Source organism: Symsagittifera roscoffensis, chromosome 6 (assembly GCF_963678635.1).
Source record: "Symsagittifera roscoffensis chromosome 6, txSymRosc1.1, whole genome shotgun sequence".
Taxonomy (NCBI): domain Eukaryota; kingdom Metazoa; phylum Xenacoelomorpha; order Acoela; family Convolutidae; genus Symsagittifera; species Symsagittifera roscoffensis.
The window spans coordinates 38,839,367-38,909,519 of record NC_087067.1 but is presented as its reverse complement, the minus strand read 5'-3'; the positions used below and the strand labels follow the sequence as shown (position 1 = coordinate 38,909,519).

The window sequence follows — 70,153 nt, the reverse complement described above, 5'->3', positions numbered from 1 at the left end:
ACGTTTCAAACAGAAGTTTGATGTGCGTCAGGATTCATTAAAAAATTTTAATGAATCATGATGATATGCTTGTAAGACAATTTGACTCGTCCACGAGAGGTCTTTTAAATTGCGGGTCCGGTTTAGCCAGGAATGTCATTCTGGGGTAGCGAGTCGGCTTTACTCGCAGCAAATGACCAAGGTACCTCCACTGCCTGCGACGGACTATATTGGAAAATGTTTTTCTGTTTTAACACACATTTTCATGACATTGTCGTTTCATGATAATCTCGGGAACTTCCTCGTGCGTTTTATGAAATGTGTAATTGGGCACAAGCAAAATACATTTCTCGAAATCTATGAAATGAATGTTTAAACAGAAGACGGATTAAACCAAGTTAACGACAAAGTACCACAAAGCTAATCAATGCTCTTGCGAAGCTGCCTGCAAATCAGGAACAAATTGCGAAGCAGCTCAACGAAATGCGATTATACATAGTTGATCAGACGAAATTTTTTCTGAATTTGCTTTTAAAATAACTTAGACTATACAAATAAAGTAATCTGGTAAGAAAATTTCGGAACAATAATTTTAAGTCAAAAAGACAATTTAGATAAGACTATCAATAAAAACCGATTCATTTGGCTCAGAAGACCACAATTTATCAGAGAATGACTACGTTAGAGAAACAGTCAGCTTCATTTTTCCAGTCCTTCAACCAAGCGAAGTTTCAAGTAATGAATCCAATTGCATATCAACAATATCCGCTAGGGTACCAAAACAAGCAGTACCCAGCCGTTTACCTTAGTCGAATATCTCAACCGATGAGGCACGATTGGTTGTGCCTCATCTGTTGAGATATTTGATTATCGTAAATGGCTGGGTACTGCTTGCTTTGGCTTCACCGCGGATGTTGTTGACATGCAATTTGCTTCATCGCCTCAGATGCAAACCTGCTAACTACATAGAACCTCAACAAATTTTTGCGATTCCGAAACAATTTGAAAACAAAGCTCTCAACGGATTTTTTTTGCCCTTGATTCAAGCATCAACCAACATCTAGCAAAATTCTATGAAAAAACTTTGGCGAAATTTTTTTTTTGGAGATCAGGACGTGTTTAGTGGAGATATTTTTGTTCTTGAAAGATGGATAACTCTTTTGTTTCCATGCGCTTTTTGACAACATGCATCAAGGATTTTACTAATTCTGATATAATTTTTTTGTTTTATGCGGGGTTTTGTTTACTTTATAAAAGGTTGAGACATTTTTATCGTTCATGATTCTTGTTTGGCTATGGTGGCCGGTTCTGTTCGAAATCGGGCCAATTTTTGCTCTTGAAAATAGAAATAACGGCTCAGAAGCTACGAGACAAACCGAAATTTCGAGTTCTTGTCCTGAATACTTTTTTACAAATATAAAAGAATTCACCTTTGAAGTAATTCTTGATCCAACAACTGATCTTTATCCTACTCTGTATTCCAAATTTAGCAGATGTAAGGGTGACTTACAGAATCATGACTTTTGTGCAACACATTGAAAAACGAAAAGGTTTCAGACAGAAGTTTGTAGCGCATCAGGATTCATTAAAATTTTTTAATGAATCATGATGATATGCTTGTAAGACAATTTGACTCGTCCACGAGAGGTCTTTTAAATTGCGGGTCCGGTTTAGCCAGGAATGTCATTCTGGGGTAGCGAGTCGGCTTTACTCGCAGCAAATGACCAAGGTACCTCCACTGCCTGCGACGGACTATATTGGAAAATGTTTTTCTGTTTTAACACACATTTTCATGACATTGTCGTTTCATGATAATCTCGGGAACTTCCTCGTGCGTTTTATGAAATGTGTAATTGGGCACAAGCAAAATACCTTTCTCGAAATCTATGAAATGAATGTTTAAACAGAAGACGGATTAAACCAAGTTAACGACAAAGTACCACAAAGCTAATCAATGCTCTTGCGAAGCTGCCTGCAAATCAGGAACAAATTGCGAAGCAGCTCAACGAAATGCGATTATACATAGTTGATCAGACGAAATTTTTTCTGAATTTGCTTTTAAAATAACTTAGACTATACAAATAAAGTAATCTGGTAAGAAAATTTCGGAACCCAATAATTTCAAGTCAAAAAGACAATTTAGATATGACTATCAATAAAAACCGAATCATTTGGCTCAGAAGACCACAATTTATCAGAGAATGACTACGTTAGAGAAACTGTCAGCTTCATTTTTCCAGTCCTTCAACCAAGCGAAGTTTCAAGTAATGAATCCAATTGCATATCAACAATATCCGCTAGGGTACCAAAACAAGCAGTACTCAGCCGTTTACCTTAGTCGAATATCTCAACCGATGTGGCACGATTGGTTGTGCCTCATCGGTTGAGATATTTGACTATCGTAAATGGCTGGGTACTGCTTGCTATGGCTTCACAGCGGATGTTGTTGCCATGCAATTGGCTCCATTGCCTCAGATGCAAACCTGCTAACTACATAGAACCTCAACAAAGTTTTGCGATTCCGAAACAATTTGAAAACAAGGCTCTCAATGGATTTTTTTGCCCTTGATTTAAGCATCAACCAACATCCAGCAAAATTCTGGAGTAACTTTTGCGAAAACTTTATTTTGGAGATCAGGACGTGTTTAGTGGAGATGTTTTTATTCTTAATAGATGGATAACTCTTTTGTTTCCATGCGCTTTTTGACAACATGCATCAAGGATTTAACTAATTCTGATATAATTTTTTTGTTCTATGCGGGGTTTTGTTTACTTTATAAAAGGTTGAGACATTTTTCTCGTTCATGATTCTTGTTTGGCTATGGTGGCCGGTTCTGTTCGAAATCGGGCCAATTTTTGCTCTTGAAAATAGAAATAACGGCTCAGAAGCTACGAGACAAACCGAAATTTCGAGTTCTTGTCCTGAATACTTTTTTACAAATATAAAAGAATTCACCTTTGAAGTAATTCTTGATCCAACAACTGATCTTTATCCTACTCTGTATTCCAAATTTAGCAGATGTAAGGGTGACTTACAGAATCATGACTTTTGTGCAACACATTGAAAAACGAAAAGGTTTCAGACAGAAGTTTGTAGCGCATCAGGATTCATTAAAATTTTTTAATGAATCATGATGATATGCTTGTAAGACAATTTGACTCGTCCACGAGAGGTCTTTTAAATTGCGGGTCCGGTTTAGCCAGGAATGTCATTCTGGGGTAGCGAGTCGGCTTTACTCGCAGCAAATGACCAAGGTACCTCCACTGCCTGCGACGGACTATATTGGAAAATGTTTTTCTGTTTTAACACACATTTTCATGACATTGTCGTTTCATGATAATCTCGGGAACTTCCTCTGCGTTTTATGAAATGTGTAATTGGGCACAAGCAAAATACCTTTCTCGAAATCTATGAAATGAATGTTTAAACAGAAGACGGATTAAACCAAGTTAACGACAAAGTACCACAAAGCTAATCAATGCTCTTGCGAAGCTGCCTGCAAATCAGGAACAAATTGCGAAGCAGCTCAACGAAATGCGATTATACATAGTTGATCAGACGAAATTTTTTCTGAATTTGCTTTTAAAATAACTTAGACTATACAAATAAAGTAATCTGGTAAGAAAATTTCGGAACCCAATAATTTCAAGTCAAAAAGACAATTTAGATATGACTATCAATAAAAACCGAATCATTTGGCTCAGAAGACCACAATTTATCAGAGAATGACTACGTTAGAGAAACTGTCAGCTTCATTTTTCCAGTCCTTCAACCAAGCGAAGTTTCAAGTAATGAATCCAATTGCATATCAACAATATCCGCTAGGGTACCAAAACAAGCAGTACTCAGCCGTTTACCTTAGTCGAATATCTCAACCGATGTGGCACGATTGGTTGTGCCTCATCGGTTGAGATATTTGACTATCGTAAATGGCTGGGTACTGCTTGCTATGGCTTCACAGCGGATGTTGTTGCCATGCAATTGGCTCCATTGCCTCAGATGCAAACCTGCTAACTACATAGAACCTCAACAAAGTTTTGCGATTCCGAAACAATTTGAAAACAAGGCTCTCAATGGATTTTTTTGCCCTTGATTTAAGCATCAACCAACATCCAGCAAAATTCTGGAGTAACTTTTGCGAAAACTTTATTTTGGAGATCAGGACGTGTTTAGTGGAGATGTTTTTATTCTTAATAGATGGATAACTCTTTTGTTTCCATGCGCTTTTTGACAACATGCATCAAGGATTTAACTAATTCTGATATAATTTTTTTGTTCTATGCGGGGTTTTGTTTACTTTATAAAAGGTTGAGACATTTTTCTCGTTCATGATTCTTGTTTGGCTATGGTGGCCGGTTCTGTTCGAAATCGGGCCAATTTTTGCTCTTGAAAATAGAAATAACGGCTCAGAAGCTACGAGACAAACCGAAATTTCGAGTTCTTGTCCTGAATACTTTTTTACAAATATAAAAGAATTCACCTTTGAAGTAATTCTTGATCCAACAACTGATCTTTATCCTACTCTGTATTCCAAATTTAGCAGATGTAAGGGTGACTTACAGAATCATGACTTTTGTGCAACACATTGAAAAACGAAAAGGTTTCAGACAGAAGTTTGTAGCGCATCAGGATTCATTAAAATTTTTTAATGAATCATGATGATATGCTTGTAAGACAATTTGACTCGTCCACGAGAGGTCTTTTAAATTGCGGGTCCGGTTTAGCCAGGAATGTCATTCTGGGGTAGCGAGTCGGCTTTACTCGCAGCAAATGACCAAGGTACCTCCACTGCCTGCGACGGACTATATTGGAAAATGTTTTTCTGTTTTAACACACATTTTCATGACATTGTCGTTTCATGATAATCTCGGGAACTTCCTCTGCGTTTTATGAAATGTGTAATTGGGCACAAGCAAAATACCTTTCTCGAAATCTATGAAATGAATGTTTAAACAGAAGACGGATTAAACCAAGTTAACGACAAAGTACCACAAAGCTAATCAATGCTCTTGCGAAGCTGCCTGCAAATCAGGAACAAATTGCGAAGCAGCTCAACGAAATGCGATTATACATAGTTGATCAGACGAAATTTTTTCTGAATTTGCTTTTAAAATAACTTAGACTATACAAATAAAGTAATCTGGTAAGAAAATTTCGGAACAATAATTTTAAGTCAAAAAGACAATTTAGATAAGACTATCAATAAAAACCGATTCATTTGGCTCAGAAGACCACAATTTATCAGAGAATGACTACGTTAGAGAAACAGTCAGCTTCATTTTTCCAGTCCTTCAACCAAGCGAAGTTTCAAGTAATGAATCCAATTGCATATCAACAATATCCGCTAGGGTACCAAAACAAGCAGTACCCAGCCGTTTACCTTAGTCGAATATCTCAACCGATGAGGCACGATTGGTTGTGCCTCATCTGTTGAGATATTTGACTATCGTAAATGGCTGGGTACTGCTTGCTTTGGCTTCACAGCGGATGTTGTTGACATGCAATTTGCTTCATCGCCTCAGATGCAAACCTGCTAACTACATAGAACCTCAACAAATTTTTGCGATTCCGAAACAATTTGAAAACAAAGCTCTCAACGGATTTTTTTTGCCCTTGATTCAAGCATCAACCAACATCTAGCAAAATTCTATGAAAAAACTTTGGCGAAAATTTTATTTTGGAGATCAGGACGTGTTTAGTGGAGATATTTTTGTTCTTGAAAGATGGATAACTTTTTTGTTTCCATGCGCTTTTTGACAACATGCATCAAGGATTTTACTAATTCTGATATAATTTTTTTGTTTTATGCGGGGTTTTGTTTACTTTATAAAAGGTTGAGACATTTTTATCGTTCATGATTCTTGTTTGGCTATGGTGGCCGGTTCTGTTCGAAATCGGGCCAATTTTTGCTCTTGAAAATAGAAATAACGGCTCAGAAGCTACGAGACAAACCGAAATTTCGAGTTCTTGTCCTGAATACTTTTTTACAAATATAAAAGAATTCACCTTTGAAGTAATTCTTGATCCAACAACTGATCTTTATCCTACTCTGTATTCCAAATTTAGCAGATGTAAGGGTGACTTACAGAATCATGACTTTTGTGCAACACATTGAAAAACGAAAAGGTTTCAGACAGAAGTTTGTAGCGCATCAGGATTCATTAAAATTTTTTAATGAATCATGATGATATGCTTGTAAGACAATTTGACTCGTCCACGAGAGGTCTTTTAAATTGCGGGTCCGGTTTAGCCAGGAATGTCATTCTGGGGTAGCGAGTCGGCTTTACTCGCAGCAAATGACCAAGGTACCTCCACTGCCTGCGACGGACTATATTGGAAAATGTTTTTCTGTTTTAACACACATTTTCATGACATTGTCGTTTCATGATAATCTCGGGAACTTCCTCGTGCGTTTTATGAAATGTGTAATTGGGCACAAGCAAAATACCTTTCTCGAAATCTATGAAATGAATGTTTAAACAGAAGACGGATTAAACCAAGTTAACGACAAAGTACCACAAAGCTAATCAATGCTCTTGCGAAGCTGCCTGCAAATCAGGAACAAATTGCGAAGCAGCTCAACGAAATGCGATTATACATAGTTGATCAGACGAAATTTTTTCTGAATTTGCTTTTAAAATAACTTAGACTATACAAATAAAGTAATCTGGTAAGAAAATTTCGGAACCCAATAATTTCAAGTCAAAAAGACAATTTAGATATGACTATCAATAAAAACCGAATCATTTGGCTCAGAAGACCACAATTTATCAGAGAATGACTACGTTAGAGAAACTGTCAGCTTCATTTTTCCAGTCCTTCAACCAAGCGAAGTTTCAAGTAATGAATCCAATTGCATATCAACAATATCCGCTAGGGTACCAAAACAAGCAGTACTCAGCCGTTTACCTTAGTCGAATATCTCAACCGATGTGGCACGATTGGTTGTGCCTCATCGGTTGAGATATTTGACTATCGTAAATGGCTGGGTACTGCTTGCTATGGCTTCACAGCGGATGTTGTTGCCATGCAATTGGCTCCATTGCCTCAGATGCAAACCTGCTAACTACATAGAACCTCAACAAAGTTTTGCGATTCCGAAACAATTTGAAAACAAGGCTCTCAATGGATTTTTTTGCCCTTGATTTAAGCATCAACCAACATCCAGCAAAATTCTGGAGTGACTTTGGCGAAAACTTTATTTTGGAGATCAGGACGTGTTTAGTGGAGATGTTTTTATTCTTAAAAGATGGATAACTCTTTTGTTTCCATGCGCTTTTTGACAACATGCATCAAGGATTTAACTAATTCTGATATAATTTTTTTTGTTCTATGCGGGGTTTTGTTTACTTTATAAAAGGTTGAGACATTTTTCTCGTTCATGATTCTTGTTTGGCTATGGTGGCCGGTTCTGTTCCAAATGGGGCCAATTTTTGCTCTTGAAAATAGAAATAACGGCTCGGAAGCTACGAGACAAACCGAAATTTCGAGTTCTTGTCCAGAATACTTTTTTTTTACAAATATAAAAGAATTCACCTTTGAAGTAATTCTTGATCCAACAACTGATCTTTATCCTACTCTGTATTCCAAATTTAGCAGATGTAAGGGTGACTTACAGAAACATAACTTTTCTGCAAAACATTGAAAAACGAGAATGTTTCAAACAGAAGTTTGTAGCGCATCAGGATTCATTAAAATTTTTTAATGAATCATGATGATATGCTTGTAAGACAATTTGACTCGTCCACGAGAGGTCTTTTAAATTGCGGGTCCGGTTTAGCCAGTAATGTCATTCTGGGGTAGCGAGTCGGCTTTACTGGCAGCAAATGACCAAGGTACCTCCACTGCCTGCGACGGACTATATTGGAAAATGTTTTTCTGTTTTAACACACATTTTCATGACATTGTCGTTTCATGATAATCTCGGGAACTTCCTCGTGCGTCTTATGAAATGTGTAATTGGGCACAAGCAAAATACATTTCTCGAAATCTATGAAATGAATGTTTAAACAGAAGACGGATTAAACCAAGTTAACGACAAAGTACCACAAAGCTAATCAATGCTCTTGCGAAGCTGCCTGCAAATCAGGAACAAATTGCGAAGCAGCTCAACGAAATGCGATTATACATAGTTGATCAGACGAAATTTTTTCTGAATTTGCTTTTAAAATAACTTAGACTATACAAATAAAGTAATCTGGTAAGAAAATTTCGGAACCCAATAATTTCAAGTCAAAAAGACAATTTAGATATGACTATCAATAAAAACCGAATCATTTGGCTCAGAAGACCACAATTTATTAGAGAATGACTACGTTAGAAAAACTGTCAGCTTCATTTTTCTAGTCCTTCAACCAAGCGAAGTTTCAAGTAATGAATCCAATTGCATATCAACAATATCCGCTAGGGTACCAAAACAAGCAGTACCCAGCCGTTTACCTGAGTCGAATATCTCAACCGATGTGGCACGATTGGTTGTGCCTCATCGGTTGAGATATTTGACTATCGTAAATGGCTGGGTACTGCTTGCTTTGGCTTCACAGCGGATGTTGTTGCCATGCAATTGGCTTCATTGCCTCAGATGCAAACCTGCTAACTACATAGAACCTCAACAAAGTTTTGCGATTCCGAAACAATTTGAAAACAAGGCTCTCAATGGATTTTTTTGCCCTTGATTTAAGCATCAACCAACATCCAGCAAAACTCTGGAGTAACTTTGGCGAAAACTTTATTTTGGAGATCAGGACGAGTTTAGTGGAGATGATTTTATTCTTAAAAGATGGATAACTCTTTTGTTTCCATGCGCTTTTTGACAACATGCATCAAGGATTTAACTAATTCTGATATAATTTTTTTGGTTTCATGCGGGGTTTTGTTTACTTTATAAAAGGTTGAGACAATTTTCTCGTTCATGATTCTTGTTTGGCTATGGTGGCCGGTTCTGTTCCAAATGGGGCCAATTTTTGCTCTTGAAAATAGAAATAACGGCTCGGAAGCTACGAGACAAACAGAAATTTCGAGTTCTTGTCCAGAATACTTTTTTTTTACAAATATAAAAGAATTCACCTTTGAAGTAATTCTTGATCCAACAACTGATCTTTATCCTACTCTGTATTCCAAATTTAGCAGATGTAAGGGTGACTTACAGAAACATAATTTTTCTGCAAAACATTGAAAAACGAGAATGTTTCAAACAGAAGTTTGGAGCGCATCAGGATTCATTAAAATTTTTTAATGAATCATGATGATATGCTTGTAAGACAATTTGACTCGTCCACGAGAGGTCTTTTAAATTGCGGTCCGGTTTAGCCAGTAATGTCATTCTGGGGTAGCGAGTCGGCTTTACTCGCAGCAAATAACCAAGGTACCTCCACTGCCTGCGACGGACTATATTGGAAAATGTTTTTCTGTTTTAACACACATTTTCATGACATTGTCGTTTCATGATAATCTCGGGAACTTCCTCGTGCGTTTTATGAAATGTGTAATTGGGCACAAGCAAAATACATTTCTCGAAATCTATGAAATGAATGTTTAAACAGAAGACGGATTAAACTAAGTTAACGACAAAGTACCACAAAGCTAATCAATGCTCTTGCGAAGCTGCCTGCAAATCAGGAACAAATTGCGAAGCAGCTCAACGAAATGCGATTATACATAGTTGATCAGACGAAATTTTTTCTGAATTTGCTTTTAAAATAACTTAGACTATACAAATAAAGTAATCTGGTAAGAAAATTTCGGAACCCAATAATCTCAGGTCAAAAAGACAATTTAGATATGACTATCAATAAAAACCGAATCATTTGGCTCAGAAGACCACAATTTATTAGAGAATGACTACGTTAGAAAAACTGTCAGCTTCATTTTTCTAGTCCTTCAACCAAGCGAAGTTTCAAGTAATGAATCCAATTGCATATCAACAATATCCGCTAGGGTACCAAAACAAGCAGTACCCAGCCGTTTACCTGAGTCGAATATCTCAACCGATGAGGCACGATTGGTTGTGCCTCATCGATTGAGATATTTGACTATCGTAAATGGCTGGGTACTGCTTGCTTTGGCTTCACAGCGGATGTTGTTGACATGCAATTGGCTTCATCACCTCAGATGCAAACCTGCTAACTACATGAAACCTCAACAAAGTTTTGCGATTCCGAAACAATTTAAAAACAAAGCTTTTTGCTTTTGATTCAAGCATCAACCAACATCCAGCAAAATTCTATGAAGTAACTTTGGCGAAAACTTTATTTTGGAGATCAGGACGTGTTTAGTGGAGATGTTTTTTTTTCTTGAAAGATGGATAACTCTTTTGTTTCCATGCGCTTTTTGACAACATGCATCAAGGATTTTACTAATTCTGATATAATTTTTTTTGTTCACTGCGGGGTTTTGTTTACTTTATAAAAGGTTGAGACATTTTTCTCGTTCATGATTCTTGTTTGGCTATGGTGGCCGGTTGTGTTCAAAATGGGGCCAATTTTTGCTCTTGAAAATAGAAATAACGGCTCAGAAGTTACGAGACAAACCGAAATTTCGAGTTCTTGTCCAGACTACTTTTTTACAAATATAAAAGAATTCACCTTTGAAGTAATTCTTGATCCAACAACTGATCTTTATCCTACTCTGTATTCCAAATTTAGCAGATGTAAGGGTGACTTACAGAAACATAACTTTTCTGCAAAACATTGAAAAACGAGAATGTTTCAAACAGAAGTTTGTAGCGCATCAGGATTCATTAAAATTTTTTAATGAATCATGATGATATGCTTGTAAGACAATTTGACTCGTCCACGAGAGGTCTTTTAAATTGCGGGTCCGGTTTAGCCAGTAATGTCATTCTGGGGTAGCGAGTCGGCTTTACTCGCAGCAAATAACCAAGGTACCTCCACTGCCTGCGACGGACTATATTGGAAAATGTTTTTCTGTTTTAACACACATTTTCATGACATTGTCGTTTCATGATAATCTCGGGAACTTCCTCGTGCGTTTTATGAAATGTGTAATTGGGCACAAGCAAAATACATTTCTCGAAATCTATGAAATGAATGTTTAAACAGAAGACGGATTAAACTAAGTTAACGACAAAGTACCACAAAGCTAATCAATGCTCTTGCGAAGCTGCCTGCAAATCAGGAACAAATTGCGAAGCAGCTCAACGAAATGCGATTATACATAGTTGATCAGACGAAATTTTTTCTGAATTTGCTTTTAAAATAACTTAGACTATACAAATAAAGTAATCTGGTAAGAAAATTTCGGAACCCAATAATCTCAGGTCAAAAAGACAATTTAGATATGACTATCAATAAAAACCGAATCATTTGGCTCAGAAGACCACAATTTATTAGAGAATGACTACGTTAGAAAAACTGTCAGCTTCATTTTTCTAGTCCTTCAACCAAGCGAAGTTTCAAGTAATGAATCCAATTGCATATCAACAATATCCGCTAGGGTACCAAAACAAGCAGTACCCAGCCGTTTACCTGAGTCGAATATCTCAACCGATGAGGCACGATTGGTTGTGCCTCATCGATTGAGATATTTGACTATCGTAAATGGCTGGGTACTGCTTGCTTTGGCTTCACAGCGGATGTTGTTGACATGCAATTGGCTTCATCACCTCAGATGCAAACCTGCTAACTACATGAAACCTCAACAAAGTTTTGCGATTCCGAAACAATTTAAAAACAAAGCTTTTTGCTTTTGATTCAAGCATCAACCAACATCCAGCAAAATTCTATGAAGTAACTTTGGCGAAAACTTTATTTTGGAGATCAGGACGTGTTTAGTGGAGATGTTTTTTTTTTCTTGAAAGATGGATAACTCTTTTGTTTCCATGCGCTTTTTGACAACATGCATCAAGGATTTTACTAATTCTGATATAATTTTTTTTGTTCACTGCGGGGTTTTGTTTACTTTATAAAAGGTTGAGACATTTTTCTCGTTCATGATTCTTGTTTGGCTATGGTGGCCGGTTGTGTTCAAAATGGGGCCAATTTTTGCTCTTGAAAATAGAAATAACGGCTCAGAAGTTACGAGACAAACCGAAATTTCGAGTTCTTGTCCAGACTACTTTTTTACAAATATAAAAGAATTCACCTTTGAAGTAATTCTTGATCCAACAACTGATCTTTATCCTACTCTGTATTCCAAATTTAGCAGATGTAAGGGTAACTTACAGAAACATGACTTTTATGCAAAACTTTGAAAAACGAGAACGTTTCAAACAGAAGTTTGTAGTGCATCAGGATTCATTAAAAAAATTTTGCAACTAAATGACATTATAGTCCTTATTGGCAACATTATTAAGAAGCTAGATTTTTTTGCACCATATAAGTATAGAAAAACATCAAAACACAAGAAATGAAACAAAAAATGCCATGTGCAAACGTGTTAATTAACTTTTAAAAATGGTTCAGTCTTGCGGCGACCCCGCAGTAACTGAAAATTCGCAAAACAGCGAAATAAAGTTGTTAGCCTGATACGGTGCACTGTGATTGCATTTTAGCATCAGATAGTTATTGATAAACTGAAAACACCAGTTATGTTTTTCCGTTTGCTGAACGAGTTTTAGGGTAATCAGCTTTTAAGAAAAAACGCTTAATTACTCGGGAATTAAAATCAGCGATCATAAACTCATAGCTCATGATTTTATTATATGTTTTACCTCAGTGGGGAAAAGCTTTGCACTAACTAACAATAAGGTAAGTTTTTCTTTTCTTTTTATTCCAAAAAATACGTCCACGTGAATTTAAATTTCATCAAAGAAACACAGAGTAGTAAAGCACCTGATAATGATGGTATTTGCGATGAAATTCTAGAGCTTTTATCACCAGCTATAATAAGTCAATTTGCTTGGATCTTGGAATTTTACCTGGTCCTCTATAACTAGGAAGGGTACTAAACTAGTTTCGGAAATTATCGTCCAATTTTGCTTTTGCCATCAATAACTAAAAAATTTTGAGAAAAAAAATATCGGCCTTTTTTGTGAAATTTGAACTTTTGTACTCATTTTAATTCGAGTTTCGCGAAAAACATTCGACGCTTGACGCTGTTGTTGAGCTAACTGAAAAGATACGGGACTCAAAGAACATGACTGCCTGCGTTTTGTTGGATAAATGTTTTGATGGACTCGACTCACAATAAAAACAATGTTTCGCTCGTCAGAGAATAGCTCCGGGTGCCGAAGAGGCCCTGAAAACAGCTTTAAAAAATGGATTTGTGAATTTCAAATTCTTCAGTAGAAAGCTAAGGATCTTAGCTAAGCCTCCATTCGAGTTCTTTTTAACATAAAATTGATTTCTAAAACTTAAGCTCTTAGACAAATATGACCGAAATTGCATCCTATGTATTGTGTTAAAACTCAGTCCTAATTATTCCAACTAATGAAAATGAGCATGAACTTTGTGTTCGGATGTGTTTTAAGTTTTTTTTTTGCTTTTTTACGCTAAATCAGGACCTTAAACAATGGTGGGACTGGTTTGAGTAAATATTATAATAAATCCCTTACAGTTGTGATTCAAACTACATTAAAAAATTTCGAAAAAGGTTACCAGTGTCGAGAAAAACTGGTTTGAATTTTTGATTTTTTTTGTCTTACTTCGAGCGAATAAAGCGAGGGAGCAATCTTATTTTAATTGCTTTTATAGTTTAATTTAAAACTTTAAAAATTAGTTTTACTTGGGTAACGTTATTTTAGTTTGAAAAATTTAGCGCCTTTTGGGAATCATTTAAAAAAAAAACTGCAAAAAACCGGCTATCCTTGTTTTACTTTTTTTGAGACTTTTTTCATATTTTTTCAAAAATGTCATGTTCATTTTAAGAGTCGGTCGACGTAGTTCAGATTTTTATTTAGGTCCCGATGATTTTTCTTTTTCTGGAGTAGTTCAAAAATTTGGTCAGCCTCAAACTTACTTTACTGCTTTTAACTTTTACTTTTTCAGTGCAGTTCATTTTCTTGCTAAAAAGAAGGCAAACTCCACTATCGAACAGCGAGTGTAAAAGTCCCGCAAAACTCGATGAACTGTTGATTTCAAAATTGAATTCTATTTTTCAGATTTTCGAGCAAATTAAAAAATGCACCTATTGATTCAGTTTTTTTCAAATTGGGTTAATTTTTTTCTTCGAAAGCTGAGATTTTTTCAAAATAAAAAGAACAAGTCAGTTCTTTTTCCTTTTTACTTGCATTCATTGACTCTTTTCCAACTGTTGGCTTTATTCTGAGTGATGCTTAGAATACATAAGGGCTTGCTTACAATCCAAAATTTTTCTCATACGTCATATTTCAGTTATGAGTCTTAAATCTTATCAGTTTTCTCAATTCTCAAAATGGGTTTATTTTTAACAACAAATGTCACTAATAAACTCTTTTTGAAAATCGAAGAGCTTCACTTCCATATGTTTTGTCCTTGAAATTCAGAAACTGAAGTTTTTTTCTACTTGCATGCGTTCATGGCTCTTTCAAACTTTCTGTTGGCTGTGTTTTAAAAAATCGATTTGATTTAGTTTCAAAATAAATTTAACAGCCTTCTCTGTTAACTATCAATGGTTTTCCAATTGTCCGGTAGCTATTTTTCAATAGTTTAGGTTTTTTTTTTCAAAATGACTTGAATATAAAAAGTTTGTTATAATAGAAACTTTTCCCAAATCTTCTATTGGTTGTGCAATTGAAGCGATCCGAATGACACCACTGTTTTGTTTAGAATCAGTTTATGATGACAGTTTTGGGCCATTTATTATGTAGATGATCTTTTTAATTTACTTACAAGATGAAGATTTTTTTGCAGCAATGCTTTAAAAATGTCAAAAGGATGATTTCACATTTTACAAGCTTTTTTATATCAACTAGAGTCTGATATTAATAATTTGTCAATGCTATTTTGTAATGTTTTGACATTTTGACAGAGCCTTATCTGTTATCTGAACGGTCACTCATAATTTATTAAGGTAATGTTACGACATCTTATATGAGTTTAGCTGGAAAACGTCGGCGGCTGTCGTAAAAATAGACACTGATATGTTTTTTTTAACTGTCATCTATTTAAAGGACGTTATTTTAAGTCACATACTGAATGAATGAATTATTTAGCAATGCAAGGAACCAGATTGTGTTGGCTCATTAGTTTCACAAGTATCAACTGATTTGAAAAATATGAACAAATTTTATGGAAAAACGTGTAATCTGATAGATCAAAAAGTTTAATTTGAAATTTTGTTGAAGTTATTTTTAGGAGCAATTCTGTGTTTTTTAACTCTCAATATTATATCCAAATCCTAACTTTCTTTGCACCGCGTGGTTGTTGTAAAAGTCACTGTATAGTGAAGATAATTCACTCACTTTCAGTCTTCAATTTTTCATAGATTTGAATGGGGTTTCTGTGTACTTTTGTAGCCATTATTAATTTTGCGCAGATATTTTTAAAAGATTGTGGGTATATTAAACCTTCCGATAATATCTTCTCTACATTTTTCGTTTTGTTGTTTAGTTTTTGATTTTTCTGATAAAATTTTCTGATCTACGATATTTTCCCAACTCATTGATCCATCAAATTGTAATTATGACTGTCAAATATTCAGTTTTTCAAAACCCAAGAAACCAGTCTGTATTTCTGCAATAAATGACATAAATAAGTTATTTATTTGCAAGGAATGACAGCTCAAATATGGTTTGTGATATAAATGGCATCTACAAGGATTGTTTTGGGCGGTCTCTTTAACTTCGTCTGACATCTGTACCATTGTTCTTCTAATTTGACATTGGAATTTGACTGCATTTGTTTTTAATTTACTCTATTTATTGTCAAATAATGATACTGCCATTTTGATCAATGACATTAATGATAGATGCTGTTAGTATCTATCTAATAATTTTTTATGAAGTTGTTTTTCACAGTGAGCTGTATAGAAGCCACGATTTGCAAATATTTATTTTGGTTAAAAAAAAACTTTCGCCGCAAATTTAAATATACTTCCAAGCTAAACTGCGACAAACTAACCGGTCCAATCAATTACACTCAAATTATAACACTTTGTACTTTCTGTTAGGGTGGAATGAACATAAAAATACAAACTGTTTTCAAAAGTTTATAAACCGTTGTATCATTTTTCTAACCAAGAAATATCCGAGACAAGTTAAAGTGTTAAATGTCAGTCGTCATATTCTAAGATCGCCATGATACAGGCAGCCTAATATTACTTATCAGTTCATTTTTAATTGAAAGTCGATTTGCAGGTGGACCAAAAGTTTGTTTCATTTTATAGCTGACCAAAAATTAGAATGTAATTGGTAATCCGGAGTACTTTGGCGTAGAGATAAAGTGGCCTGGATATCTAATTGTCTGAGTTTATTTTAGGACCTTCTCTGGTTTGGACACATTATAAGTTCAATATTCCATTCAATTGAAGATCATCGACGTTTGACATCGATCATGGAGTGTCCGGCAAAAATGACGACATCTTTTAAGACGACAACCGCTTTTGGTGGGACTTTAAGGCGACGCTACAGGCAAATTCTTCAATTGTATTTCTCAAAAATATAAACCGCTTAGTTTCGATCAATTTATTTTACATGTCTTAACGCCCATTTGTCGCCCTAATGTCTTGTAAACCTACTGGCTTGTCGTCTTATTGTTCCGACTTTCGATACGAAAGTAACGGAATATTTGTGCTCGGGTTGGGTTTTTTCTTCGGACAAATTTCGACTTTTTAACTAGCCATTTTTGACGGAATTTTTTTTATCATCAAAAAAGTATTGTTGTCCTGAGCATAAAATTTGAAGTGATATTACACCTGTAATAATTTTTAAAGTTATGGGATTTAGGGAAGCTTATTTGCCAATTTATGAGAAGCTTATTTGCCATAACTGATTTGTTACAAAGAGCGAAAGCTATCCTGTTGTATTTTATATTGCGTGTTGGGGGATGATTTTCATAAAAAATTTTAAATTAAAAAAAATTCTATTTGTTTTTATTACACATAATTTTTGTATGTTACTGCTCCAAAAACTTTAAAAGACAGTCGGAACATTCAGGACTTCGCCCTGATACGAGCAGTCTTTTTTACTTAGAAACCGATCATGATTACGATATCAGATCGGTCATGCGAAAAGAATATGGTTAAATTACACTTTAATTCAACGTGCTACAAAAATTACTAAATATTACAAATATTTACCAAAAAGTTGAGTTTTTAGGTTGTGCTTAAAGGGTTACGTAGCAGTATTTAGACAACCGCGTATTCAGACTCGTCAGTAAGTAGACAAATACTGTATTAACCAATCAGAATCGAGACAAGGAAGAAATGAATAACTAATAATTATTTATTTCGTAATTATGTTTTCTCATCTCGATTCTGATTGGTTAATATGGCATTTGTCTGCTTACTGTCGAGTATAAATACGCGGTTGTCTAAATACAGACCGCACTCCTGCTTAAAGTTACAACGCAAAAAACATCTGGAGTTTTGTTCCAAACAGTAGCAGCAGTAAAGTAAGTGAAAATCCGGATTTTTTTTCTCGTTTTTTCTAATTTTGAGAAGCTAGTCACTGAGATAACGCGACATGTGGTAATCTCGTAGTCTCAAAATGGGAAAATCAAGAGTTAAATTTTCAAATTAGATTCGAAACTTTATCGGTAGCCAGTGTTATTACGGAGCCAGTGTAGAACAGGAGATGTAAGAGTTCTAAGCCTGAAGCAAAATTGTTCAGCAGTTAAATCAGAATAGAAGCATTTTATGTAGTTCAGTCTTGATTTAACGCAGGAGCGAGCTAGATGAGCAGAGTTTTCCGATTACATATGTTTATGAATCCCCCAGATTTCCTTAAGTATCCAGTAGTTATATATAGTAACACGATTGAACTGTTTGTTCATTGATAACTTTTCAAGAATTTTCTAAGCTTCTGACGATTTTTTATTTGATTACTTACACTTAAGATCGATATTTTATGGTGCCAAGTGTTCAATCTAGAATTCGGTGATTTGAGATGTAATTCACTTAAGCGCTAGTCCTAAGAAGTAAAATCAATCCTTTAACCGACTGATAATTTTTTTAATACTGGCAATAAGTTTTCTGGTTTTAGTTTTTTGATACTGAGCCTTAAAGATCGTGAAGGCTGTGTAAAGTTTGCTCTACTTTTGGAATGTCATACTTTTTTTCCAATTAATTGTCACTTATTAGGATCAGTAATGAACAGAAGATGTCCCAGCCCTCACATATTGCCACATTCTTTCTTCCAGACAAAAAGTTTCAAGCTCTTTGCTCTGTATTCTCAATGTGTTTTGATTATTCAAAAACAGGGAACTGTGATGTAGAGTATCGAAGGCACTGGTGTGCTGAATGCAAATGATCAAAAAATTTTGTTTGTCATTCATCAATCATTTCACAGGCTGAGAACTTCTGCTGAGCGCTCACAGGGTTTTAAAAATTTTTGACTGGAAGAATTAATGTGGTTGCTTAAGTAATGAGCCGAATGGTTTGAGTTGAATATATCTTACATCTACCTGAATGATATTTCATCAAAGTGTTGCGACTTGTTTTGCTAACATCTTGCTGTGTATAGAAGCGGTCGATAATTTTTGAAAGTTGCTGAAATTATCGCTTTTTTGCGATGTCTTCTCGACTAAAAGAGAGTGACTAGCCATTCTTTAATAGCTCCATTCTTCCAACTTAATTTCTGAAGCTTTTCAATAAATCGGCTGCAAATGCGCCGTTAGTTCAGTAAATTGTGGGATCAGTTTGAAAAACTTTGAACGTTCGGACAGTAAATTGATAAATCAGAAAAATTAAAGCGGGTGGACTAAATCAGTAAACTGAAAATGCCTTGTTCAATTACGTAGCCACATTATTTAAAAACTGAGATTTTAACTTGACAGTTGTTTCCCGAAAAAAAATAAATCAGAATAAGAAATAGGATAACACTTCGCATGTGTCTCGCATTTTTGAATTTACAGTTCTTGGTCAAAAAATGACTCTGAAATTATCTCTTTATTTGAAATAGCTATTGATATGACTAATACGTAAAACGGTTTACTGATCTGGCTTTTTACTGACACATCGGCTAATTGCTTTCCGATACTTCTTTAAATTACCCAATGTAAAAGATGACTTTAGTTCGTTTCCGAGTTCACTGATGCTCTTAGCAGGTTTTCACGAAAAACTGAATGGTTTTAGTGCCTTCTCCATTTTTGAAGAAAGAGGCGCTAAGAGGAGGAAAATGAAAGAAGAGCTCACAGGATAAGGAAAACTTAAGGTACTATCACCAGCGAAACTATAGGTACTATCCACACCTGTTGAACGCAGGGTCTGAAGTGTGTCCACAATGAAGAGTTGAAAAAACATCATCTGTCCGCCATAAAAAGAGAATTCGTACAAGCTAGAGCTTTGAAAGATCAGTAATTCCACAGACCATATTGGACGTTTTGCAATTTCTTATGTTTAAGTCAATCTTTTTTCTACGTTTTCACCCCTTATTTAGATTCTTCATGAGTCTGAACTGTCTGAACAAAATTCATTGATTGCTTTCTCATCTTCAGTTTCGCCTGGAAAAACCCAGTGAAGGTGTAAGCTTGTGAACTTGCTGTTGAGGCTATCAAAACTGCTATAGTGTTCAATCTTTTGGTTTTGCCATGGTCAATGACAAATTGGAACCTGATCTAAACTACATTTTATGATTGGATAAATTAGATATTTTACCAATGTAAAGTATTTAATATTAACCAATCATGATCCATCTGACTAACAATCCACTTATTTGTAAGTGCTGAAATTACTTGTAATTTCAGCACCAGAGAGATTTGAATTTAACTTAGAAATTAGTTGACTCTCCAAGAAGACTTCAGCAGCCGCAATAAACCAGTATACCCTAGATCTATTGAGCCTAGCAGAGACTAGTTAAACAACCTGAGACTAGATAGTATAAGAGTAAGATTAGGATTGGTATTAGACTAAGAAGTTGCACGAATCTATCCGGCCGAAAATAAGATAGCGTGACGAGCAGACGGTGTACCCTATCCGAAATTACTCTATGAGTTATACACTTCGGTCCTAACTCATCTGGTGCGACCATAAGTCTCGAACAAGACCTTAATAGCTTAGAATTAACCAAAAATAGATTAGAAATTAGACAAAACATTTTTAAAATGTTACACGACAATAATTTAATCGAAATGTCTCTACGACTCAATAGATCAAAGCCAATATTCCGAACGATAAGAGAACTACCCGGAATTGGAAGAAGACCTCGAACCAGAGACGACATACGACAAAGTAGAAACTTACCATATAGTTATATGATAGTTCGGCAAAAGCCAACACAAACTTTTGTATTTAGAATACTACTAGCAATGAATTTAGATTTTCATTTGCAAACATAAAATCTTGAAGTCAATCTTCAAAATCATTTCAGGCGCTAAACAAAATATTAATAAACAATAACGATTGATAAAAAGATCTCAGATCGTTTTCCTAAATTCTGCAGTAATATACAAAACATGTTTGAAAAATATTTATTGAAAAATCAAAATAAAAATTAGTAGCATGACAATAAATGGTTAGCAATCATAAATCATCCTGTTGTTCCAGCTTCATCACCTAAACATAACAGCATTCATAAGCTCACTAATATCATAAAAACACTGAATCTTTTCTCTACACAAATTTAAATCATTTTAAACTTAAATTCACTTAAATTTAAAACCAGATCATCAAGGCTCATCCTTGGATCTTAAATCATTTTCTATTTAATTAAATTTAAAACTTGATCATCAAGGCCTATCCTTGGATCAAAAAGAACAATTTTGTTCTCCCCCACCCACTTAGCTAGTGTCTAACGACCTCAAACGTCGATTCACTATCCAACCCTTTCTAAAAACCCAGGACTAACAGAAATTTTTGAACAAAACTAATCATTCAAATTAGGATAAACAGTGAAGAACTTCGGTTATTCATCCTTCACTTGCTCCCCCCTCTTACCAGACCCAGGATAAATCTTAGACTTAGTAAGTTTAAAATAGTATCTAACGAACTACTCGCGTTCTAATTATACCTGAACCTTGTGGATCGATTTACTATTCTCCAACCCTGAACACAATCACTACCCTTAAGTAAGATTAAGTAAGTTAACACCTTAGCTTATACTAGCCACGAGAAAGTATAAAATCATTCTTCGGAATCGATATACTTTTCTCCCCAACCCTGAACAAATAGACCCAGGTTAGGCTAACCAAAAAATCGTAAGGACTAACAGTCTAAGAAAATAGAAATCATTTAACAACCTTTTGCATCCGTCATCCTAAACCTTATGTCATTTAAAAACCTAGGAAATAAACAAACAATCGTTTTACACAATTGTGAAATAGATAACAAAAAATACGATCTTGTAATCACACCTCATACACAAACAGTTGGATATATCAGAACAAAACGACAAACATTAAAAAGAAAAATAATAACCAAACAAAGACAAATAACACGAAAAAGATTTTCCAAAAACCGAAACGCATTTTCAGAATCAGAAACCAGCAGTTTAGACGAACTTTATAAATTAAAAGAATCTATAGATAAAAATTGCCCCATTCACGATTGCCCCATTCACGACTCAGAAACAACTTCAAATTCATCAAAAAGAGGAAAAAGAAGAATAAAAAAGCAATATAAACACAAACCAGTACACTTATACAATTGGAATCAACCAATTAGACACATCGATAACTACATACTAACAGTCATCAAACGAAAAAATGAGCTCAACACACACCCCAGGTGAAGAAAGTCCAGATGATGATGATATCTTCCCCTTTATCGTAGATGCAACCACTGATAGAGGACAGCATATATTTTGCAAAAATTTACTCTTAAATTTGTTTGAACCCGGAATCAGTCCATGTAAAACAGAGTTCCCAGATGTAAAAATCAAAAGACAACTTATCGATCACTATTTGAAAGATATATGCAACTTAACACAACAATACGGAATCTACTCCATAGAATTCAGCTCACCAAACCAGAATCACAGCAAATATATAATTCAAACAGACGACCTTGATTTAGAATTTTCAAAAGTATTCTCAGAATATATAAAAAGCATACAATATCATAACTCACAAAGAGCAAACTCCATATTCACCAATGAAGTTTTTGCAATAATATATAGTTATATCTCGATATTAGAAAACGAAATCCCAATCCCAAATGTCTCACCGACAGAAACATCTAAACATATAAGAGTACGACATGAAATCTCACTACTCTCTAGTTTTCTAAATATAATTAAAGAAAATTTCACGAAAGATGAAGTTTCACAACATACAAAACACGATTTACAAAAAATTTTGGCATGGTTCATAATAGATTATTTCACACATAATATTGATTTAATTTCACAAGCAAGAAAAAATTTTAGACCCCAAAACTCAAACGATGATACTGCCATCACAGAACAATCAGACTATGTTTGGGACCCCGAATGGTCTCATCCCGCATTCATAAACTTCCCACAATCAATCTCAAGTCAAGCAATAACTACGATATCTTATGTAAGAGATTATGTAAGAGTAATACCATTAACCATTGATGCAACACCATTAAACTATAATACATTTTTACCTGATATGCAAAATAATAGTTTAAACTCCACATTCATACACAATGAAAACCTCAATGGAACTAGAAATCTCACTCAACAAGATATCCAGACACCATCACACTTCATAAATGAAGAAATCGTACACACAACAACTACACAACAAAGCATTTCACCGATACGTCCAAATTTAACAACACCAAGAAATACAAACCCTTCACAAACACAGGTAACCTTACAATCAACCGGTAAACCTTCGGTTGCCCCAAAGTATTCACACATGGATCATCAAACATACAGACCCATGACAATACCGTCAAAAACACGTAAAACGTTCACTAGAAACAATTTTGCAGAACATAATTATAATTACACACATCCATCAAAAACAAATTATCCCCCACGAAAAATTTTTAATAATTATACAAGATCTCGAAACTGGGATAACCCAATGGCACAAACTAATTCAGTAAATTTTCAAACAAATTTACATCCTTCACAGGATCGTAGTGAAAACTACCCATTTTTTCAACAAAATAAAAAACAAACATCTTATCAAATGGATTACTTATCCTCAGATGATGATTTTTTACAACCAGATATATTTGCACCATATAATCAAGAATATCGTAGACAAGGAGTACAGAAACCACATACAAATCATAGAATTTTTTCTCCACAACCGATAGATACACAAAATCAACAACCAATTCAGCAACAAAACCCAATTAATACACAATATTTTCAACCAATTCAGCAACAAAACCCAATGATCACACACTCGTATCAACCGACACAAATGCAAAATGAAATACCACTCCCATATTATCTTCAACAACACGAAATAACAAGAAATCAACTTTCAAATTTTTCTCAAATGCCAAATGCAGCAGAATCATTACAAATGACAATGAATCCATACCTTATGGGTGGATCATCAATAACATCAAATAAACCTTTAATGGTATTCACAGGAACAGACCCTGAATATTCTGTAGAAGACTATTTAAATGCAGTAACAGCAAATTTGATTTTAAATATAGGACCTGAACCAATTAATACGCCACTACATCAAAACTGGATACATCGACGCACAGCGTTGATACAAACAACTTTAGACGGCGCAGCCCAAAAATGGTTTTCAGTATTGCCTATAGAAATAAAATCAAATTGGAAAAGGTTTACACAAGAATTTTCAAAAATGTTTGACTCCGAAAGAAACGAACAACAACAAAGAGTTTTATGTAATGAAATTCGCAGATTACCAAATGAAACCATCAAGCAATTAGCAGTACGCATCGAAACACTAGTTCGAAAAGCATATTCATTAAATACACATGACTATAAAAACACAAAGATGACAGAAATCCTAATGATGACCTTAACACCGCAATTAAGAAAAATAGCAATAAAAAAGAGAGCATCCCATCCTTCTTCAATTCTAGAACCCGATTTAGATTTTCGAAAACTAGTAGACAAACTAGAACAAGCAGAAATCACAATGAAACTCGAAGAAACAGAAAATGTGAAATTACAATATGTTAACCGAATCGAAACAAATACCACAAGTATCAACAACATACAGGAATCAGATACAGACCTCGTTGAAAAAATCACTGAAATACTCAATATTTACGAAAAACACCCAAACTTTAAAGGCAAACCATCTTTCAAAAAATGGTGTAATTATTGCCGACGATACGGACATAGTATTTCCGAATGTAGACAAAAACAACAGGACAATCAAAACAAACCTCAAAAATATAAAGAACCGAATAAATCATTCTATCAATACATGAAGAAAGATCAAAATCTACCGAACAAAAATGTATACAGCAACAACAGTTCAGGAAAACCACTTCCGAACAATACCAATTACACGAGAAATCAATCACCATATAACTCAAGTTATAGAGGAAGATCACCAGAACGAAGAAATACACAAAATTCGTCACAAAATCATTACAATAGACCAAATAGTCGAAATAACTACTCCAGATCAAATTCAAATACAACACAATTTGTTTCTAGATCTAATTCCCAATCAAGAAATAATTACTATCCAAACAATCAATCACGAAACTCATCATACAATAGAAATAAAAACTACTCCAATAATCGGAATAGAAGTTATTCAAACAACCGAAACCAGAATTATCCGAACAATCAATCAAGGAATAACTCATATAATAGATCAAACTATAACAGACCAAACAATAATTTTCAAAACAGATCACGAAATAATTCACAAAATCGACATTCAAGCTATAATAATCGTTATAGACATTATTCCCAATCACCACACAGGAATAATAACCATTATAATAATTCTAATAATCGCCATAGAAGTAGTACACCTAAACATCAAAGAAATATAAATCAAGTACAATCAAATCCAGAAACAACATCAGACCCTCCAGGTATTGATGACACAGTAAATGATACGTTACAACTCAATCAAATAAACTGTGGATCATCAGACTCAGAAAGTGAAACAGAAAACACTATCTCCATCAATATGATAGCAGTCGAAAATGACTATGAACCTATTATATACGAACAACCATTTTCATCACACATAAATGAAAATCAATCAGAACTCCTTCACAATTATTATATTGAACCCATCCATTCCACACCGACGACGCAAAAAACTAATGGAATTAACACTACAAATCAACCCAATGAGAATGACAAAACAAAATGCTTGAATACAAATCACATCTATCAAAATATACAAAAAGAACAACCCAAAGAAAAAATTTGGACAATACCATTTCTCTTAGAAAGTCCAAGAAACAAAGAATTTCAACCACCAGATCTTGAAATTGATTTTTTAATTGATTCAGGAGCAGAATCAAATATAATAAACATTCCCACATGGAATGAAATAAAAACCTTACACCCAAAATTAACACCTCTTGAAACCTCAAGTAAACTAGCAACAGCACAAGGATCAACATTGGTAAACTATGGAAAAATTCAATTATTTCTTCTCCCCACAAGAACAATAGAGCAAAATAAAATTTTAACTAAACCATTTAAACAAATATTCCATATCACTGATATTAAACACAATATCATTGGAATACCATTTATCTCTAAATATATACCAACAATCAACATATTAAACAGTAAAATACTAATCAAAGATAAATATACAAAAACAAAAGACACATCCCTAACATTTTTTCAAAGATTAAATAAACAACCACCATTCTTTTCAAAATTCTATCCAATATATAACCAACAAAGAAAACACTTGAAACCACTATCAGGAAACATATACAATTTTTCAATAAAACAAGTTCACCAATATGATAAAAAACAAAACAAACAACAACTCTATATGTCAGATTTTGAATTCAAACCTATCCATAAGTTTTTCGAAATCACAATTTCATCCATAAAATATTTGAAAAACTCGAATTCAGATATTATATCTCTACATGTATACAACAATACACCCTATCAAGTAACATTACCTTTAGGACTTTTAGGCTATTGCGAAACCAACGCTACAATATCACCAATACACGAAAAAGCATATCGCGTAAATAATATACTCCAATTATTAGATATTTGTCAATCCACAATTCTTAATGAAGAATTATACATAAATAATATAATAAGTAACGAAAAAAGAAATACGAATTATTTCACAAAAACTCCATATTTCAAACCTACATTCAACATAAGTAACTACACAGAGACTCAACAGAAGTTTTTAACAATGTTTAACTTTCAACATTCTCAAATAACACAAGACGAATTTGATAAATTAGCCAAACAGCTAATAACATATTCATCAGTCTATGCAACATCTAAATTTGATGTTGGCAAAATCAGTTCATCACTACATCTCCCATTAAAACTTGACGCAGTTTTCAAAAAACAAAGAGCAAGTAAAGTACCAATTCATTTACACGATAAAGTGAACAGATTACTTGATATTTTAGAACAATACAACATTATATCACCAGTAAATAAAGAAGAACAACCAAAAGGTAACACATTTATCAACCCTGTTATCATTCTAGCCAAAGGAGAATCATTAAAAATCGTTCTCGACGCTAGATACCTCAACTCACTCATAGATGAATCAAAGTGTAATTGGCCTATTGAACCAATACAAGTTATTTTAACAAAAATAAACGGAAAATACTTTACAACCGCAGATATGAATAGTGCATACAATCAAATGCCATTAGATGAACAATCGCGACGTTTAACACAATTTGTTATTGGAAACCAACAGTATGAATTCAACCGCTTATTCTATGGAATATCCATAGGACCAGCAGCATTTTCAGCTTTTATGAGCAAAATTTTTCGACCACTAATACTCAAGAAAAACGCAATCACCTATTTAGACGATGTTTTTATGCAATCACAGACTAAAGAAGAAATGTTCAATGTCTTAGAACAATATCACCAAATACTTCAGAACGAAAATCTGAAGGCCGCCCCCGATAAATCACACTTCTTTTTGACAAGAGTTAAATTCTTAGGACATAATATAGAAAGACAAACAATCACTCCATTGAAATCACGCATTGACGCTATTCAGAAACTCCAACCACCAACAAATAAAAAGAAAATCCAAGAATTCCTTGGAATGTTAAACTTTTTAAGCAAATATGTTTATAAAATGCAATTATATCTAAGACCATTCTATAATATACTTAGACAACAAAATAATTTTGAATGGAATACAGAACATCAAGCACGATTTGAAGAAATAAAGAAACTCTTAACTGAACAAATTTCAAACACAATTCCAGATTCAAATCAACCATTTTATGCAATGTGCGATGCTTCGAACTTTGGCATCGGCGCAGCGTTATTACAATCACATAATGGTACAAACAAAATGAACCTTATATCAGCAAATTCTCGATTATTCACTCAAGCAGAGCTAAGACTCTCAACCCTAATGAGAGAATGTACAGCCATAATCTATACACTTACAGAATATGAATTTCTGATACTTGGATCAAAACATCCAACAGTTCTATTCACAGATCACAAACCAATCATTTTTCTCTTTACTCAAAAATCCAACCCAAATCACCGAGTTTACAGATTTCAATTAATTTTAATGAAATTTCCAAACTTACATATAGTTTGGACAGCAGGAAAGAATCTTGCATTACCAGACACATTAAGTCGAAATACGCCACCGGAATTACTTACACGTAAAACCACAATTGAAATACCCAAAAATATAAAATTCTACCTTGCAAAAAACGAAACATCACCCCGACTAGAATGCAAATATGCAGTAAAAACTGACGTTGAACAATCACAGATAAACAATCTACAACACTTCCCACTTTATTTAGATTGTCAAAATAATCACTATGAAGTTGATCTACTTGGAACATCAACTTTTAAACCAATCCCATATTCACAATGGATAAAAAATAACACCCAACAAAAAAGAGTAAAACAACACTCGCATAAAAAAGACCTTTTTCCACTAATTGAAAAAGAAAACCTAACTGATAAAATAAATTTATCAGGACCACAAACAAACGATTCAAAATACACAATAAATCAAGTATTTGACCTCCATGACCCACTTGATACAATTCTTTTATCTAAATTAGAAATAGAAAACATTTTTCTCCCCCCAACAGAAACAATTACAATTTCAACATTGAAACAATACCAAAATCTTGACCCAGTAATTAGACAACTAAAATCATGGCACAAATATAAAACTAAACCCGTCAAGGCAGATACAACTATTTTAGGAAATAAAACACTCCTCCGATATTTTCGAAAATTCAATAATACAACAATTAACGAAAACACAGACCTTCTAGAATACAAATTAAATGAATCTACAGTTCCCTGTCTCCCTCTAAGTATGATTCTCATAGCTTTTAATATTTCACATACACAAAATATTAAAGGACACTCTGGATCAGAGAAAACATATTCAAATTTCATACAAAACTTTTATTTCCCAAATGCACCAATTTGGATAAAAGTACTATGCAATGATTGTATAGTATGTCAACTAAATAAACCTTATCCAAATCAAAAACAAATAGCACAAAAACAAGATTTTAAAGGACAAAGTTTGTACTTTAACCACCGTATCTCCTTTGATACAAAAGGACCAATTTCACCCTCATCCGAAGGAAACTCCTACATTATGGTAATTGTTGACGCGTTTACACATTATGTAGCACTTAACCCAGTACCACATTGTAACGCTTATTACGCTTACACAACACTCTATGAACACTGGATAGCTAGATTCGGACTACCAGAAATTTTAGTTACAGACAACGGTACAGAATTCATCAATAATGAAATCATCACACTATGTCATCTATATAACATCAAACACAAACCACGTACATCACACGCACCTTGGACAAACGGCTTAGTCGAAGGTATGAACCGTTCACTACAAGAATATCTTAGATGTATCATCAATGGAAATGATACAAGATATACCGAATGGTCAGCAGATGTAAAACTATTTCCCTTAGCATATAATTCACAAATCACGACAACTCTAGGAATGTCACCATATGGAATGGTTTTTAACCAAAAGCCACGCAAACCAATAATGTTTACAGCAAACTCTCATAAAAACGCACAAGGTTATTGTCAACCAAATAAAGACTCAATTTGTTATAACCTACCTTTACATACACACGATGAAGATCATTTTCATCACCCACAAATTCTTAAATTAGCCTCCGGTACACACACCGAATGGATTTTAATCAGAGATAAAAAACACAATAAAATTTACCAAAAAGTAACAAAAAAGTTGTTACAAAGGCAAAACATTAATGAACAAATAAATTCACGCTTTACACCAGCCTCCGATTTAAAAATTGGAACATTTGTTTTAATACCCAATTTTAATACTCAAAAAGGAATTTCTAAAAAACTACAACCCCTTCGTAAAGGACCATACCAAATAATTGCAAAACCCACTGATGTCACATATAAAATCACCGACTCAGACAAAAAAGAAATCGTTCAACACCGAAATAACCTATTACCTTATTATCCAAAAGAATACGCACTCCGCGAACTAACTCAATTATATTCTTTTACAGGTTTAAAAGTTATTCAAAATGACCCACATACGGAAAATACAACAAAGGAACAAAAAGATTTTCACCTCAAAAACCAAATAACAAAATCAACCACCACAAAAAATAATACAAAAAATCTAGATCAAAATACATCTCAAAAAGAAAGAAAAAATAGAAAAATGACAGAACAAATAATACCCCAAGAACAAATCGACAAATCAGAACATAGAGAGTCTTCACGACTTAGAAATCAACCACGTAAAAATTATAAATTATTCATCCCACAATCTAAAATATTAAAGAAAGTTGAATTTCAAAAACAACCTTAATTTTGTATTTCACAGTCATAGACCTTTGAAACATTTTGAATTTTCTTTTTTCAAAATAACATGCTGACAAACACGCAGCGATTCTAGTTCATAATTAGCCAATAGGATTCATCCAATCCGCCACTTTCTCTAACTCTAACACAGATCAACTAGACGAACGATATTAAACTCCAGGCATATCTATAACTATAACTTTCCGACCTCCAGGTCAAAAACAAGCAAACCATTCAAACTTGACAACTAAAATAAATATCACCATAATATCATAACCCTCCCTTATCTAATAAACCAAAGATCAACAATATTTCCCCAACTCAGACCTCAAATACCCCCCAAACAAATATGTTAAATTAGCCTAAAGTAAAAGAACGACCATTTTAATTAGCCTAAAGTATAAAAATCTCAAAAATACCCCAAATCATTTGACAAATGAAAATAAAGACAAAGAAGACCTCCCGATCACCATAAAAATTGCCCCCAACAATTTTTCACAAAACTCAACCCACTTGTCAAAAAACCAATAAATAATCCGACCACACTTGAAAATTGCCCCAAACAACAAAAAATATTCGATATGAAGTCATTTCGTAAATGCTCTTCTCTCAATCAGTCACTATAATTATCACAAACCTCAAACAATTTTTTACGATACTTAAAACTTTTATAATTTCTTTTTGATATCTTTGAATCTTTTGTAATAATCTTAATCATTTTTTGCAATATTTTTTTAATTTTCTATTCCCTATTTGAACTATACCTCCAACTTTCAAAAGCTATTGACTATATCCACAGGTACGATTCACAAAACTTATCTAAATGATACGAACCATTTTTAGTAGAACAGATATTTTTTTACTATTTGTAATTTTTATAACATTTCTATCATCCCTCATCTTGACAATATGCAAATGTATAAAAAAAGCAATCATCACATTCGCCCTAGCAACAATTCTCCTAATTCTTTTTTTAGAAGAATACTATAATAAACATAAACTTTTTCACTAAAAAAATAGACCAAAAAAGCTATCAAAAATTGCTACCCAACAGTCACAAAGTCAGTCTTCACCGACATCATCCCAAGATAACCCAACAACACCTTCAACTACCCAAAATCCTCAAACATCTACACGAATTTCCTTTCAAGATAACCCATATACTTTTGAAGAACGACACGCACGCTTATCTGAACCACTAGAACCCGTTCAACGGCAAGCACCTTTAAGTGAACCAACATATAATCTATACCCAACACTACCACCAGAACTAAGTAGAATACGATATCCTAGTCAAAACCAAAACACAATCGAAATAAATAGACAAATTATACATCCTCGAAGAAATAGAAATTTTCAAACTCCCCGAGTTCATTTTGAAATACCTCAATCCCCATCACAAAACACTCCAGAAAACCCCACTGGTATCTTACCAGAAACCCCTACACTTCTTTCACAACGTAGCACCTCAAGCCTACCCTCAGATTACTTAGGTTCAACACCAACATCAGAACAAATACGTGAAAATCCCTTCAATCCCCCAAACCAAACATCACGACTACCATATTGGACAACACATTCATTCACACAAGGTGAACCAAATATAACCAATGACCCAATAGATATTTCTTCAGATACAACATCCTCATCACTACCGGAAACACTATCACTACCATCAACACCATCAATTAGCCAAATTTCACCGACACCTTTTAACTTAAATTTTCCAAATAATCTCGACGCAAGATATCGAGAACAATCATCAACAACTATTCCTTTAAGACTAGATTGGAATACATTCACAGCACCTCCACCATTATTTGGACAACACCCAGAAAGTAATCGACTCCACAACTGGGCACTCAATAGACTACAATATCGACAAGACATCCACGACGATATTCGTGAACACAATATACAAATACTCCAACAAAATAGTTTACAATTAAAGTTTGAAATCACAGTTAAATTAAACAACATTACTCAACATCCCTATCCATTAAACCCACCAAATATAACAGCTCAATCACTACCACCACCATTTATAACAACTGAAGTAATATATAAATACGAAAGATACACCAAAAAGACAATTGGTTACATCACATTTTATAACCCATATTCAGGATTATCATACACATGTATATTCTAAACTTATTAATTTTTCTCCAACTCCTTTTTCTAGTATTCTCAAATCAAAACATAAACCCTTCCCCCCGCACAGGACCACAAGATTTATTAGTAACACATTACGATTGTGAAGAAAACGAACAAAAAACACTACACAAATATGCAATAAATCAAGTATCACAATGCGAAACAGAACCACAAGCCATAGAAACTACAAATGTAATGGCAACACTTTACTCAAAAGCCCGAGCAACAACAGTTATCGGATATAAATTCACAGCAACATTTTCCGAAAAGAAAGTACATTGTTCACAAGTCTCAAACGGAAATAAAAACCGACTTGACCATGAATCATTCTACCAGAGTAATATCGAACGACTTTTACATCTAAATCCCGAAGACTGTAAAAACGAGTTACTCCGACTAAATATCACAAAAAATAAAAACACAGATAGAAAGTTAGTATATTTCCAAGTTAGTATATTTCCGGCGCACACGGAAGATTAACTTATGATATACACGATAAACACTGGATACCACACATTGGTATAAATGACCCATCAAACTGCAAAGCAGACACAAAAAATAAAGGATATCAAGAAATCATGTTTTTTGATTGGAAAATACAACTCGAAAAAATACAACTCACACACGATTTATCAGACAACACAATGATCTATCAAGGAATTAGATTACCTTGTAAAAACGATCAAGGCTGTTGTGACCCTACAACACGAACACAAGCAACAATTGTTTGGTTCCCCGAAGACACATGTACAACATTTCAAGTAGCAAAAATACACGCTCGTATAATAAAATTTCACGAAAAATATTTTATACAATCAATACCATATGAACAAGTAAATCCATTACGAAGAATAAGTTCTAATTTTAGAAACATTCCCAATATAGAAAATAAATTAACACGTTTTCAAATATACCAAGAAACAGAACTTGCATGTAAATACAGAAACCCACTTCACAAAACACAATACTCCGAAATACTAGTTGAATACGAAAAAGGATTCGACATGACCACTGGAAAAACAAAAGTCGACCCATACGCCACAAGTCATCCTCCAAATGAAGGAACATCATACATACCAGTTCATTTTCAAAAAAATACAGGTCAACCTGGTGGACATCTAAAGCCCCAAGACGATCAAAGCACACGTTTACAAGAACTATCACTAATCAATAGTACATATTTCGGTATTATCCACTATGATATTCACTTAGATATGAAATTAGACTACACGATTAGCCGAATTTTTCAAGAAATGTCACTCTCTGAATTAGAAACACTACACCAACTATGCGAATTAGAAAGAACACAAATATTACAATCACTTGCACTAGCAGTATTAAAAATACCCTACGCATGATATTTACTATCAGGAAATAGATCAAATTTTTTAGACTACGAAGGAAACATTTTATGGTTTTATACTTGTACCAAAAAAGTATCACCACTATACGTTTTTGAAGACAAACTATGCTATAAAAGAATCCCTATCTTTTATAAGAATAAAGTACATTTCGTTGACACACTTTCAAGAAGAACCTATTTCTGGGATACCGCAGTCCCATGTGGATCAGAAAATAGCCACAATGTAGTACAACTAAACCCTGATGAAGAAAAATATTATCTTCTCACCCCATATCCCACATTAATGCAATCACTCAAAAAATTTTCACCAGAAAGCATTCGCGCTATCGCTCGAAACCCAAATATAGACTTACAATCAATAGGAATATACTCAAAATCAGATATTCAACATCACATTAGAACACAACAATTCCAAGAATTATTAACACAAATGGACACAATACAAAGACAATCAATTGACCAAAATTTACGCAAACTTGCCGAAACCGCAGGATTTGCAGACATCTATACGCAAGACTATAGCGGATATTTTAAAGACATTAAAGATTATATATATCTAAACGGTGAAAAATACCGTCCCCAAGATATATCACCTATCAATGTTTTTAGCTTTGTTACACTCAAGAATGAAATTCTTGATTTTCTAGGATGGCCCTACTACATCTTAGAAAAACTGACTATTTTATACGCAATGTTTAACTTTATTGGATTTCTTTTTTCACTCTTAAAAGGAATCTATAACACATGTGCTATACACACACAAGTCAATAGACAAGCAAGTGTAGCACGCATACTATTTGCAGGATTTTTTGGAACTTTTTCTACATCAATAAACAAAATTCTTTTAGACGCACAAATAAAAGAATACAACACAAAAATAGCAACAAGACAGAACATATACGACGAAGAACATAACAATGTAGACACAACGCCTACAGCACCACAGTTACCACCCCTACCACATAACCATCCACTATCCCTAGTCCCACGTAATTTTCGAAATTTAGCAATAACACATAATCCAAATTTTAGACCAACCATATCACAAAGTCCCATCCAACATATAATGACACACCACTCACAAGATGAAAATACTTATGAACAAATTATAGAACAACCCCATACCACCGCTTTTCAGTCTCAAAATAATAATTTTTTTAGCCCACGATGAGCCGACAACTTGGATCCCTACACCGTTCAAATTCCCATCCAACCAACCTCACTACTCCAATTACAATAATACCACTTTTTGCTTTCCCGCCACCCGATTTTCCAACCAGTAATGTAACATCAGGCATGAATTCCGATACTAATTCACACATCTCAGTTTTATACTCCACATCACAACTCAATAACCCGAATATTGAAACCCCCGATGAATTTGCCGACTCTGAACCATCTCCATCCAATAATTTTCACACCAACCCCTCAATTTTTTCCCAACCCCCTTTTCAACCAATACTACCAAATAACCCTGTCCCCACCAATTCTACACCCTCTTATGCTTCCCAAGTCACTCCAACCTATTCTTCACTTCATTCAGACCGATCATCCAATTCTCCAGATACACCCCAAATCTCCCCAGAACTAGATAATTTTATTACATTACAACAACAACCCTACCACCTTGACACCCCCACCATAAACCAAATTTCATCCACAATAGATTCATCCAACCCTCCTACCCCTACACCCTCTTCAATTTATACCGAATCATTAGCACCATCATCCACATCTACTGAATCTTCACTCAGCACTAATAGAGCTTACCGCACTTTTAAAAGAAAGTTCCCCAACCATCCTTTCCCAGCAAAACCAGGAACAGCCCGTGAATATATAAATCACCCAAATCACACTAATACAAAAGAATTTTTAGCTATCACCTTTAATACACCTTAAACACCCCTCACGACACTAACGAAACACGTAACTTTGTAGACGAACACGTTTTAATGCCTACCCTTCCTTGGACCTCATATTATCATTTTAGTAATCCCCTTTGCTTACCTTTATCTAACACTCACATCGATATAGAACGAAATAAGGACATGCTATATCGACTCACTACACCACTAACACCTAGAAAATTTACTTACATCGGATATAAAAAATCACTAAAAACATACACTGCACCCCGAGCTAACGAATATACGCTAGAATATTACGACCATAACATCATAAGAACTAACCAAGATCAATTCTTAGACGATGACCGCTTCGCTAACCCACAAATCACAGAAAAATTTTTCATTAAAACACCATATGTATTTACACTCAATATCTTTGATCGCAAATTTGACCACATCATCTCAGAAGCACTAACAGACACACAAGCCTACGAAAGTTTTAAAGAACGCTTCCAAATATTTTCACTAACCTTTCATTTCCTTGCACCACATGAAAGAGATTTGCACTGCTCACACGATATTATGTTGCGCACTAAACAAACTCACACATATACATATTATCGTTTTATCCAAAATCACTTCGACCTACACACTCCCTCCAGACAACCACACCACCGTTTTCAATTCATCAATTCCAAATACACCTCACCATTCTTTCTTAACTTCACATATTGCATTAAAGATACTAACCTTCATGGTATTCTTCGAAATTATGATCCCATAACCCAAATGTATATTTTTTGTCCCATCACCAAGACCTTCAACGCAGAAGAATCCCGACCCTTCCTTATCCCACACGAATTTGTTCAACCTATAGAAATCCCCATTTTAGAATTCATCCACAACACTAAATTCAATCACAAATTATATAATCTAATCCAAAACACACCTTATGAGTTTGCAGTTGGCACTGAAGAACTAACCACCATTAAAGCACTTCAATTGCTTTGGCCACTGCTTCAAACTAAAAATATCATCCGCATCTTAGCTAAATTACTAACAACTTCAGATCTCATCCACGACATCTTCCCCCACGGTTTCTTCCCCGACGACTAACAGGTAAGTATGAATTATACATATTATTAACTAATTAAATTAAAATTAGAAACTAACCATTCTTTATCCATGTCTTCTTTAGAATTTTAGCCTTCATCCAACGATCATCTGAAAAATTCACAAAAGAAAAATAAAAAATAGAAAACTTCTTCAAAACTGTTTAAGACTCTATTAATTTTTTGCACCAACAATTAAATAAACATAATACCAATGCAGTAATTTAATTTATAAATTTTTTTCCCCACAAGCAGTAAATCTAATTATGATGAAAATTTGTAACTTAATTTTTCCCAACAAATAGCAGTAAAATTTGAATTTCTATGTAGTAAATTAATAAAACGCAAATGCAGTACTAACCTTTTGATATTTTCATTCACTCGCACAAGAATTCTATCCAAACTCGCACAGCTCGCCCACGAAGAATTGTTTAAATAATGAATTTCAGTTTCAAGCTTTCACACTCAACAACTCTAACACACGATAACAAGTTTCAAACTTTCCTTTAACCCGGTTGGAAAGGAATTATATACTAAACAACACTAACCAACGCAGCTTACTAAACACCACAAATCATAGAATAACAGCATGACTAAGAAAAGGAAACCAACGGTACCCAAACCGGATTAACCCAGTTTAAAACTGGATAATTTATTCTTTTGAAGACTATTATAAAGTCTAAGAAAGAAATAATAAAACACAAAAAAGTCGAAAGACAAACCCATACCACAAACAATTTGATTTTTGAAAAAGGACACAACCAACAAAACATAAGAAAAACCACAACAAACCCAACATAAAACGTTGTCACATAACAGGACCTCTCACAAAAACCGCATACAATCATACTCCCACTCCTGGCCTAACCCACCAGAAGAGGACGTCCTGAGCATGCTCTATAGCCGGCCTAACCCACCGCGCTACATCCACGCTTTGTGACACACACTCCTATTTTTAATAAGAGCAACTCAAGAGTGAGTAACTCTTCAAAATAACTGAACTAAAACAAAAAGCTTTTGTGAAAACAACTAACCAAAATCATAATTAAAAAACATTAAACTAATAAAAGTTTTATAAAATGTAAATTATATTATGCAATATATAGATCAGCATACAACACCAAGGACGAACATCCAAAGACAAAACGACCCCACTACACTCGAAAAAGAATGGCCAACCACAATCGATATGCCGCTCACAAACACAACTCAAAGGATTTAGAGTACGACTTGACTTCGCAGAAAAGGACTTCATTGAACTAGACCAATGACCACCTCGATGTTCAAGTATACATACAGATCCGAGTAACCAGGCATCCCCTCCACGCACAATCTCCACGCCATTCCCAGACAAGATCAAACACAAAGAAGTTCTCATCAATGAAACAGAAAAACCTGACATAGCCAACCATTCTGAAATCAGATTTGAGTTTGTTGCGAAAACCCAGTCGTTGTCATGAGAAGACACAACGATTGAACCTGGAACTTCTCTAACAAGAGAACCCAGAAGAAATATGATGTTCGCCAAATACCAACGTCCATCATACATCCTTTGAATTACAGAAAGACTATTCTAAAAAAACTCTGTAAAACCCGGATGGGTGGAACCTGATCTAAACTACATTTTATGATTGGATAAATTAGATATTTTACCAATGTAAAGTATTTAATATTAACCAATCATGATCCATCTGACTAACAATCCACTTATTTGTAAGTGCTGAAATTACTTGTAATTTCAGCACCAGAGAGATTTGAATTTAACTTAGAAATTAGTTGACTCTCCAAGAAGACTTCAGCAGCCGCAATAAACCAGTATACCCTAGATCTATTGAGCCTAGCAGAGACTAGTTAAACAACCTGAGACTAGATAGTATAAGAGTAAGATTAGGATTGGTATTAGACTAAGAAGTTGCACGAATCTATCCGGCCGAAAATAAGATAGCGTGACGAGCAGACGGTGTACCCTATCCGAAATTACTCTATGAGTTATACACTTCGGTCCTAACTCATCTGGTGCGACCATAAGTCTCGAACAAGACCTTAATAGCTTAGAATTAACCAAAAATAGATTAGAAATTAGACAAAACATTTTTAAAATGTTACACGACAATAATTTAATCGAAATGTCTCTACGACTCAATAGATCAAAGCCAATATTCCGAACGATAAGAGAACTACCCGGAATTGGAAGAAGACCTCGAACCAGAGACGACATACGACAAAGTAGAAACTTACCATATAACCAATCTCTCAGATAACCAATATAAACAATTTCTCAAGAAATCTACTGTTTTTGTCGTTTACTTGATTTCATTAGTTCCTTCCAAATTCTGTTACCTTTGCTTCAACTTGAAAGGAATGTCGTTAAATAGTGTTAAACGGTCGACCGTTTTGGACGTAACGGGCTCGAATGCATGAGGGGGATGGGCATCTGCCCCCTCACTCTTAATCCGCCCCTGATGGTAGTTGTTTCATGAGTTCCGATTCGCTAGACTTATTTTTCGGATTTTATCTTATATCTTGGTTATCCTCATTACTTAAGCGAGCTTAAGAGCGCTGTGTTTTAGGGTCAGTTCAGTTTTTTCAACCACCTTCACTGTTTCTCGCAGTATATCAGCGAGATTTTATTCACGTCTTTTTTTTGACAATTGGGCAATTGATGCTCAATTTTAGGAAAATTTTGTGAGCGCAGCTCTAATCCTTTTCATACCAAAGTGCCAGTGCCGCTAAAAATGGGGTTTCTTCTCCATCTTTTCTTCACGATTGGACCTAAAGTTTTATGATGACCAGCGAAATAAAAATATTAGTTTTGATTCAGTTTTATTGTGTCACCGTTTTTTATCGAAAACGGGTCAATTGATGAAAGTTTTTACTGTCCGAAAAGTTTTATTATTATTTAGATTTTTATATTATTTTGATTTCAAAAAACAATTTCTCAAGAAATCTACTGTTTTTGTCGTTTACTTGATTTCATTAGTTCCTTCCAAATTCTGTTACCTTTGCTTCAACTTGAAAAAAAAAACAGTTTCATTTTTATTATAAAACTTTTTTTGTCATTTTGTGAATGCAAGTGCGACTTCGCTACTGTTTTTTTTGTCAAACGAGTTTTGCTCAACCTGTATATTCTTTTTTTCAATCGGTTGACAATTTGAAGTTCCATTTCTGGTTTCGGTTTTAGTTGCAAAACTATCTTTGTTGAGAGTCTTTGTTCTATATTTTTTCATCCGCTCTGTTGCTGCTTTTTGGGTCCTAAAATATAAACAAGACTGCTCGTATCAGGGCGAAGCCCTGAATGTTCCGACTGCCTTTTAGGGTTTTATGGAGCAGTAATAACATTTTAAGGTTTTATGGAGCAGTAATAACAAAAAATTAAATGTAATAAAATAAAAATAAATTTTTTTTTTAAATTTGAAATTTTTTATGAAAATCATCCCCCACACGCCATTTAAAGTACAAAAAGATAGATTTAGCTCCTTGTAACAAATCAATTATGGCAACTAAGCTTCTTTCAACCAATTTGGAACGATTTATAAGACGGATTAAATCTCCGCTTACGCGTTAACAGCGCGAATTATATTGCGCGTTAATTGTTCCAAATTGGTCAAAATGGCCAAAATGGAAATCTTTAAACCCTCATAACTTTACGAAAAATGATCACAGGTGAAATATCTTTTCAAATTTGAGCTCAGGACAACAATACCTTTTGAATGATATTAAAAAATCCGTCAAAAATGGCTAGTTAAAAAGTCGAAATTTGTCTGAAGAAAAAAAAGCCACCCCGAGCACAAATATTCCGTTACTTTCGTATCGAAAGTCGGAACAAAAAGATATATTTTTTATTTGAGCCCCATTTTTTTCGGAGATTTTGTGGGTTTATTTTTTTCACTAATTGACTGATGCTAAGTTAAAAACTTGCGCCATTCGGCTTAAAACTAAAAAAGATGGCTGAAATATACTTATTAAGCTACTTCTTTGAAACAAAATAGTTTCAGCAATTTTTAAAAACAACCACACTTTTTGATCTGTAGCGATTAACACCTGTCAGCAGACGTGATTTCTATCCTTTTATGGTCCATTAGTTCTGCTGTTTTTTGGAAACTATTTAGACAGTTTAGATTAATTGGGGGAAAGATCGACGGTTTAAGATAAAAAGCGGAAAACATGATTGCAATATCAGAATGGTGGAGACTTAGATCATACCATTGCAATAACAAATTGTTACAAATCCTTTATACAACAATCAAACTATAAACACAAGAAAATGGCTACCCGGTAAGCTATTCAACCAGCTAACCGAACGCCCATTTTGCAGAAATAGCTGAAAAAGCTATTTTAAACAGCAAATTTCAAATGTTTTGTAGAAATTTTTTTCTAGTTTTTAGTTTTTTTGATCTTGACGCTGGAAAATTGGGAAATTTTTTCAAATGGAAAGGGAAATTTAGAACTGAATAGGTTGGAAACTTTGAAGAGTTTTCGGTCTGGCGGGAAGTTTGGCGAAGGTTGGTTGGTTGAGGTGGCGGCGGGAGACACTGTGGTAAGTTGGACGTTGGTCCCCACTTTTGATTACATAATAATGCATGCGTGCAGTGCTTGCCAGTGGTCCGGCCGGTATGCTCGCGTGCTGCGCTGAGGCCGGACGGCAGCTGCTTTTAAATTATATAAAGGCCGCGGTGACAGCGGATTGATTTTGATTGACAGACGCGAAACATAATAGAACAGAGTCGGAATTATTGACCAATCAGGTTGCGAGGAGGTGAAAAAAAATATCCGGCCAAACTAGCACCTATGTTAAACAATAAGCGTGTTGTAGTATATGCAATAATACTCCGCCTTATATTTAAAATGAAAATACGACAATTCTATTTGATCAATTCTCATATTTTGTCTCTTCAATTTTTTTCGTAAATGAAAATATCTCATTCGCTTTAATCCAATGTGCTGAAATGACCGCCTTATTTTGTCAAACAGTCAACACGAATTGGATTAAAAATAAATGACTGCTAAAATGCTGAAGTAATTTACAACTGCAGTTCTGATGAAAAAAGAGATGAGATTAATAAAAAATATCTCAATTTAAAAATTGTTCTTCTTTTTTCTCATTTTGAAATACCAGGCCTCAATCCAACCTGTATTCAAGCGTCATCTTAATGTTTCAAAATTGATCATTTTAATCAGAATTCATACAAAATGTGTTCATTAATTGAGGTTCAATAACCCGAAATTACTCAAACTCTCCAGAAGAAAAAAAAAACACTTATTTAGTTGATTGATTGATTTTAGTTACCTGGGCTTTGAATAAACATAAATTTCATTCAAATTTTATGTGGTATTGTGCCTTCAATTTGTCTGCCTTAATAAAATTCCGACTTCAAAAACTCTTCCTGCAAAATTTGAGATTCAAAATTCTTCACCCTATCTTGAGTTCGTTTGAAGCTGCTGAATTTTGTTGTTATATTACATGAAACGCAGTTTATTGCCCAGCCGTCTTGTCGTTTTCCTTTTGTGTGGAATTTAAAAGGGGTTTAAATTCAGGCTTCAAAACAATTTTCAACGAACCCTAACTTTACCTTTTCCTTCTAAACAGGGTCAACCTTAGCGCAAAACTGCTTTTCTTGCTAATGGTTTTTTATAATTTTAGCGTTGAAAAAACTTCAGTTTATTTCCCCTGCTAGTCTTGCTTAAACTAGCAAGTAATAATTCCCCTTTAATTGGTTCATTGGAGAATTAATTAAACAATCACCCATTAAATTCAGAAAAGCCTTGATTGATCGAGCGATCAAATATTTCGTTGATAAATGTAAAGTTTGATTCTAACTCTAAATGTCTCTTTTGCCGTTGCCTTAGTCTGATTGATGGCCTTGCTGTATACTTGTAATTAATTAAAACTTTTTAATTGATTCTTAATTTGCCTCAGGGAAATTCTCGGAAGTCGCGAAATCATTATAAGACTTGTCCCGATGGCTTTTTCAAATTGCAAGTTGTCGAGTTGTTAGTTTCTGTTTGCATTCCGAAGTAGATTCATCCTTGTGTTAGTAAATCCGGGATAATACTCATTGGTTGACGGTCCCACAAATAACCAATTGCGATAATCCTCCTCATTTTTTTTTCACACCGGTTCTTATCTTTTCACTAGCGGAAATTGATCCTCCTGTCAAAATATTTGTCGCTATTCTTACCATTTATGAATACTGATAAACAACTCGTTTTATCTCATTTTACAGAAAAAAAAGCAAGATTTTTGCCAATCTACAAAAATTCATTACTTATTTTGGCGCCTTCTCGTTTTTCCTTTCACTGTTAAATTGTGAAAACCCTAATGAGTTGTTAATTTTATTTGACAATCATTGAACTGGTTGATTAGGAACAAAATGTCGCATCTTTGGTTAATGTTAATAACCAGTTTAGTAAACTGGGCGCTCGTGGCGATCAGGACTGTGGAAGGATGTCCAATGCAGTGTACATGCAGTGCCATCAGTGGTAATTTCTGTCCTGGTCTCAAAAGTCCCCTCAAAAGCGATGTTCTGATTGCATCTTCTACTGAATGGTAAGATATCTGCAGATATAAAAATTTTTTGGTATAAGTATGAAAGTTGGGTCCCTTAAGTTTAGATGGGTTGCTGACGAAATTTTTCTGCTTAAAATCATCCGAAAGATGGCGAGAAGTTATTGTTCCGACCATTGAAAAAAAATGGGAAGGAACTTCGTATTCGGGTGGGTGTGCTCAGTTTTTTTCATTTTTGTGTTTTTCACGCAAAATCTCAGGTACCACAAATAATCATTGGACTGCGTTGAGCGATATATCATATTAAAGCCCGATTTGAAAAAAGTGTTTGTAGAAATGTTGGTTTCATTCTTTGCAGAAAATTTTGATTTGTAGATTTATTGTAAATTTCCACCATTAATGTGACAAATTCACCCCTCAAACAAATTGAAGTTCATTTTCAAACTGATAAGAGCATTTCAGTGTTATAATAAAGGGGCTATATAAGTCAAGAAGGGCATACTTTACCCCTTCAATCCCATTATTGTTCACGCCTCAATGTCATAACCAGACCTTACTTAGGTCATTTATCTGGCTGCCTTTGTATAAAAGTGCCCATTAATATGTATCAACATTTCACGCGTCGTTGACTTGATAAAGAAAAATATTAAAAAGCTCGAAATTAACAGGTACTTTTGTATGTCAAACAATGGCGCTATGAGTCATCAGTTGGAAATCACCTTCATGAAATAATATCCGAGTGAAAAAATTAAAATCTTAGGTTTTAATTACGTCTTGATAAGGAATAGGAAACCTTTCAGAAAAGAGCTTAAATGATCATCATTAGCAACTCTTTTACCTCGTTTGTTGTTTCAGGTCTTTCGAGAATGGAGACTTTGAATATATACCAGAAGGGACGTTTGGAAATACACTTATAACCAAACTGTAAGTAAAGGAACCTTAAATTTTCAAATTCGCTTCCAAAACTTGGCTTCATGTTTTGATCGCCAATTAAACAGGAAAATTATACTTTTTTTAAATTTTGTAAGTTTAAATGGGTGTTCATGATTCGAATTTTACAATTCTCATTTCGATTATTTAATTTTAAATGCGCGGTGTTTAACCTTTGATCACATGGAGGCCTATAGTAATTCAATAATTTTGATCGACCGGTTTTTCTCTTTTCAAGCAAAATATCGTGGAGTTTGTGGTTGAACTTAGTAACTTAAAAAGTTAAATCTCATTCTAAAGCGCTGAAAACTGGTGTTATGTGTCTTGGCGGAACTTATTTGATGGAAATTGATTGGCATTTGGGGCTAATCCAACTTAATCCGTTTTAACCATTTTACCCACCAAATCTAACTTTGTACCCTGTCTTAGGCGACCCAATTTTGACCACGCGGACTCCTAAACACGTGACCAACGCTATGAACAAAATTTCATTCATACTATTCTTTTTAAAACATAACATGTATGTTTCGAAAGCTGTTATGAAGTTTTTAAGTTGGATTATATCAAATAATGAAAGATTTAGCTTTTTTGGGATCTAATTTGTGTATGGTGTCAGTTTTCCGTTTTGCAGCCGATTTTTTGAATTCTTATATCCCTAAATTGAATTAAATTTTACCTATGATTGAAATGATAAATTATTAAATTGTTTTAAAAGTTTTTGGGTTTTTGAAGCTACTCAAAACTTTTTTCGATCTATTAAAATGAGAAACTTAATTATCGATATTATATGAGAGATGTTACTTAAGTTAGTACATGTTAGCTAGCCGCAAAGAATGAGAGTATCACTGGTGTAATCGGTCAAATCCCGGAGCCTCATTCAATTAGCCCCAGTCGCCTATTAGCCCATAAATACAGGATTAGTACCATGCCTAGCCCGGGTCCGGGTGGTACTTTATTCGACCAATTTACCCGCGTCAGCCCTCCAAATTACTATAACTTCTATAACTAACAGGTTTTGATATAAAGCTATTACCAACTGAGGATTGAATTTCTTTTTGAATCCAACCCACTTGTCGTATATTTGGGTAGATTCCTTTTTACTTGTCCAAAAATTTAGGTTATTGGGCAAAATTTTGAGATTTTGAAGAATATTGCATTTACTCGAAATGCTATATGTAATCGTCGAAATACTATATTCAAGTTTTGAGTGTTAACAAATGGCTTAAGTGGAAATGTCTGTTTGTTGTTGGTCAAAAATGTCTCAAAATATACCCATGCCCCTTTGGAAATGATATATGATCCTGCAGAATGAAAAAGCTGCTTTGATTTAGGTCAACGACAGTGGTTTTAAATTAAGACGGATTCTGAAAGTTTTATTGGATTACTTCAAATGGTGGCATTGAATTGAACTCTTATTCAACGCTTATTCCGTCAGCTTCAAATTACATTTTACAGTAAAATCCGTGAAGAAAACATGATCTATCAAATAAATTTTTTTAAATATACAATTTTTTCTCAAAATTTGAACTTATTTAAAATCGAAAATTCTGGGTCGAAAATTCAGTATTAATTTGAAATTCCAAAATGTTTTTTTGCGAGAAGAAGAATTTGTGTTCTTGAAAAATTTTGTTGAGTTTCTGAAAATTTGAAGATAAATTAGGATTTCAATTTATGTTTTTGATTCGTAGTTTAATTTTAGTTTTGTAGCTATTAATCAATCGATAATGACTTTTCAGAGAGATCGTATACGACCATCAGACGTGCAAAAACAAACACATGCCTGTGCTTATTCTAGTCTATAGTAAAAATGAGCATAATCTCTTAAGCCTTTTTCGATCGATGGTAAGAACACTCAACCGAACATCTATCAGTCATGGCATTGTTGACAGATTAAACTAAAACAACACTGTGTTAGCAGCGAGAAAATTGAACAGAGCACGCTGCTCATTTCATGAAACTTCACGTGAATCGAATAAAAGTGACAGCGCTCGTTCCGGAATTCGCCAATCGTCCGCGTAATTGCCACCAGCGCCACCACTTAGTCGTTAAGTTCTATCATTAAACGGCAAAATCGCCTTTTTTAGTTACACTTCAATTGATGACTGATTGCAAAACCGTTGAGAAATTACTCATTGAATCTTTTTGTCTCCGTTTTTTTTGGAGGGGGGGGGGGTGGAATAGGGATGCTGGGGCTTGAGAAAAGCGTAAATTGACTAGATTGGATTTTTTGGAGTAGAAAAGTTCCAGCATATTCCAATGAATGCGACTTTCGAAAACGGAGGCGCCGAAAAATATCAATGTATGTATTGTTATTTTTCATGCCGAACATTTTAAAATCTCCTCTTGACTTTTTATAGATTTATTGGATATTTTACCACATTGAAGCCACGCCACTTTCATACCATTCGTTCAATGTCACGTGTGCGCATGTTGTGGAAAATTGATTGATTCATTTTTGAGGCTCCTAACTACCAACAAAATAATTGATTTGGAGCTGGTTTTGTCAATCAAATCGATGTTTCTATATTTAAGTTTGAGTTTTCAGCCGTGATGCAATAATGACTAGTGTTGGTCGGTTCATGTCGCTATCGTAGCGTGATAGCCCTTGAAAAATTGTTAAATCCACATGATTTTCTGAGCAAAATTGATATGCGTCTTTTTATGTTTCTGGTGCTGCAGTTTCCTGCTGTGCTCTGCGACATCCTTTTAGTTGGCACTTCGAACTTTGATGCGCAATATATGCAAATGACTCAATCATTGTTAATAACTTTTTAAAATTTTTTGTATTGGTTTTTAGTTAACAAATTGAGGTTTCAGTTTATAATTTTTACTCCATGAAACGATTGTTTGGTTTTTACGATGGCTCTAGGCAGATGTTTTTTAATGATTCTAGAAGTTAATTGACTCATTACGCCAGCGGAAGGCGTTTCAGAGGAGCATCGCGTATATCAGTGTCAAAATTCCCTTGTTTTTTGCTAACTAAAAACCGCCCATTTCATATTTAAGTCATTTACATGAATTATAATTTGATTTTTATAGACCTTTAGTTCGATATTTCTTTTGTTGTATCTGATAGGTTTTTGATATTATGTGAAGGTTTTGAATAGAATAGAGTCATTCTAATTTTAATCTGAGGTTTTCTGATTAATAAGGAAGTCAAGTTGAAAAAAAGCTGAAAAAATAAGACAATAGGATGATGTGTTGCCTTGTAGACGAGTCTTTCTGCAGTCTAAAACTGCCTCTTAGCATAGTTGCATTTTCTCCTCCTCTCTCAATATTTTTTGTTTGTATTTTTTTCCTTCTTTAAAGTTCGCCTGCTTTTAAATATAATTGCAATTTTTATGTTCCTATATTTCATACAATTCTGCTTTAGCATCAAGGTCGGATTATGTAATTGCTATATAGAATTTTGCTCACTTTTCTAATAAAACTTGCAACTTTAATGCATTTTAGGAGAGTATTAATTACCCTTTTTTATGATCCATCTTGATCGATTGGTCCTCATTAAATTTTTTTTTCTCTCAAGTTTGAGTCATCAAAAAATCCTTCAAAAATTGTACTTTTTTGAAGTTATAATAAAATTTTTCTTTTTAAGAGGCAGTAAGGTGTATTCGTGCTCCTCAGTTTTGATATATAGAAGTAAAAATTTTGTAATTATGTTTTCCCTGTTTTCAAAAAGACACTTGTTAAAATTCAATAGACTGTTATTGAATACACCCCTCCCTTACTGAAAAATACAAGGGTATGGATGTCAATTTTAGAGTGACCAAATTACTGCATATTGCTATCTTTTGTTTTAATTTTTTTCAATAAGTTCCCTGTAAGCGTACGGCGCGGACGGTTAATAAAAGCTGCATGCTTTTATTGGTAAAATATTCGAATAACAGTTTTTTTTCGGTCAGATTTGGAAAAAATTGGAAAGGTCATTTTATTTTTTCTGTTTTTAATGGGATCGTATGAACATGGTCGTGAATAATTAATCCCTGTCTCTTTTTACTTGTTTAGAGCTTTTTTAATAACAGCGCCGAGTTTGCATCCTTAATTTACATCAAAGTTTCAGTCGGGCATGAAGATGAAAATGTTAAAAAATGAGTTTCAAAGTTAAACATCCAAGCAAAATTAAAACCTAAACAACGATTTTTCAAAAATTAGAAAGTCTAATTTACAATTTTATACAGTAGTTGCAGTTTTTTTTGCATTTTTGCTTTTAATCATCAGAAATTGTCGATTTTTTCTTCATAAAAGTTTGCTTGTTTTTTTAATTCAAGGATAAGTTAATTTGTGCTCTTTATGCTAAAGTGTCCTGTCATCATAATTGAATCAGAGATACGTAGCTTTTCAAACAATCAACTATGAGTCACCGCTAAGGTTGCTTCTTCTTCTAAACTGACATCAAATCAGCTTGGGTGCAAATTTTCAAGTACCATTCCAGTTTTTTTGGGATGTTTCCAGACAAACAATACTCTAATTGATAAACTGCACCGCGCAACTGGCAAATGAGAACGCTTTAAGGCTCTATTCAACTTGCAGTGCAATGAACTTACTACTGATTTCTGGGCTAAAATTGAATAGACTGTCCTTTACGGGCTGTGCGTTACGAGTTTAATTTTGACCGTAATTTAATTTGATTTAGAGTGGCAAAGAAATAGCAATCAGTCGAATCAATCAGTAACTAGCTATTGCAAAACACCACACCACACAGACAAGTTGTTTAGTCTGTTACCATCTTCCCTGCCTTCATTTTTGCTCAGAATTTAAAATGCTATTTTGAGTTGAACAAAGGCGAATGTGATTTTGTACTTGTGTTAGATTAAAAAGAATAGCCTGATAGCGACGTTTTTCCTGAATAAAACAGATTGCCTATTTTTCAAAGAAAAATGCACTAAACCTCATTTCTAGTCAAATGCCTCAAAATTATTTGAAAATGAAAATATTCTCTTCTTGCGTGAATGAAAAAGCGTTTATCAGAAATCTTGACTTTGCAAATTATCATCAACTGAAAAAACTATGAAATTATGTTGGAGTTTTTTTTGAAATAGTAGTCTATGCAATATTCTAGCTTCGCGGATTTGAAAACAATAAGCTTATTAAAGTGATTTTTGTACTTGAAATTTAACTTGAATTTTTTTTCGCTAATGCCGAGAAACCTGGCGCGACATTTTGTCGCAAGCGGCAATTGGTAGCATTAAAAAGAGACAATTGGCCGCAAAGCCATTTTCCACAATAAATAGAAAACTAATTCGAAATAAATTGATTTTGCAATGCACTGTTAGCAAACGCCCACACCTTAGCAAGTGTTGGATTTGATATGAAATGTTTCAGCGAACTACTAAGCACTGACTTATGATTAAGCATCCTTGCAAAGCGAATTGTCGCCTATTCTAATTGGGGTAGATTTTTAGTTGCGACCAATTGTCGCCTCCGACGAGTAGTCGCCATGCGATTGAAAACTAGTAGATTAGTAGCTGAATATTTTCAATATAACAGGATTCTCTCTATTCCATCAATTGTACATGTGGTTCTTCTTCAGTTGTTAAGCCTGAAGTTGAAAGATAAGTGGCTGAAGGTGTGAACAAAAACCACTTTCATCATGGCATCATCCTTATCACCTTTGCCTGATTGGCTTTTCAGCTCGGTGTGAAAACAACTGAAAAGAAAGGGGCAACAACCTTTTTTCCATTGATTTTTAACTATCATGTCAACTTTTTGGAAATTTTAAACAAAGCTGGTTGCTAAATGTGTAGATGTTCTATAAATTTTTTCGCAAAGATGGTGACATTTTCATTTTTGTGTGATTAATTTTAGTTTTTCCCTTGCTAAAATCAAAAAATGCCAAAATGAGTTCTTGACGAAAGCCCCCTTTTTTGAATTGCAAATAGTCTTATGTTTCTGCCAAATAGATGTCGTTAAAGTAGCTAAAATCTATTTTTGGTTTTGACACTTTTTTATCCTCATTTTCTGAAATAATCGATTTCTTAACGTCACCACAGCTGAATTTGTCTTTAGCTCGTTTTTGTTTTTCTTCAATCAAAGCATAAATTGAGAATATCTCCTCAAAATCTCAATTATTCATCAGTGCTCAATCTAAACTCTTGACATGGAATTTAAATGACAGGCCTGCTGAACGTATTAAAAATCTTTATTTTTCTGTTTTGGCAGTTTTAATGTGACAGATTTCTTTTGTGCTTTTTTTCGCATTTATTTGTTCTTGTGTCCATCAATTTCTGAGACATTGCGTCCCTTAAATAAAGAATTAAACCGGAGCTATCGTTTTGTTTCAATGATTTTGATTGAAACCTAAAAAATTACAGTTTTAGATTTCATTTGACTCTATTTTTTTAAAAATATATATATTGATGTTTACATGCGGTTGAAACTAAAATAATGCTATTTACAAGAAGTCACAATTATACGTTTTGTGCTTTTTATCAGTGCCATTTTGTCTTTCTGACATTTAAAAAAAGTAAATATCGATGTTAATATTGTGACTTAGATTTAGTCAGCTAATAAACAACTAAATGGGAGTGAAATGTATATGATTAATAGATATATATTTTTCTTGTTTGGTCGTATTTTTATTGGTATGTCACGTTCTTCATATGTCATTTCAAATGCGAGACAAGAAGTTGAAATTTTAATTTCATTTACTTGACTTTCAACTCTTACATCTTTTTTGGTTCGTTTTTGCATTTCGATGGTCTCTTTTTTATTTACAAGCAGATGAGAAATGATTAACACAATATGAGTTTCGCTACTGTTAAAAAATTTTTCAAACCAAATTTTGTCGCTGTTTTTTTATAATGTTAGCTTGTGTAATGAAAACTTAAATAAAACCACCTTTAATCAGATTTCTTATACTGTAAAGTTGGCTAGACTTTCGGGAAAAAGTTGTGAGTTTGCAGAATGAAAATAACTCAGTCTTTGCAGAAAAGTAGTGGTAATTTAAAAAAAAATGATCGCAGCCATTTAGTTTAATAACTAGTGGTTTTTGTTCATCGAATTTCTTTTATCTTTTAAATTAATTTTGATTGTCATTTTGATGTTAAATGCAAGTATCTCATAACACACGGGCACCATGACATCTCCCTCCCCCACGGTTGGCCCTGCACTGAGCAGGCCGGGGGCTAATTTAAAATAATTTAAAAAAAAAAACACGGAAGCTCGCGGAAATGTAAAACTCGCAAAGCGTAAGGTCGCTGTCAACGCAAATTTAAATCGGCTATACAAAAGGCGATATTGGCAATGAGCGAACGCTGGCTGCGTTGCGCTAAAAATTGGCACGAGTGATATAATTTTGTTTGCCGCTGTGCCAGATAATTTTGTGTGGAAACGTAAGAGATTAGTTCAATTGGATATTTTTCCATAAGTTGCGATTTCCATAAGTTTTGCGAGTTGGTCTTTTTGTTTAGTTTTCTTATAAAAACAAGTTTTTGTCATGGACTTTTTTAAAACGTTTTCTGTAAAATTTTTGACGGAATTTTTTTTATATCATTCAAAAAGTATTGTTGTCCTGAGCTTAAATTTGAAAAGATATTTCACCTGTTACTTTTTTTGTAAAGTTATGAGGGTTTAAAGATTGCCATTTTGACCAATTCGGGGAAAAAACGCGCGATATAATTCGCGCTATTAACGCGTAAGCGGAGATTTAATCCGTCTTAGAAATCGTTCCAAATTGGTTGAAAGGTGCTTATTTGCCATAATTGATTTGTTACAACGAGCGAAATCTATTGTTTTGTACTTTATATGGCGTGTGGGGGATGATTTTCATAGAAAAATTTTCAAATTTTAGAAAAAACGTTTTTCATTTTATTTTATTTCATTTAATTTTTTTATGTTGTTTATGTTATTACTGCTCCATAAACGCTAATAGGCAGTCTGAACTTTCAGGGCTTCGCCCTGATTCGAGCAGTCTTGTTTATATTGTGATTCAGGTTTTTGTATTCTGAATCATCATTTACATATATGTTTTAATCATATCATACATATATCATGAACACATCATATATCTATTCTAAATCTCATAATAGGAAGCGAAGTTCCTATTTGCTGAACATTTTATACACTTTTTTGTGAACTGCTAAGAGCTTACATAATTTGTAATTCGACAAATGTGTTTCTTGATAGTAACATGTGCAGTTTTTTTTGAAAAAAACTTCCGCTGTTTTAGGTGAGCCGTTTTGATTTTCCTCTGTACTAGGACCAGATTTAGCAAAGTTTTTTTTTGTCGCACTCAAAACTATTTTTGAGCAAATAAGTGTTTTAAAAATGTAAACAAAAAAGTATAGCTTTTTGCGGCACGCGCTTCCCCTAGATTAAGATATTTTGGCATGTTTAGCGCGCAGAACGCCTTTCGAACAAATTTAGGGATTATTTCATTTCGAGAAATTTAGGAAATTATTTGCTCGGGTGGTTTCTTTATTCAGACCAATTTTAAGAAACTCTAGTCGCTCGGTGGATCGAGCTCTTGATCTGCCGTATGTGCACATGTGCACATGTACATGTGGATCAAGTTAACATCCTCCCCCCCCCCCCCCCCCCCCCAAAAAAAAAAAAAGACGAGTTTATTAAATTTGCCAAGCGCTGCAAGTAAAATGCTCGATTCTGATTGGCTGAAAAATCTCAACTTAGAACCAAGTTAGCATTCTCCCCCACTGCTCGTTTTGTCATTTACACGCGTGGCGAATTATCCCGCTCTATAAAATTCTTCCAAAAAATTTCATAGTTTGGCAATACTTAATTTATCAACAACTATTCGAGGCCATTTAAGTGGCAGTCGTAACATTCGAGGCTTTGCCCTGATACGAGCAGTCTTGTTTATGAATATCTTAAAACTTTTCTTTTATCTTGAATGTATTTACTGAACTATGACTGTTCAATAAATGTTCAAAAAGATCGGAAGTGAACACCTGCTGCAAAAAATTAGGGTGATATTTGTTTCATTGCTGCAATGATACTTTCCAAATTCTGCGGCCAGAATTCTTGGTTTTCGTGTTGACTTTTCTGTAACTGCTATTTAAGAGGGTCATATTGGAATGGAAAACAATCTATATGTTTTCTCAGATTGAATTTTAAACTTGAAAAAAATGTGTTGCCTGAGTTTCCCAAACTAATTTTAATGACATTTTCAAGTGCGTTCTTAGAACTTTCCATGACTGTTTTTTTTGGAATTGAAGCTTTTTTTCTCTAACCGTTTCTATTTGTGTTCTAGGTCTTTTCACAACGGAAAACTGAGGGAGCTTCCAAATGGGGTCTTCAATAAACTAAAGGGCCTGAAAGACCTGTAAGTCAAACTGAAAATTTTACCATTTTGACACTAACTAATCTCAATGACTGCGTTTATTTTGAAAGACTTGTCAGTAGTTCCTTTCAAAAGTGTTTGTGCGATAAATTGGAACGTTTTGTATACAAGATTGTTACTTGTAGTTTACATATTGTCAAGATTCGTATGGGAGTTAATCAAAATGTTTGGTTGTAGAAATGCCCATGCCCTGACCTGTTTATTTAAAAGCATTCCTCGTAAATTGGGAAGGATTTTGTGTAATGAGGAATAAGTATTAGTTTATATAAATAGCGGCAGAGCAAACATTAAACTATTTGCTTGTTACGCGGTGCTGAAACATTGAAACCTTGGCTTCTTTAAGCTGACCAACCCGCGGGATTTCATGTACTCCGTGGATCGAATTGTTTGGAAAATTGATTAATATTGCCCAGGTGTTTTGTAAATTATTTACCGAAATCTGCTGTCTGAAAATTAAACTGACGGCTGTGAAGAGCACAGGCATCCTCACACTAAACATGCAATCGATTTCTCGATTTGTTCCTCCTAGTTTCAAATAACACTGCACTCCCTGCCGAATTGGATTTAAACTGAAACTTCAGGAAGTGAAAACTCAATATTTCATGCCTGTTCAGAAATCACTTCCTGAAAGCTCTCCCGTATTCCTGTCAATCAAGTGGAGAAAACGCTTGCTTTTGTTGACAGGCGTGACTGAAAGGCCATTTGTTGTTTTTCTTCTTAAATTAAACTATCATATCATGCTGGAAGGTACAAAACGATATACCAACTAATTTTGAAACACTCTGAAATATCCAATTATACTAATTTTCGCAGAACTTGAAAATAATTCTATGGCTAATATTAACATACAAAATAGCTTGAAAATAGGATTTTTAGATATCAGAACTTTAAAGCAAATGTAATGTGGTCAAAAAAATTTTACATATTTAGCAATTTGTCGAAGTTGATAAATCTACTCTTTCGTTGATGATGTTAGACTAAATGAGCTTTCTTCTAATCGGTGTGGTGTAATGAATAATGGATTTGCCTTATTCCACATCTGTCCGTCAGTCGATTTAAGCGCCAAGTGGCACAAAGCAGACAGCTACATACCCCCCCCCCCCTCCTCGCTGGACTGGAAAAGAGAAAATCCCGTTTTACGACTTACCCGTGTGTCACACTAAACAACACAACAAAACACCACTGCCATCAATCACCCCCGCAATACCTGGTCTCGCTTTGTCCGCTGTAGTGTTTTAAAACAGTCCCCAACAAAACAGCAGGCTCAGTCTTATTGTTGAGGGAAGAGAAATGACGGCAATAAAAATCGGAGGAAATCTGTTCCGTTTTGAAGGGAAGAAGAAAACGTGTGTTCTGATTAATAAAACTTAAAAAATAATCCAAAATTCAAGTTACATTTTCTAAGTGTTCGCATACTCTCGTTGTTTTTTGTTTCGAACAAGAAGGGGAAGGAACTTACTATTCGTATTCTTTTCCATGCAAATCAAATAGTGCAAAGACATTTTTACGCAGTCGGTTGATATATCATATTCATGTGCTTCGACTGCAATCAGAATTTTCGAAAAAAAATGTTTTTGTCAAAAAACTGTCTGCTGTTTAATTTGAAAGCGTTTGCATGTAGTGCCTGAGATTTTTTGATAATGTACGAACCCCTTTATCTTTTCGACAAGTAGAAAATACGTTTCTTTGGAATGATCTTTTTGATAATATTGCTGAAATTAAAACTGCGTTGGAAACCTGGGCTGTACGCTTTAAAAGTTCGTTGACACCAAAATCCCAAACAATTTCTTTTAAAAAAAGATGTAAAATCATAAAAACGTCGCTACACGTTTAGAGCTATTTTGAAAACTCCATAAAAACTAGTAGATTATTCAGAAGAATTAGACACTTGAAAAGAATGAGTTATAAATCGACATCTGCCTCCAAATGTCACTTTTTGACTTAAATACGGAAGGTAACTGATCTATTAGCTTGTGAATTGAACAGGTGAAAAAACATCTGAAAATTCATCCCTTTAGACAAATAATCAAATCAATTTCCCTAAGCGGCAAATATTTCCTGTTTTTAATTCCCATTTCCACCTTGCATGCTTGAATAAAATCAACTAGTGCGCGTGATTTATATTTCTATGCTTGTTAAACTTGACTTACAAAGTTGGAAAAAATTTTGAAAGTTAACATATGTTTTAATAATATATTATAGATGTATATTTGAGTTTAATAATTTATTATAGATGTATATTTGAAATATCTTAAACAGCCTCCCTTTTTCTATATCCAAACTCAAAAATTTAAGATGCATCGATTTTTAACAAGCTGAAGAGTTTGACTGAAATTTATTTTTAACATCATATTTTTATTTTCAGGGATCTTTCCAACAACCAGCTGTCGTTCGTACGCAGGGAAACTTTCGAGGGTCTGGAAAACTTGCAGAGGCTGTAAGTATCCTTTAAAAAAATTAACTTTCGATCCTCAACTGAGCACTCGGCCTCCAATACACTACACTTTTTACAGCCTTTCTGCTTTTAACCGATTGTTCAATTTTATTAAAAACTATTTCATGCCTGGCAGGGCAAAATAAAAACAAATTTGTACTTCAAATTCAGCTCGAACTCAAGTGAGCAAAAGCCCCTGAAGTGTGAACACAAATTGGAAAATATTTTAATAGGAACATATTTTGGAAGGTATATGTAAAATTTGATGCAGATAGAAGTATTGGAAAATTTAGCCCTCTTTTTGGATTAGTTATAGCTATTTTATTCCAGATTTGGATGGGCGGGAATATTGTATTGTCTGAGCGAAATACCCTCCCTTTGGAATAGTTGTTTGTTTTCAAAAATGCTAATTTTAACCCAAGTTTTTGTTCAAACAAATGCGGATATTGTCCGCGGGGCCTCAAAGTACAATCCAAATATGACTACGTCTTTTTGTAAATTATTGAACCTTTGCGTATTTTGGGCTACGATTTATCTTTCCTGTTATTTTTGGGGTTCGCATTTCTCAAAATGAATTATTAATGAAACATTCTGAGATGACACGCCTACTCAAATCACCTAACTGTTTTTAGAGCTGAATTTAACCCGTTAAATGAACTACTAAGTAATCTATTTCCAATGATATCTTAGTAATGACTGATGAATAATGTTTAACACTATTCTTGAAATGTAAAATCAAAATTTGTGCTTCTAAATGAGAATAAAAAAAAATTTTCGATGAATTTGACTAATCAAAGAAAACTCGTAGTGAATCACGTTTCGGTGTCACTTTGAAGCTCTGTTAGTCTTGACTTGGGTTCTAAAAAAATTAAAAAGCTGACCTCTTACAATTTATTTCTACTACAATTTTAACGTTATTTTAGCTAGTAGTAGCTCTCTTTTCTACGTTCTTAACCTACGTCAATCACCCTTTGCTATAAAAAAAAAATAACAAAAAATTGAACAAAAATTTTAAAAAATGAAAACATTGGTCAAATTTTTTTTTTGATTTTTGAATTTTTATCGTATTTTTTTGGAGTCTCAAAGCTCTGTGCTACCTGCACAGCAACCAGCTATCCTTGTTATTAATAATTGTTTTGAATGATTAGGAAATAGTTGTTGAAGTTTTACATAACAATGAAGCCTGTGAAGCGTTATTTGCCATTACAATCTTCAATTGTATTCCATTCCTGAACCATCTCCCATCTGACAATTTCAATAAACGCCATCCTAGCTAACCAGTCTCTAACACTGGGTGCAATAAAAGTGCCAGTTAAACGCACCAGCCATGCGGGCAGTTGTGTCCCCTATATATTCTGATAGGTCTCCGTTTTCCGCACCGTTTGTAACAATTATTGTCCTCTCATTGTTCAAGAAGGGCTCATTGTGAGAGGGACTATTTTATTGCGCTGCAATGGCGCGAGACGTGTTTTTATTTGAGATGTATTCAACGTCACATCTTTTTTCTTGTGTCAAGATTTGTGATTCTCTTAATGCTTTACAATTTTTTGCTCAAAAACTGGACACAAAATAGTTCGATAAAATATCAATTTTGTTTGCATTTAAATCATAAGTTGAATGATAAAATTGAAAACTTTAAAATAAAAATTCTTTTCAAGAAATTGACAAAAAACAACTATTTTCAAATTTTCAGTAAGCTTTGTTGGCCTCAAGTTTAATCCGTTTATATATCTTTTTCAAGAAAAAGCACGCGTCTTAAATCTTCTATCTAATTAATAATAGATTAGACAGTCAGACGAGAGACAATATGAATCTGTTTTACCTGTTTTCGATGCCACTATTCTTTCAATTGTTGTGCTAATTTGAATAAATTTTTTCCTGTTTCAGAAACCTGTCTGGAAACTTCATGTGGACTTATGACCCGGATGTTTTGAAGTTTCTTCCCAGTTTGAGAGTTCTGTAAGAGTTCATTTATTTAGATTTTTTAATCGGAAAATAGTTATAAACGAGAAAAATACAAAAATTTCCACTAATAGGATTGTAAAGATTTTTCATGATGTTTATCATGATACTTTTTCACGATGTTTTGGTAATGAGGAAAGTTGAGCAACTTTTGAGAATAGTTAGATTTTTTTTTTCAAAATTTTGAAATGTTGACGGACAGTTGTGACATACTTCAGATAGCTGTTTAGTTCAATGATTGTATTCGGACCAAAACTCAAATCAACCATGCATTCATGCATTCGGTTGTAAAAGTTAAAACTTTTAAGTTGGAAGGTTTTAACGTTATATTTGAGATGCTGACACTTGTCAGAATGATCCGAATGTTCCGATTGATTGCTGAGTCAGAGAATAAACGGAATGAAACAATTAAGTTAAGGTTGCTACTGTTTTTTTTTTCATTTGTTTTTCTGATATGCTTTTATTTATGTATTCATGCTTTCAGGAGGTATTCGAAGTTCAAGTGATCAATTTTAATAATTCGTGTTAACTAATTAGTTATAATTACAGGGACATCAACTCCTCCCAACTAGCCTGCGACAGTGGTACGAAGGGACTGAAGAGGTTCACGGAGGAGAACGAAGTGCAAGTGCCTAATCACGTGGTCTGTCGCAGCCCCCCTCAGCTGCAGGGCAGGCCATTCGCCCAAGTGCCCACCAAGGAGTTCAGAAGTGAGTATCAAATCAGGATCTACTTAACAATCTTTTCTCCTCCCTATGTTATCTGCCAAAGAATCTTCATCCCTGTAAATAAAAACAGTGAATTAGCGAGTAAGGGGGGTATTGTTCAGTAAATCCCCAAATCACAATCTTGGAAAAAAAATGCTGTTGTGAAAACTTTACAAGCATTTAAGAAAAATGAAGCTTGCTGCGTATATTATTTCCCCTAAGTAATTACTAAAAAGATTGCATCAGACAAAATTTTTATTTTAGTCGCATAAAATATAATTTAATCTCAACCTAATCTAGAGGAACTCTCAATTTCATCCATTTTATTTTTTTTGTCGAACTGTTTTCTAAAGACTGATTAATTTTTTTTGGAAATTTTCCAATCCAGGTCTAATCAAGAGTGAAAGAGCTGCAATATGAAAAATCGCTTGACCTGTGGCTTAACTAATTTTCCTTGAAAAAACAACATTACCTAAAAACAGAGTTATTTTCCTGAGGTTGAAGTTTTGTTTTATTTTCACAAAGTGTTTCAACAGTCTCTTCAATAAATTAGGTCCATTCTAATTTGAACCAAATCGTAAAGTAACTTTTTCTTTTTGATTGATGTTTTTGTCAAACTTTCATTAGGAGTTTATCTTTTTGAATTAATTGACAGAATTGTCATATGTTGTTTGACGGAAAAATTGCGGAAAGCAATTTCGAATTCTTGTTGATAGCATAAATGTCATATTTTAAGCACCCCCTTTTTTCTAAAACGAGTCACTTGCTGATAGTTTTTCAATAATCTATAAGATATTGAAGTGTTCGAATCTAGTGTGTAAGTGTCATGATTATTTTAACAGCATCTGTTTTTTGTAATTTTGCATTTTAAGAAGAGTATTATTGAAGTGATTAATTTTTCTGCCATAAACAAGTGTTCAGTTTAGCCAAATTTGCTCGTGTGTAATTGTGCGAGTAATAAAAACAAAACTAAGTTCATTTTTGATTGACACTCTCAAGTATTCTGGTGACGTTAAAACACACAGCGGCACCTTTTCAAATCACCACATGTTTTCGAGATGGTCACAAAAATCCATGAGTTAAAATTGGTTATGCTGGTCATGAATTATAATAATTTGCGAATCTATGGTGCTTAAAACCATGGTTCAAGCTAAGCTTGTCCTTAGAAACGTAGCGGTGTCAATGTTATGGCTCTTATTTTTTCCTGTTACCAAAACTCCTGCTTGCTCCGCGCCGCTAAAATAAGTGATTTTTTCGTACTTGTATTGATAGATTAATTGAAAAGCTATTCTTATCTTACTAATGAGGCTCTTTGACGTTTATTTGACAATCGATAATTGTTCAAATAATTTGTTTAATCAAACGAAAAAAAATGGTTTAAAAAACCAATCCATGAAGTTCGAAAATTCATTTATCGAAAACTTCAAACCGTTTTTTCAGTAATTGGCCGCAAAATTTTCAACAAAAAACTTCAATCAATGCCTAGAACTGAAGAAACATAATTGAATCTAACAAAAACAGCTTTATAAAATATTAGAAATACTGCCTAAATCACACAATACTTGAGGTTTTGGCAACATCGTTCATAGAGAAATAATTTAAAGTTCAAATAAGAACTATTGAAGTTATGGAAGAACTGTGAGAATATGGAATTGAACTATTTTTTACTTCTGATTTTTTTTTTCAGTTCAGTTCATTTCCTTTGTTAAAAGGAAGACAAACCCCACTATCGAAACTATCGAACAGCAAAAGTGTAAAGGTCACAAAAAAACGTGATCGACTTCTAGTTTCGAAAATGGATTTTAACTTTCAGGTTTTCCGGCGAAATAAGAAATTTAGTGTCAATCATTAATTGTTGTTCTTGAAATTCAAAAATGCTTAAGGCCATGTTTTTTTGACGTTCGAAATTTAATTTTTTTTTTGAAAAACAAGTCAGTATTTTTTCTTTTTACTTGCGTTCATTTACTCTTTTCTAACTGTCTGTTGGCAATTTTCTATGGTTCATTTTCATCAATTTTTTTGTTTTAGACTATGACTCATTCTTCCCCGTGTTCGAAATGTCGCCTTCAATTCGTCAAATTGTCTTCGAAGACGACGAGCTTCCTCTTAACTGTTCCGTTTCAGTCAATGCACGAGATATGCACTTGACTTGGAAGCACAATAATAAAGTAGTGCCTACGGCTACCGCAGTAGCCGAGTTGAAAAGTCAATTCGCGACAGATTCCGAACAGCAGACGAGGTTCCACGAGACTCTAGTCGAATTAAAGGGAGTGCTAACTAGTATGTTAGTAATATCGCAGCTAAAGCACGAAGATACAGGACAATGGCAGTGTACAGTTAAAAGTACGGGTGAAAAAATCACTGAATTGAGTTTGGATGTTATGGTACTTGAGAACAGTGCGATATTTTGTCCAAAAGAAACTACTGAAAACTCAAAAGGTAGTTTCACGTGGCCTAAAACAGTCGCTGGATTTTCGCATCCACAATATGTAAGATGTCCACATGGAAAAAGCGCGGGCTATTCTTCGATGGCGGGAGTCCCAAAAGCGACCCGCAACTGCGACAACTCGGGTCGATGGTCTGTCGTGGACCACTCGGCGTGTGCTTTTGCGAACCCGATTTCGAGACAATTGGCACAACTCACAAAGGTTTGTTCGAAATTAACTCTCACTCTCCGGAGAAACTTTACTTTACGGAAAATTTGACTTTCCTTTATGAAAACTTTAATGACTTTTTATGAAAATTTTAATGGAGATTAGTTAACAAAAAAAGATGACTAAATTTGGTTTAAGCTTGAAATTTTGAAATTCCTTTTATAAGAAAAAATCATATATTTTTTTGTCAATTAATGAATTTTTCAATGTTCCGAAATCACCAACCTTAACTGTTGAACTTAAAAAAAATTGATAAATACTTCTGATTTATGTGCAATTTTTGCAGAGCCTTTTTCAAACTCATTTCAGATAGATTTAATTTATTTTTTGTTCAGGAGGTTATAACAAAAGAAACATATTTGGACATTCTTCGTCAGCTAGTGGACATAACTGCAAATGCAGTCTCGGTGACTAATGTGGAAGACATCAACTTCGTCGCCCAAATCGTGAACAATGTCTGGAGATTCGTGAACGAAGACGACATGGTTTTCATTGCTGTATCCCACACCAAGGTACAGTTTTGTTCTAGATTTTTCTAGAATAAAAAATAATAAAGTAGTGAGGTTCTTACATAATAATAAGATTTTATGGTCAGTCTGATGTTGAACTAGTTAAAATTTTCTATCGTTTTTAGAAGCAAGCAACGTTACTATGTCTTAATCTCGGAAGTTATTGGGTTTCAATCTATTTTTGAAAGTCCAGAAAAGTTTTTTTTTCGACTAACTCGACTAAGATTAGCTCTACCGAAACACTGAAAAATCCCATTTTTTTCGAAAACTCCCAATTGCTGTTTTTTGAGGCGCGCACAAAATGTAATCATAATGTTCAAACTGTGATAAGTATAAGGTTTGTCAAGCTCTAACACGTTCGCTCCTGTCATAATTGAAGTCTCTCATTGAAGTCTCATTACAGTTAGCTCACGACGTCTGGTTTATGAATGGTTTAACTGAAGATCTGTCAAGATTAGTGCGACTTAGAGGTCTCCAGTTAGTTGAAGTGAGACTTCAAATATGAGAAAGAGCTGTTGATATAAGATATAAGTGTGATGGATCGAATATAACACTCACTAATCGTTTTTCTTTTTGCGAAAGCGATGATTTTAATGAAGTCCAATTTATAACAATTAATTGCAGATAATTCGTGTTTTGGCTAAATGAGATTTATATAATACCTTTTTTCGACCTATAATAATTAGTCCAGGGCTTAATAACTGATTTTCTACGAAAAGGAAAACTTAGTGTCTGACAACAATATATCATCAACTGCATTTCAAATTTTTGTAGTCGAAGTTTTTTTTCAGATCACCGATCACCTTTTGCATCTCGTCAGCAACTTGCAGTCAATCAATCCAGAAATTCTGCTCAAAGCTCAGTCGGCTTGGAAATCGTGCAGTCAAATTGTGAAAAAGTTGCAAAATTTTGCCACTTTATGTTCAAACATGGCCGATACGAGCTTTGTGTCTTCGGCGGAAAATGCAGTACTGAAAACGGTTCGGATAAACGCACTTGATGCTAATCGAAACCGTAGATCCGTTGAGCCTTCTGATGGTCTTACATGTGCGGTTATTATCAAGAGAGGCAATTGGGCCGACGGCCACGTAGACGACTTGAACTCGGTGTCTTTCGAGGACAGTGAAATTAGATGCATATCGCCGGTCGAAGACTTGACGGAGTATATAAGTGATTTAACATCAAAACAACAGGTACATAAATTTTATTGCACTGATTACAATCTAAATTTTGGTGCGAAATATCAATATAAAAAGATATATTTGAAAATAAGTGTCTGGAATCACAGAAAATTTTGTAAAATGTTAAATCATCAACTTCGGCAGAATAGAAGTAATAAGATCATGAGATTCTGATTTTTTTAACAAAACAACGAGGCAATTTCTTTTTCACTAACCCTCGCAGTTCCTTTCATTTAGCTAATTCTTCCAGAAGATTAAACTTATTGTCTTTTTAAGGTGGTGATAGCGGGGCTCAAATTAGATCCCAAACTGTTCCAAGTGTCCGACTCCAGATCAGTGCAGCAGAACCACTTCTTCAAAGTGCACCTCATCCTCCTCAGAAATGCCAGTCTCTTTCCAGAGGAGTCCAAAACCAGAAGGGACCGGGACCCTAGATTCCTCTGGTTTCAAACTGGACCCGTGCTGTTGTCTAGTGCAGGTAAAAGGAACTTCTGTTCATCAAAGTTTCCCATTTATTTTTAAATAGCCAAATTATAGAAATATTTTTAAATAACGGATCTGCAAAACTGTTCTTGTGGAAACTTTCTTATAGAACTATCGTTCTTGTAGAAAGCAATTACGATTTGCTGACTGATGTAGCTTTGTGAAACTAGTTCAGGTTAAAAAGTTAGACTTGAGTGTTGATACATGTCAAAGAAATGCCCTAAATTTTTTATCCCAATTGCACTCTACTTTCAAACTAACGTTCTGTAATTTCTTTTTTCTAGTTCTTGGCGACATGAACAACTTGGGCGTTCAAATCTCCCCTTTGCAGCATCCTAAAACTGAAGTTGCACTTTTAACTCCTGAAGCACACTCCAAAATTGACGCTCAAATCGACACTTGGTCATTTGCTAAACACACGTGGAGCGACAACGGATGTAAAGTTGAGGTCAAATTCAACGGACTGTTGAACTTATCGATTGCCGAGTGTCCAAATATCGGAATATACTCCGTGTCTCAGCCGAGGTTCGGGGAAGTTAACCAGGGCGTGTACTTTTGGCACTTCGTCCAGCGAATGGAGGCGCCAGTCCAGATTGGAACCGGAGTCTGCGTGCTGTTTTGTCTGTTGATTGTGATCACTTTCACCATTTTCCATCGGTGAGTCATTAAATCATGAAATTTTGCCATTGAGGAAAACTAAAATTCGAGTTGTATACAATCATAATAGAATGTTTGAGGGTATCTTTCAATTCAACTCATAATAGGATCCAAAAGGCACTCAAACTTCGATAAATTAGTGGTGCTAAGCAACCTGACCGAATTAACACCAGGGGGTTTTCCTTGAATATTTTAGTTTTAAACTAAAAATGATTTTCAAAAAACAAATATGACATTGTTCTTTGAAAAACTGCAACGATAATTATGCATGTTTCAGACAAATCGCACTGAGTTCTCTCTCGATGCACATTGTGGTGAACATTTCCACCTCAATCATCCTGCTGTCTTCTCTCTTCTCGTGGGGACTGTTTTTCAACCTGCAAACTCCCCCTTCTCTCATCAGCTGCAAACTCCTCGGAATCACCATGCACTATTTCACTCTTTCCACCGCAACTTGGATGCTCATCTACTGTTCCGACGTGTGTCGTTTCTTCGAACAAGCCAGTTCGCGGAAATCAAAACTGAACGCGGAAACGTTCCCACAAATAGCCCACGACAAACCGCCTTCTAATAACGGAGGCCAAAATTCAAACATTAGCGGGTCGTCGCAAAACATGTCAGTAGCTTCACATAGAAGCAAGTCAGCTAAAAACGGAAATTTTGAGGACTTGGCGGAAGAGGGAAGTCACGTGACAAGAGCTGGGAAATCAGGAGCAATTAAGTGCTACATTTTTGGATGGGGAGTTCCGGCTGTGCTGTGTGTGGCGACGGCACTGGCAAGCCTCGCAATTCACGGCGACAATCAGTTGTAAGTGAAGTCCTCAAAACAGATTTTTGTTTTCAAATTTCAAACCATAAAAAATAAATGTCCGTGAGCAAAAGAAGTGCGAGCTGAATTTCAAATTTTACAAATGTTGTTGAAAATATTCAGAATTGGTTGTAAAAAACACACTTGAGTTTTTATTTCAACTTTTTTCGTTTTAGCTGCTGGGTGGAGAGCAAACTGGTCATTGTATCTCTAATTGTGCCAGCTGGGGCCGCGTGTGTTATTTCTGGCGCCATTTTGACCCGACTTCTAATTTGTGCACCAGAAGATTGTTACATGCAGTCGGCAATCAAACACGACTCGTCTAAATGCGGCGACCGACAATCGAAGTACGGAGTTTCGTTGAATCAATGCATCGCGATGCACGAGAGGTATCCGAACAACAACTCGGCTTTTAACTCGCAGCAGAATCTAAATTTGCCGAACAATCATAGCGGATCTTCGGTATTGTACTACCCGACAACGACTACCGAACTTCTACACGACACGAATAGTGCCTCGGTATGTTGCAAGCCGACGAGTATCGGCATGAATAAAACCGAACACGACTACATGTTGTCGGAAGCCGAGAGCTTAGTTCAAGCTGTATCATTGCACAGCAACCAATCTAACGGTGGCGGCGGTGGTATCGTCAACCATGGATCGAATGATATCGTCCATCCAATGCAAGTTGTCCCATCCTCGACTTTTGAGCCAGCCCATTTGAGAGCCTCGATGGCGTTTAAGACCAACAATTCCGGAATCACTCCAACTAAATACCCCGTCCCCCAAAACCCAAGGAGCAAATGTCATTATAAACTAAGAGCTGCTATAGTTTTATTCGTTTCCATGAGTCTCAGCTGGTGTTTTGGAGCTTTGATTTTGTTCTACGACAAGCAATGCCATTGGGTCTTCAGTTACTTATATTCCGCTACAACCGCGTTCACCGGATTTTTTCTCTTTCTGAATTACATAATTCTAAGAAGTGATGTAAAAAACAGCTACTATGCCTTGTTTTGTAATCGGAAACTAGTAGCCAACTCAGCTAGAAGTCATGCGCACTCAACATACCAAATGCGAACATACCCGACCCATTTTTGCTCCGACCGAAAATCATCACAGTCTAGTGTCGAGTCGGGCTACACGAAGTCTGGCAACTATTATGCCAGGAGAGCTAAGTCGGGTCGCAGCGCCCCCACCCCGCATACCGGATCATACTACCTGGAAAATGCGTCGAGGAATTTGGAACTTCAAAATGGCGGTCAGGTATCCAATATGGGAGGTTACCCATTCGCAACAAACCCCGCTATGAACCAGGTTCTGATTTCACATAACGGAAGGATCATGGCAATTAACAACCCGAGAGGAAATATGTCGCACGTGAGAAGCGCCCACGCAATCAACCGAACTATGGGCACGACTTCAAGGTCAGGAAGCAGTGTGCGAGAGTTCGATCTGGTTAGTCTTCCGGAGCATGTTGCTGTCACTGGAACCAATTCCAACAATGTCCAGGCACCACATGTGAGTCATGCTGGACACCATACTATGAACAATACGAGGTCACAAAACAGTATAAATGAGGTCATGATGGGGTCACACATGTCTAACAACGGGCAACACTCGGACCATGAAAGTCAAAAGAGCAATTTGACCCCTGGAGGTCACAATACACCTGTATCGACTGCTCAACAAAGTGGAAGAGTCACTCCAAGCTCTTCTGGACCATCTGGGTGTCTTTACAAAATGGTGGCAGGTGTAGATGTCGGCTCAAAGCAACGCCAGCCGCTAGGGTACGCCAGCCAGAAGTCTAAGAAAGACCGAAGCACACCAAACTTAACCAAGCGCAGATCCTTTGAGCACCAAAAAGTCCCCAAGGGGTCCAAAATGTCACCGGGACAACATGTTTCCATTCCAGTTCCAGTCGCTGCTATTTTACCCGTGAGGCAAAACATCACCCCAGATATTCTAAAAGTGTCAAGTAGTACCGGCCTTTTCTCCGGAATGTCAAACACTTCGGGTTCTAAAGTCGGCATGGATTCCGAGGATAACGACAGTTATTCCAGTTCGGATGACGATGAGAGCACCTGTTCATTTCCAGGAAAGCAGCAGTTCCACAAATTGATCCCAAGCAATAGCAGAAGCACAGTGCTAAGCAGCGACAAAGCTGACAGTTGCGTTTAGCCGAAAACTATGTTCATCACTTTCCTCAAAACTTTGTCTAAAAACTAAATCTAAATAAATCGTGTCTTGTTGTTTTCAATCAGTTTCCGGGTTTTAAGGTGCTTCTGTATAATATAATTTTAAGAAACATTTCAAAACTGATACAAATGAATTCAGATTAAATCTACTTCATGAATTAGCTATAACAAGCATCCCTTATGGTATGATATCACTTGTAAAACATTTGACTGTCGCATTCAAAAGTTGCCTTAAATTTCCTAATTACAATCAATTTCCTGGTTAGTAGTTTACTCCTTGATTAGTTTCGCTTCGAGTAGTGGTTTGTATAACGGGTTTATTATTCAGTCACAACTTGCTAGTCCAAGTCGAAATGATGTGCAGTTTCTACTCTAAATGTTCCTAAGTCTAATTATTTCATCACTTTTTTCAGCACTTGAAGATTAATAAATCTTGAGAAAACATCACAATTTTCGATAGACAAGCCAAAGCCATTGATTGAGAGTGAGGCAGTTTGACTTTGCTCGGAAAGCCTCTCCTTTATGCCAAGCTGTATTCGAAAATGACCTGTGATTTTACGCTTGCAATTTAAACTATTTAGTTATTTTTTAGTTAAAGAATCATAGGGCCTGATCTGAGAATTGGTTAATTTTAGGTTAAACATTCGGTTTTTCCTCTGAACTTCTTATTCTTAGTCTCTAAATTTACAGTGCCGTTACTCTTCTTTTAAACTTGGGACACTTAAATAGGCGCGTAAAAAACGTATAAAAAGGGTTTTGTTGTCTTCATCTTGAAGACAAAAAGTAGCTCATAAACTGCTAATTTTAGGTTTGACTAAAAAAACTCCTCTTTTTAGTCGAGGATCACTTAAGCTTTCAATTAAACATTCCAAAAATGAAGAGCGAGGATAACCTTGATAGCGTTACCTGAAAGTTCATAGCATTTTAAAAACAGCTGCAAAACTAAAAACCTAAACTTGTGAAATTTCTGAAATCAAAAATAGATTATAATTTTTGATATCCTCTGGATTCTCACATCCATAAAAAATCACCGTTAGAAATGTCATATTCTTTTTTGCAGTGAGCGTCTGTGCGAGTGAGTCAAACCGTGGCTCTTTTTCCTTTTCTTCTCACCTGCGAAGTCTTAAGTAATTTTTTGTCACAGTTTCTGGTTGTTAGAAAAACTAATATGCGGACTAATTATGACATGAAAAACATATTGGTGTTCATACTTGACTTTAAAAAACCCATGTTTACACCATAAAACAAAAGCGGTTTAATGGATTTATGCTTGATTACTGCTAATGTGCACTGTGTTCAATTCAATTCATATGTGTGTATATATAATATTTAAAAAGAAAAGCACCAAGTTAAAAGGACTTTGCCTGAACCCTTAACGCTTCCTTGGTTAGATATGCAACCTTTCAGATCACTCCTGAATAATTTCAATAAGCCGAAGCTCGAAGAAACTGAGCAATATATATGTTTGGGGTAGTTTTTCTTATTCAGACCAAACTTGAAGATATGGTCCCTCGAGGGATCTTAGGGCTCTACGCTAACCTGCCACTAGACCGACGGAACTGCTCGTTTTATATTTAACACGAGCTAAGGCGCTAACTGGTTGAATCAGTTCCATGCACACTCAAATTGTAACACTTAAGTTTGATATTATCAGCCTAAAATTCACAGTTTTGCTAAAATTCAAAATAAGAGACCAATTCAATGGCCGTCGGATTATTTAAGGTTTTGCCTTGATACCAGCAGTCATTTTTAAATATGGAAAAACTTGTGGAAATACTTTCGCCATGCTCTATTCCTGTTTTAACGAAACAATAATCTAAACATGAAATTGAGGAATGCGGGGAAAATTCGATATACATAAACATACAAAAACATAATCAAATTTTGATACCAGCGTGTGTTTCGGTTGTTTTTTTCTGCATTCACATTCCACAACTGACCAGCATTTTAATGGATGAGACTTCATGTTGATCACATAGAGAAAAATAATTGCAAGAAATAGCTTGAATTATACTTACCTGGGTTGTTTCTGACCAAGTTAAAATTTTATAAACACTTTTACTAATTGTGAATGACACTGTTCACATAGATTCTAATTTAGTCAACATATTGACACGACCTCAAGCCAAAAAACATTTAGACGGAGTTTAAATTTTTGATAGTAGCCGAGGCTTAAACTGTTTAAACGCATGAAAATCTTGCAAAATGAGGTCATTTTCATTGTTTTTTTTTGCGAATATGGCCAAAAAAATATGAAATAAACTTTTTTTAGTAACAAAAAATGATCTGTAGTTTTTTCGCATCTTGTAATCAATCGTTTTTTCTCAAATTTAAAAATTAAAATCTGAACAAAATAGGTATTATGAGGTATTTTATAGAAATTTCATCGTTGCATAACAACTATGAAAATCATGAAACCTGTACCCAATTATAGCACATAATTATAATTTAAATGCCATTTTGAGCCTGTCTTAAAAACCTAATCAGTTTTAATTTTTAACCGACTATGATAGAGTATAAACAGTGATGTGCATTTTTGAAAAATCTGATTGCAAAAATCCAAACAGATGTAAGAACAAATCTGGTGTAAGAACAAAAATGTAATCTGATTTTGTAACTTCAGGATTTTGAAAATTTTCAAACATTTTCATTTGTGGAGGGATGGCGCGTTGTTTATTCTCTTTTTTATTCGTTTTTCCAGGTCGACAAAAGAACTCAGCTCGTCGTAGATTTCGTCGTAAATTTCTCACTGGAAACCTATTTACCCGCAAGACCATCTAACAGTAAAAATTAAACAGTAGTTTGCAATGAGGGACTGGTAGTTGAACACCTTAAAAAAGCTTAAAAAATTTAAAAATGCCAGTTGCGAAATAAACTTTTTTCAAAGTATAAAAAAACTGCGTTCAGAAATTTCAGTCGCAAACACAATTTATTGAAACGGTTGAGTTTGAAATAAGGTTCAGCATTTATCTGAATATTTTATGACCTCAAATCGATTGTTCTTATGACTTCAAATCAATTTTCAATTGACAATTTTGGATTATGTTTCATAGCCCAATCTGCCACACCTAACAAAAATGGAAACTTACCGTGCTTAGACAGGCCTAATAGCTTTTCATGAAACTTTTGCCAATCATGAAACTTTAAAAATAAAAAAAAATTAGCTCGCCCAAATTTGTTCAGAGCGTGACCAAAATGCCATTTTCCGAACTTTCATATTTTTACTATATTTTTACTATGTATTAGGTTTTTTCTTAACTCATGATTTTATACCAGCACTTTATAAGTTAGCAAGCATACGAAAATCAAAAAGCTTTAAATATTTAAAAGCTTTGGGTCATCAGTAACTACACAAGTAACTACACATCTGCCGACCAGAAGGGTCCCCTAAAAACTAACA

General features: G+C 34.6%; 1 protein-coding gene across 2 annotated transcripts; it reads left to right on the top strand.

Moving 5' to 3' along the window:
• Nucleotides 1-12,657: 12,657 nt before the first annotated feature.
• Nucleotides 12,658-67,303, top strand: LOC134847550 (adhesion G protein-coupled receptor A3-like). Of its 2 annotated transcripts, XM_063864618.1 has the most exons (14): nucleotides 12,658-12,687; nucleotides 42,839-42,977; nucleotides 43,791-43,859; nucleotides 53,074-53,145; nucleotides 55,529-55,600; nucleotides 57,485-57,556; nucleotides 58,109-58,269; nucleotides 60,295-60,914; nucleotides 61,256-61,432; nucleotides 62,221-62,622; nucleotides 62,887-63,088; nucleotides 63,378-63,750; nucleotides 64,028-64,558; nucleotides 64,735-67,303. In XM_063864618.1, the coding sequence occupies exons 2-14, from the start codon at nucleotides 42,883-42,885 to the stop codon at nucleotides 66,734-66,736; spliced, it is 4,848 nt and encodes a 1,615-aa protein (XP_063720688.1). In that variant the 5' UTR covers nucleotides 12,658-12,687; nucleotides 42,839-42,882; the 3' UTR covers nucleotides 66,737-67,303. The 2 variants fall into 2 exon arrangements, with proteins under 2 accessions (XP_063720688.1, XP_063720687.1); XM_063864617.1 differs by lacking the exon at nucleotides 12,658-12,687 and having other exon boundaries at nucleotides 40,872-42,977.
• The last annotated feature ends 2,850 nt before the right edge of the window (nucleotides 67,304-70,153 follow it).

What these genes read in the sequence shown, in the direction of transcription:
- LOC134847550 (XM_063864617.1), top strand. Translation starts at nt 42,802, where the DNA reads ATGTCGCATCTTTGGTTAATGTTAATAACCAGTTTAGTAAACTGGGCG. An exon ending in CTAAAGGGCCTGAAAGACCT is followed by an intron (nt 53,146 to 55,528) that starts GTAAGTCAAACT and finishes TTTTATTTTCAG; the next exon opens with GGATCTTTCCAACAACCAGC. An exon ending in AATTGGCACAACTCACAAAG is followed by an intron (nt 60,915 to 61,255) that starts GTTTGTTCGAAA and finishes TTTTTTGTTCAG; the next exon opens with GAGGTTATAACAAAAGAAAC.